Source organism: Hylobates moloch, unplaced genomic scaffold (assembly GCF_009828535.3).
Source record: "Hylobates moloch isolate HMO894 unplaced genomic scaffold, HMol_V3 SCAFFOLD_2, whole genome shotgun sequence".
NCBI classification, from domain to species: domain Eukaryota; kingdom Metazoa; phylum Chordata; class Mammalia; order Primates; family Hylobatidae; genus Hylobates; species Hylobates moloch.
Window position 1 is genome coordinate 3,605,209 of NW_026652277.1, and position 72,089 is coordinate 3,677,297.

At 43.6% G+C, this 72,089-nt stretch overlaps 1 protein-coding gene across 1 annotated transcript; it reads right to left on the minus strand.

The window, feature by feature from the left end:
- Positions 1 to 5,636: 5,636 nt before the first annotated feature.
- Positions 5,637 to 14,314, minus strand: KLF6 (KLF transcription factor 6). The gene is made up of 4 exons (XM_032135248.2): positions 13,985 to 14,314; positions 10,714 to 11,287; positions 9,184 to 9,307; positions 5,637 to 8,678 (listed from the first exon to the last, which is right to left on the minus strand). Exons 1-4 carry the CDS (start codon positions 14,084 to 14,086, stop codon positions 8,627 to 8,629), a joined length of 852 nt encoding a protein of 283 aa, XP_031991139.1. The 5' UTR covers positions 14,087 to 14,314; the 3' UTR covers positions 5,637 to 8,626.
- Positions 14,315 to 72,089: the final 57,775 nt, after the last annotated feature.

The window sequence follows — 72,089 nt, forward strand, 5'->3', positions numbered from 1 at the left end:
GGTGGGCAACTGTAGTCCCAGCTACTTGGGAGGCTGAGGCAGGAGAATCACTTGAACCCAGGAGGTGGAGGTTGCGGTGAGCCAAGATCACGCCACTGCACTCCAATCTGGGTGACCGAGAGAGACTCCATCTCAAAAAAAAAAAAAAAAAAAAAAAGAAAAGAAAACTGCAGTAACTCTTGAGACATCTGGGTTCCTTGTCTTTTGTCAAAATCACAGGGAATTCAACTCACTGAATCTATTCGTCAGTTCAATTACACCATTGGTCAGTATGACTGGGCTTTTGACAGAGAGTTTTACTCAAAGACTTGCAGAACTTCCTTCCCGCAAGATTTCAGAAGCACAGCAAGCATTGCAAGAGGAAACTACCTTATAAATCACACAAACCCAGCATGGTGTTCTTTGCTTGTCCTTCCCTGAATTTACTGGAAAATCATGTTGTGAAACCTAAATGCAAGTGAACCTTTCTTATTGCAAATTAAAAACAAAATCCATTTTCAACTGAATTCAATGGGAAAAACAAGAATTATTTTCCTGAAAAGTCAATATCCACCACTCCGTAATAATTGTGATCCGCTATGGCTTATTTGTCGTGTCTCAGGCCATGGACTCAGTCCTCTGCATACCTTACCTCTCATCCTGCAATAATCCTGAACATTTCCCATTATCCCCATTTTAGAGGTAAGAAAAACACAGCTCTAAGGGTCTAAGTAACAATCCCAAAGCCAGAAATTGGTGCAATCTTTACTTGTAGGTTCCATAAAGGAAGACTCCTCATTGCTTGCTCAGGGTAAATGTCTACTCTTTGCAAATGTCATTCTTAGCAATCCCTTAAAAACAGTAACTCCTAGATTGTAGTACTGTTGAAAGTTTTAAGGAAACTCACAAGCTTAAAGAAATGGCCGTGGGGTACTTGGGTAATAGCTTCCCCACTTTCTTATCCAGGAGACTGGCTTCCAGGTGTTACCCTAAGCTGGTCATGAAGATACAACCACTCTTTTTTTTTAAGTTACAGAGTTGCAAATATTTTTAATATTTTAAATTGATAAACCCAAGTTATTTGAATGCCATCTTTAAAGTTTTTGATTTGTTTTGTTTGTTTGTGCCTTGTCTTGGTTTTAAAACTTTTATTTTAGGTTCAGGGGTACACGTGCAGGTTTGTTATATAGGTACACTCCTGTCATGGGGGTTTGTTGTATGGATTATTTCATGATCCAGTTACTAAACCTACGCATCCTTAAAAGGCAACGTTTCTGATTCCCTAAGTGCAGGGAGCTCAGCGCGGGGCGGGGGGCACAATTGATTGATGGTGACCCAGGAGCTGCAGGCATGCCTTCCCCTCTTAAATCCTATAAAGCTTTCTCGTAGGGTGGAGAGTGGGACTGGCCCTGTTCCCACAGCTCCCTCCCCTTGCCATCCTTGAGCCTTGAGAAGGAGCTGCTTACACAGCGAAGAAGGCCGGAAGGCCTGTGCCACATTCTTTGGTACCATCTGTGGACATTACTGTTCCATGCAGCCGAGGCTCCATTCAGCGTTCATTGATCTTACTGTACCTCCCCTCAGATCTAGGGGAATGTGCTGGGAGCTGCTTCAGAAATGGGGGACTTTCTAGTGGTCTCTCGCCCTACCCATCCTGGAGCAGCTCCTGTTTCCTGTCTCCACCTTATGGCAGGGCACGATGACCTTTGAATGCATGGCTTTGAAGTTTGGATCCTAAGCTGACTGTTTTAAATCAGTAGCTAACACTTAAGTTCCCTTTAATTTACATGAACTCAATTATTTATATATTTGAATGTTGCTCAAAGGCAATTTACCATGAGGAGTTAGATTTAAAAAAAATAAAAATAAAACCCAGCAAACACATGTATGTGTCATGGTGAGCCCACTTGATCTAGCTTCTGAACTTGTGAATAAATCACCTATTTGGGGAGGGTGGCACATTGCACAAGGAAGGCGGGGATGATAGTGAAGGATTTTCCATTCCCATCTGACAGAGGATTCGGAAGGCTGCATCCTACTGCAGCCCGACCTGCCCCACTTTCTTGTCTCCTCACCAACAAAAAAATGCCACCTGGGTCATGCCGCCTGGCTCTAGAGTGAGTTAACTGATAATGTCAGTGCATGTCATTAACTATCTTGCACATCTGGAAGCAGATCTTGCACAACCAAATGAAACGTGGTAATGCGCAACTTAAGAAATCGAGGGGAACGGAGCTGCGCTTGGTTAATACATGCAAGTCACCCATAAATGTGCTTGTCATCAACAAAGGGCAAATCTTGGAAAAATGGCGTGCAACCCTGTGTTCAGTTACCCATTAGCCAAGCCCTGGAGCTTCGAAAGAAGCTCATTGTTTGTTCATGGCACATCTGAATCAGGGGCTCTTAGTTTAAAAAATAATTCCAGAGATCATGTGATGATTGACGTATATATACGTGTGTGTGGTGTGTGTGTGTGTGTGTACATTTGTATACGTATATATAAAATGTACATACATACATGTGTATTTGTATTTGTCTGTATGTATGTACATTTTATGTATACATATACACAAATAGTTAAATACAAATACACACACACTTACAGTTTTTTGTACAGGCCATGTAAAGGAAAGTAAATGCAATTTAGCAACTGCAGCCCTGAAGGGGACTCGTAGGACAATGGGCATTTGGGTTAAATCTGTCTTTTAAGATTCTGTGGTGATCGTGCCGCCCAGCGTGGCTTCTCTCAGGACATGTGGAACCCATATTTGCTCTCCTCTTTGTCTCTTTTCATCCACAGACGTTTAGAGAATTCTCGTTAAAATTACTTAGAAACAGAAAGACCTTGTTATAAAATAAATCTAGTTAAACACACTTTGTTGTGTTGCCTCATTTGCGTGATGCATGGGCCTCATTTTCGTCTCTCTGTATCTTAACTGTGTGCATTAGGTGATTCATGCCAATTAATGCAGGATGTCACATCTCCAATTGCTTTCTCTATCTTCTTAAACATTAAAAATAAATATGTGCCATCTGTCTCATATCTTGAAAGCAATTCAAAATGGTTACTTTTGTTTTCTCAGGATTACAGCACAATTTATAGCTGGAGTGCTTCTGAATTGTGAGAAAGCCCTGTCTGCATTTCATACATGTAACGTCGTATTATGGTGGCTCCTGCAGATCGAACAGCAAAGGTTGGGGGAGACGGCAGTGTGGGATGGTGACAAAAAGCATGGTCTTTGGCATCTAAGAAATCTGGACCAGTATGCCGAGCCTGCTGCTTCCTAGCTGTGACCTCAGGAAAGTTGTGTCGTCTCTTAGGACCTCAGTTTTCCTCATCCGTGAAATGGATATAACATCCACCGCAGCAGTCTCCAGCCTTTTTGGCACCAGGGATTGGCTTCACGGAAGACAGGTTTTCCACGGACCAGGGATGGTGGGACTTGGGGGTGGAGAAGGGTAGGGATAGGTGGGGGTGGGAGACGGTTTGGGGACAAAACTGTTTCACCTTAGATCATCAGCCATTAGGCCATTATATTCCCATAAGGAGCATGCCACCTAGATGCCTCGCATGCACAGTTCACAGCAGGGTGGTTCATGCTCCTTTGAGAAGCTAATGCCACCACCGATCTGGAACAGTATTGATCCGTGGCCTGGGGGCTGGGGCCCTGTAATCTACAGCACAAGAAGTAGGAAGCAGATACCATTATCTGCATCATCACGAAATTGTGCTAGGAAAGTAATTCCGTTTGGCAAGGATGGTTGTTTGAAAGTAGCTCCTGGTGGCATAATATTAACAGAAAAGAGGGGAGTTAGGTGTGAAAGCTGTGTTCTTTCTCCATAGCAATTACAGCAGAAAAGGAAGACCCTTTGCTCTGATTGCCTCTGCTGTCCTTTGAGTACTCAGGTCAACTTGGATAGGGAATGGGGCCGGTAAAGTGGGGACACTTGGGAGACTTTGGGTCCATTTATGGCTACAATAGCACTTTTCAAAAATGGTGATTTTAATTTAAAAAAATGGTATGCTGTAACGCAACAAATGTCTAAATAACTTAACTGTCATTAGAGGGGCAAAGGGCAATTTGAGAAAGTCCTATTTTCCCTTTGAGCAGTTTTCCTCAACAATTCTTTCATGCAGTACAAGGGAAAGCTTTCTCGAGCTGAGGCCAGCACTCTGAAGATGGCGAACGTGTAATTTGAAGTGCACCCTATACTTACAGACCACAGAATTGTAGTGCTATTGAGAATGCTGCATACATGTGACCTAGCCCTAACTATTTTAGCAATAAGCAAACTGAGGGTCGGTGTAGCTCAGCAAATCGTCCAAAGCACACAGCTCGTTCCAGCTAGACCATTTCCTTTCTTTTAGCTAGGTTTCAAAAAATTTGTTAAGCAGACTGACATTTTTTATACTTCTATAAATACCCTAGGGTTGCAGCCGATTCCTCGCACGGCAGCACTAACAGCCTTATTTGAACATAACTTAGCTGTCCCGCATAGTCTTTCCATGACAGAGTGGTCAAGTCTTAATAGTGGCCGCGAATGACTATCAAGACTCATTTAGACTGTACAGTCGGGGCAATCCAACCATGAGTCATGTTCACATGTGCTTGGGGATAGAACACACCCACGAATCCCAGCAGTAATGTCGTCTGCTCCCCACGTCCTGCCCTACCACAACGCCCTCCAAACTGCTGACATTTTTATCACATAGAAAATTAATTAACATTCCTAGTCTGGGCACACATCTTAACATCCATCCCCTCTCCAATTATACAATTAAAAGCAACCACTGTAAATTCCCCAAGTTTAGCAAAATGAAGAGCTATGGAGAGGAGCGCTTAAGCCACCTCAAGTAGAATATCCTTGTTGTCACACTAAGAAGCTGGTTCCCACGGAAACACATTGATTTACCCCATTGCTACTGATTGGCTTAGAGTAATCTGAAAATGGACTCCTACGAGGATCAAATTGTCCTGATCCACACAGTAATGCAAAGCTGAGGCTACTTGCTAAACATTGCTCTGAAAAACAAAAGGCTGCCTATTTTCAAACAAACTCTACATTTAATGTATCTCATTGGCCTTAAAAAAAAAAAGAGATACAAACGATGTCATCTTTTATTTTCTGCCCTTCTTGACTGCGAGTGGGCTGAGGTTGTGAGAACAGCCCTCTGGCCTGGAGTCCCTTTGCCTCCTCCACCCCTCGCAGACACACCTCAGCCAGGTGTGTGGCAGGTCTGGCTGGGGAAGGTAGGCCCAGCTCTAGCTGCGGAACTGGAGCAGGCTGTGGGGGCACAGAAGTGGCAGGGAACCACTCAAGTTTGTGGTTGTGCAGATGCCTCTGCAATGCATTCCCTGGCTTGAGCAGTGGAAGATAAAACCCGGCATGGTTCCCTACTGTGCCCACAGCCGGGGGTTGTTTTTGTCAGTCTTTGGAGAAGAGTATTTGATGCAATCAGGGAGGGTAATGTCAGGCTCGCTGACATCCTCTCCAGCTCCCAGGACAGGCTGTGGAAAGAGGAATGGGCTGAGGTAGGTGAATTGTTCTCAGGGTTGCTCAATGGAGATTTCCCCCAGGAGGAAGCCAGGGTGATGAATGCAGCAGAAATCTGTTCCAACAACCCCCTTCCCCCAAAAAAACAACCAGACTCAAGATGCTGATAAGAATTCTTTTATGTTATTCCAATAAAAAATACATTCATACAGAAATATAACAATCTTGCAAAAAACAATTTCAAATAAAATCTTGTAAAACAAAATTTTACAAAAATCTTACAAAGATTCTTTAGATAACAGGGTGCTTCCAAAAAAAAAAAAAAAGAAATTTCACTAATAGAAATTTTTTTTTAATTTCAAGCAAAAAGTTTCTGCTTGATTGAGGCTCAGTTATCACCTGAACAGAATGTACTTCTTTATGTACGTGCTAATTATGAAAATCACAGGCATTGACAGGTACGGTACCCAGCCCCACCCAGGCAAACAGCTCCGACGTGTTTCATAAGTGAGACAAGCCAGTGCAAGTTTTTTTTTCCTTTTTTTTTTTTTTGTCTTTTGTTTACCTTCTTGCTTAATGGAATTGTTATGGCTAAGCACATAGAAGGCCAAAACAGGAGTTTTCCAAACCCAGCAAATCAAGTGCTTGGATTCTGAACTGCCGAAAGAAAACTGCACTTCCCCTCTAAGCAAAATGAAATGAGTTCCTTAGGTAAATGTATTCATCAGCCCAGATTTAAAAAAACCAGTTATGTGAGCGTTAGTCACTGCTCATTTCCAGGAAGATCAAACAAAATACCAGCCCAGCCAGACTCACATGTGTGTATATATATATATAAAGCAAAGAGCCACACCCACAAGCCAGCAGCTGGGTGAAATATCAGCTGTCCACGCTGTGGTATGCCAATTCGGGGAAATTACTCCTCGGAAAAACTGGAAGAATCTACATGCTGGAAAAAATAGCTTCATCTGCATAAAAAGTGTTCTACAAAAGAATCCCTGTGGTTAGCTTACTCTTAGGTTAGATCTTCTAATAAGGCTGAAATTCAAAATCAAAACACCTTAGCGTGTCCGAGTCCAGCCTGGGTTCCAGCACTCTGTTCAGGCCACTTCTGAACGGCCGAAGGTGCCCCATTCCAGACCTGCCCATTTGATGGACAGAGCAGACAGCCTGGAACAGATTCAAGCAAGAAAGTCCTCCGCACGTCGTTAAATTAAAGATAAAGCCTCTATAAAAGTTAGGTTATGGTTTTCATTTTTACCTCCTTTATGGCCATTTTGAAATATTTCTTCACAGGCTGTGGAATTTTCTAGCTAAACATTCTAGTTTCTCCTTAAAAAAAATATTTATATATTATCTATATATATTATATATATATACACACACATACACGTACTATACACACAAACATACATACACAAGAATTCTGCCCACTTTTTAAAAAAAGTAGTATACTTTCTGTATTACCAACAGATAGCTAGACAGATAATGTGAAACTTGTGCCTTTTAAGCAAATACATTAACATTGGGTTTTTTTTTTTATACTTCTGTATCTTTAATATGTGTGAAAATGTTACATATTAAATACAGCCGGTGTGTGATCTATACAATTGTTGTGCAAGGTCTATATGAAAGTCTCAAGGTGGCAGAATTGGTCAGATTTTTCCATTTTCATGTTTTCCATTTTAACACTGACAGTCAAGTTGCCTAAAGTGTTGAACAAATACTGACATGTAAAGGGAGTTTTACTCTATGTCTTTGTGAAGGAGGACCTTAAAGAGATTTTTTTTTTCTGTATTATACGTTGATACAGTACGCTGCCAGGTGAAAAAAGAGCCTTAATAAAGCATGCATCGCCCACACCCCTGTATGAGACCCCCACATAAGGGATCGCTTGCGTAAGGCACCATTATGAAGGTCAACAGTGCATTAACAGCTAGAAAACCAGAAATTAGTCCTCAAGGCATAAATAAGAGAAACATAGCTGCATGAGAAAACAGTTTCTAAGCATTAGTGGTTTTATCCACCCAACTGAGAAAAATTTTAGGTTCTTAAGTCTAATGAAACATTAGACCAGCAATTCCCGGCCCCAGCTTTGTGACACTCAATACGTGTCCAATTTCTTCTAAGGGCATCACAAAATTCTCCAAAAAGTTAATTCAAATTCAGAATCATTGAAAAATAATCCTGTGTTGCACAATGCCTTTCTGGAAGGGGAGTGTTACAAACTCGGAGGGGAAAAAAAATTGTATATTGCCAGGCCCGGATGGCTAGGGGTCACTGTATTAGACAGATTGGATCTTAGCTGCTCATTAACTGAAATCAGTATTGCAGTCCTGACTTAAAAATGGAAAAGCATATAGTTCCCCAGACCATGCATGACTTTTTGTATTCTAAGGAAAAGTTAAATTGTTGTGTTATATTTGTAAATACACAGCTTATACAATGGGTTACAAATGAGCTATGTTGTAGCGTGTAAAACAAGCTACTTGACACATTGCACATTTAATAGCTGCACCAGACACTAAGAGCTCCTCTCACACAGAAAGGGGGGAGAGAGGCTCTCCCTCCCCACACCACTCGCCACTCTGGGGTCCTGAGTTCCCACGCCCACCCTCCAAGATTTTCCTTCTTTTTTTTGTTTTTGTTTTTTTGTTTTTTTGATTTTTGTGTTTTTCTAAGGTGCAGACACCCCCTCCCCCCCCAGGAAATGATTGGTGGTCATCTCATCTCATGGTATACTCCTTACACACAAAACATTCAAACTACTTTTTTTCCATCTCTTGCAGTCTTGCTAACCACAAGGAAAAAAAGTTGGCCTCACCATACAGTCAGTAATAGATCCTCAACATACAATCAACCCAACCATTAACATTCTCAGTGTGCATGCTCACGGCAAAGGCTTAGGCGCCACTCGGAAGGTCGGGTACCAGTGGCGAGTCCAGGGTCACCCACATACCATGCACCACGGGTGCTATGCCGCTTCTTACAGGACTTTTTTAGCCCTCAAAAGACCTTCCAAGGAGAGGCCCTGGAGGCAACTGGGTAGGGTGCAGAACGGCATGCTTTGGCTGGAACACGCATCCCTCCTTCCACGGCCGGCTCTCAGCCTGGAAGCCTTTTAGCATACAGGATCCACCTCTCTGCTCCCTCAGAGGTGCCTCTTCATGTGCAGGGCCAGGTGGTCAGACCTGGAAAAACACCTGCAAGGGCAAATCAGAAGCACATAAGTTAGGTTCCCATCCCTTGCCCGTGTTCTGGACCAGCGCCCTCACCTCCCTGCCCTGCCCAGCCTAACCCCCTGCAGGGAAAGGTGGGATTCTCCTCCCAAGCCTCATCAGTGTCTTCACGGACAGGAGACACCAACTGATAGGAATGTGAATTAAGAATGTCTCCCACCAGTGGCTGGAGGTTCTTTGGAGAATCTGAACGGACTTCATTTCTAATTCTTCAAATATGAAAACTGTTGAAAGGCCAATCTCCAAACATATCAATAAACTGACTCCAATGTCGGGTGTACAGTTCTTCCTAACCATGGACAATGAGCACACCAGAAGCTTTCTAAAAAGTCCCAGGCTTGAAAAGCAACGTCCACACATAGGAAACTGCATGCCTTCCTTCGCACGTGCCCCGCACACCTCCTCAACCCTGGTGATCACATTCCCAAGGCCCCACGCTCCTTGCCCAGCGTCGTCCTCAGGCACGTACCTGTCACAGTGGGAGCATTTAAAAGGCTTGGCCCCGGTGTGCTTTCGGAAGTGCCTGGTTAACTCATCACTTCTTGCAAAACGCCACTCACACCCTTCCCATGAGCATCTGTAAGGCTTTTCTCCTGGGAAGAGAGCACAGGACAAGCAGCCCATGACTTCACTGACCCGCGGACGGAAGGGGGAAATTCAACAACACACACAGTGGTGGGATGCAAGGTCAGGGACCCAGTGGCTTCTGGCATCGGTAACACACAACAACTGGCAGCCTCAGAGAGACAACAGGAGCTCTCTCCTGACCCAGTCTCAGGCCTCCCACTACTGTCCAAGGGGCACAGCTTTGGCAAAGCCCATGGTGCTGTCATCAAAGTTAACGTGGAAGAACGACCACAACTCAGACCAGCAAAATGCCTGCGGGATGAGGTGTCAGCCTGCCGGACCCACAGCCCCTGCAAAGGCAGAGCTATTGCTTTCTTCATGGCAACTGTTTCTCCCAAACACACTTCCATTCCGTCCTCACTTCCCTATGGAATGAGTCTCTGCAGTTTCCTCAGGGACATTCTACCTTTCTACAAAGCTGAAGTTATGAGCTTCTGGAAAGCCCCAGTGCAGGGCCCCGGAATCATTCTCTAAATGGCAATCGAACAACCGGGTTCACTTCATTCCTTGGTCAAATCATAAATATGAATTTACTACAAGCGCTACCTGAGAAGGTTGTAAAGCCAATCCCAGAGTATGTTGAGACCGGCCTGGGCCTGGATTTTGGGCCACCCGGATCTCAATCTCAGCTGTCACCAAGCCTCTCTGGGACTGACTCTCAGCAATTTGCTCTCCTACTGATAAGAGAAGAGCCTGCATCACGTGATCACTAAGACCCTTCCCAGCTCTAAATGTTCTGTGATTCCTCACCAATTATCCTAGAACATGTCAAGGTATTTTTAAATGGCACTTTCACCTAAGGTGCGACATTTCATTAAGAAACCGTTTCAAGCGGTATCAGAAACAAAGGCTGCACGAGACACGGAGAAGTTCTCAGGAAAACACTCGCTGATCAATGCTGTCGCTTACAGAGCAGGCCGGTCCCACTCGGGCCTCGGGCCATCAGCATCAAACCCACACACTCCACGCTGCCCAGCAACCCTCCGTGCTGACCCTTGAGTTTCATTTAGGAAACCCCAGGGCCACTCGAGGTAGCCTCGTGCGTGTGCACTGGTGAAGGGGCAGTGGCCTCAGAACCCGGGCACTGCTACGGGCGGGGGTGGAGGTTTGGGTGTCCGTGGAGAAAAGGATCTAGTCTCTTGTTTGTTTAATCTGAAAACTGTTACACATTTATCCAACTCAAAAGTCCAGTCTTTAGGATTCTACTCTGAACTCCAAAAAGACCCAATGCTTTGGTGGAAAACATCTGAGGAAGTGAGGATTTGTCTGCTCTGACCACATCCTGTGGAGCCAGCCCCGGCTCCCTCCAGGGCTGGTGCAATGCAGTGGCGCCCACCAGCGGCCGCCCTCCGGGGCCCGCGTGGGCACTGACCTGTGTGCGTCCGCTGATGTGCTTTCAAGTGGGAGCTTTTGGTGTAAACTTTCCTGCAGCCGTTAAAGTGGCACCGGTGCACCCTCCTCCTGCCGTCGGGGGAAGCATCGCCACTTCCCTTGTCACCTGGCTTCCCCGAAGTCCCGCTGCGCACCTTCCCTGGTGAGGGCAGCTCCCCGGGCACGCAACCCCACAGTTGAGAAGGTTCCCTGCTCAGTTCCGGAGAAGATGGAGGCGTAGAGGTGACAGAGGAGCTCAATTTTCCCGAGCTGACCAAAACTTCGCCAATGGGGTCGGAGGTAAACTTGGCCGTGGGAGAAAGCTCCTCGGAGCTGTCAGAGGATTCGCTGCTGACATCTGAGTTCAGGCTGTTGGTCTCTAAGTTGTAACAAAAGCTCGGGCTGATGAGAGTGTCCTCTGGAGGACTGGAAGATATCTTCAGTTCGGATTCCTCCTTTTTCTCCCGAGCCAGAATGATTTTGGTCCACAGATCTTCCTGGCTGTCAAATTTGATTTCTGAGGCTGAAACATAGCAGGGCTCGCTCTGGAGGTAACGTTCCAGCTCTAGGCAGGTCTGTGCAAAATGAACCAGAGAAGGCACGTGATTGCTATGACGACCAAAAGTAAAAGCAAAAGCAATTTCCAAAAAACATGCAAGAATGAAGGACAGATACATTGCTGCCCGGTCACTACAGGGGCAAAACCTTTTGTAATTAAGCATCCGTGTCCTTACGGAAGTTAGAGGAAATCTGTTTCTAGAATGGTAAGAATTCAGAGGAAAAGTCGGAGGGTGAAACCTCTCCTGGCTTTCCCAGTGTTGGGCCAAGGGCCACAATGAGTGATGATCACTAAGCCGGTTTTGTTGTTGTAGTTACCAGTGTTGATGTTTCTCATGAAACCAGAGGAAGAGAAGCGGCCCCACACACATACCCCTCCCCAACAGGTTCAACCAGATTATCTGACATTGTCAAGAACCATGTGTTTTAAGGAAAGCCCTAGCCATCCACCCTTCACACCCCACAGACACCCACACAACAGGACAGAAAGACTGCACGGCACACAGCGTGTTCTGAGGGACCCCCTTGGGGACACGGCTGACAACACAGGGCCACACTCGGGGAAGAGGAGACAGCAGCTGTCTGTATTCAGGGGCATCGAATGGAGCTGCAGAAAAACCACCCATTTCCTGTGTAGCCCAGACCGCCTATGTTTTCACAGAATGCCGTTCCCAAGTGCAGGCCCTTGCATGACACAGAACTTTAATTACTTCTACAGTGGTCAGAGAAAAACAAGGAACTTCAACAACAGGAGTGCAGAAATAATTCCAGCATGGCCATCTGCTATTGTGAAGGATGCAAGGGGAAATTACTCCACGGCCCTGCTGGGAGTCCCACAATGAACAAGAACTTTATCTACTGGCCAAGAGTACAACTGCATGAGTCATCACTCTGATTTCTTTCACGCAATGCCAAAGGAGACTTCCTTTTGAAATTCTCATCAGCAGCCAAATAAGGACCCAGCTCAAATGGACATGCAGTGTGGCATGGACAGTGCCCCTTCCCCAGCCCCGCAACCAACCTTTCAAGAAGCTACAACTGCCGAGATCAGCATCCCCTCTCCCCACCATTTCAAACTTTCTAGCCACTGGAAAAGAAAAATGGTAGGAAACATTTTAGGATTAAATTATGTCTGCCCTGATTTTCACGAGGATCAGTTGCCTGCATGTCCATATAAGGTTGTCTATACTACTGGCAATTCTACAGATTTCAGTTTCTACACCAAACGGCTCTGGTGAGCACATCATTTTCCTGGGCAGGGACGTTCCTGAGCGCAGCCTACTCAGGGGCTCAGGCTGACTTAGCAGTGTGCCTCTCTCCTGCCACAGGCAATCCCTCCCCCTCCCCAGGCTCGCACACAGCCGGTGTGAGCAAGCACACGGGAAAATCACGCTTTCCCCTTTCCCCCGAAACTAGGCGTCTGAGTTACAATGCACACTACAGCGTTCTGAAGAGAGGCAGCAGCGATGTATTTTATTGATTTAACAAAGAAAAAAGAAAAGCACATTTATGGAGATCTTGTTAAACTTTAATAATCCGGCCAATTTAAAATCTCAATTACGCTGATGAGCACCCGGGACCTGAACGAAGCTCTCGGAGAGTTTAAAAGCCTCCGAAGGCGACCAGGAGCCAGGTCTGGCCATTTGCCCAAATCCCAAACGCCCGAAGGAAACTACTTAGATCAATTTCAATCACGTCCCAGGGAGCAGCTTCTTTGAGGAGAAAAAAACAGGAGGGGGAGGGGGAAAAAGGCAGGAGAGGGTTGTGAACAATTAAGCAGGCGTGTGAAGGTTGCAACACCCTGCATTTCATCCTCCTTAAAGCTTTCGAGGCTTGGAAACCCACAGCCTCTATTTGATCTGGCAATTCACTTTGTGACGAAAAACAAACAGCACAGCAGGGCAGGGAGACAACAGTAAACCCTCCTGCGATCGCAGGAGAGACAATGGGACGAGTGTCAGTCTCTCTCCCCTCGGGCGATGCTACCAGTAAGCACGGGGACATGGTAAGTTTCTTAAATTTCCAATGCCCCCAAATTCCAGTTCTACGACAATGTCGGAAACCGAGGTCCTTCTTCCCAAACTAAGACTTGAAGCAGTTTGGACGGGCTCATTGTCACAAGACTGACAAGTCACTGGCGTGTACACAGTTTTGTTTATTTTTATTTTTCTTGGTCAACAAGAGAAGCAGGTAAGACAAATAAGGCCGATACAGGGGAAATGTTAGGCATTCCAAAGAGGGGAAAACACATTGGAAATAGTCTAGAGTTTAAAAAAGACAAAAATAAAAAAATTAAAAAAGAGCTGGTCTACGTTCTGCTGGCAAAATGTGATATTTTTAAAAAAACTGTTATGTACAAGCACGAAGAAGCAAAACAAAAACAAAATCCCTTTGAGGAAAAAAAAAAAAAAACAACCTTGGCAGGCAGAGCAAGTTGGTCCCCATGACAAGCTCCAGCTGTGGCGTCTGGAGCGGGGACAGGCTCCGAACTCGTGCCAGGGGCTCGGCCGGGCTGCGCCGGGAGTTGGGGCTTCCCTGGGCGGACGCTGATCGCGGGCTGGAGGATCGATCGGCGGGGGCGCTGCGCCCGCTCCCCCGGTGACAGCGCGGGGCCCAGGCCCAGCGGACCGCAGAGAGCACCGGGTCTGAACCCCAAACAGCCGACCCGGCCCGCGCCCCGGCGCCCGCAGGGAACCGCGGCCGGCTGCGTTTACCTGTTGCCAGTACTCCTCCAGAGACGGCAGCGCCGAGAAGTAGCCGGTCTCGTGCACGATCTGGAGCTCCTGGAAGATGCTGCACATGGGGAGCACGTCCATGTCGGGCCGGGTCGGACGGAGCCGGCGGTCGCGAGGGCGGCGAGGCGCGCGGTGGGAGCCGGAGCCGAAAGTCTCCCCGGAGCGCAGGTGAAAGTTTCATGCAAACTCCAGGCTCGCAGAGACGCCCGGCCGGACCCTCCCGCAGCCCGCAGCGCGCGGAGCCCACACAATATTTGCAAACACCGGACTGACTGCAAACGTAACCCCTGCAAAACTTCCCTATTCAAAGCTCCGCTGCCAGCCTCCCCCTCCGCCCCCGCCTGGCTCCCCCCACTCCCCCTCCCCCCACGTGACTCGCCCCGCGCCCGCCCCGCGAGCGGCCCAATCCCGTGGCTCCCGGCCCGGGGGCTGCGCGCCGATGATGTCAGCTTCGGCCAATCGCAGGCGGCGACACACAGCGGCCCCGCCTGGCGTGACCGAGACTCTCCATCACGGCCCGCACCATTGGCTCAATTCGAACTCTGCTCGTTCTGATTGGAGAGTGGCCTCGCAGGCTATTTTTAGCAGGGTATATAAGGCGCGGGCGGCCGCGCGCCGGAGGAGTCCGCGCTGTGAGGTGCGCGGCCGAGCGCTGCACTGTGCCCGCGGCCGGAGCTGAGGGATCCAGGACCGGGAGAGCCGGGCCGGGCCGCGTCGCCCGTCCCCAGTCCCAGTCTCTCTTCTCCTCTGCCCGGTCCCGCCACCCCACGCCCGTCCCGGTCACCAAGCCGGGCCCCGTCGCCGCGCGAGCCCCGGTTCCGGCAGCTCACCCCGCGGGCGGCCGTCCGTCCGGTCCCGGGGCCGCCCCGTTCCCCCCGTCCCCTTCTGTGCCCGAGGCCGTCCCGTCCCCAGCTGTCCCCTTCTACGTCCGGAGGCGCTCCGTCCCCCACTGTCCCCTTCTACGCCGGGGGCCGCCCCGTCCCCAACTGTCGCCTTCTGCGCCCGGGGCCGCCCCGTCCCCAACTGTCCCTTTCTGCGCCGCTGTGTTTCCCTACATCCCCCTAGTCACCCTCTGTTCTCTAACCTTGGGGTTCCCCCCTCTGTCCCCCTCCACCTCCGGGTCCCTCTCTGTCCCCCTCCATCCCTGAGCCCCTCTCCGTCCCCCTCCAGTGCTAGGGTCCCCTCTGTCCTCCCCTCTGTCCTCAGGGCCACCAGAGTGGGGGAGGGGAGCACGCAGGCTCCCCTTGGAATTGGGAGAAACGTGTTTATCTTGTAGAGGGCGATCTCAGCCTCACCAAGGTTAACAGCTAGGTTTTCCCATGAATGTGTAAACAATTTAGGTGCAAGCCGACATTTAGTGTGTGTGTGTGTTTCCATATAAATTATCTCCTAAAATATACTGTAATGTTCGCTTTTAAGAAAAATGTCGAGAACACGAACCAGAGCATTTTAAAATCCAAAATGGAAAACTGAATTGTAAGTATATTATAGTTTTTGTTTCAAAATAGTTTAATGAACATTAAACATTTTCAAAGAATGGACTATGTAAAAAGAATTAGAGGGTTTTGTATGTTAAGTTTTAGCGGGTCTGGCAGAAGCAAGTGGCTGTAAGACTAGGTGGGGACCTTAGTGAGTCTGGAGTGGAGAAAGGTGGTTTGTTTTTTAACTGTGGTATGTGGGCTGTGAAGGTTATGCAGAGTGAATTGACAGTGTTCTTGGTTCGTGTTCATCACAGTTACCCCAGCAAATGAGAGCCAGGACCAGCCATTCTTGGGAACCTGCACCTTAACTCTGTTTCCAGGAATGCAAATTGCTTTGTTTTGAACCATCCACAGATTTGCCCAAGCGCCTGTTGACCGGGGCCCAGTGACTGGCAGCCGAGAGCATTTGGGCAGCCGTTGTGTTGGGGGCAGGGTTCTCTCAGTAATTAGCGCCTGTGACCTTGGCCCCGCTAGTTCCAAAGTAAGCAGGAGTGTGGAGCAAGTCCCCCGCTGAGGGCCAGGCACGCTGGATCAGGGGGAGCCCGAGATGAAGGGGGAAGGCTCTGTCGAGGCCAGGACGGCTGTCTTTGCAAGGCGTGTGGGCGTCCTGGTGAGGGTGTCCCAGCTTATCTTTGGGACAATTAATTATTAATTGTCTTAATGTTTTTTAATAAATCCACATTCCTATAGAACGTAAATTCATCCTTGTCTCTTAACATGCTTTGCCCGGCACTATGAAGATTATATAGTTTATTTTTACAAGAGGGAACCTGATTAGTCATAATGCGGATACAGTACAATGGCCATTGTCATTTTCAGAAAAAAAAAAAATTTAAAAACAAGGTACATATGAACACTAAATTTCAAATAGAATAGATCCTATGGCATCCTGCTGCACTCATTGACCATTTAACACACATTATTCGCACCCTGTGACTGGCCAGGTATTGGTACACAGAAATTTACAAAACAGGCACAAATCCCTATTATGATGTGGGAGAGGTGGGCTGCCAGGAGTATGTAGATGTTATGTTTGAAAACAAAAGTCCTTATTACTAGTAAAGCATGTAACCAGTTGGTGAAAAAATATCATTTTCTTTGATGTGATAAAGAGTATGCATCGCATCTGAACACTAATAGTTGCGCCTGATTTTTTTTAAGAAGAGCAACAAAGAATCGCAGAGGGACAGATTAATTCAGAAGGGGGAAGTATGGCAGGATATAAAAAGATGATGGACTTTAAACTTTAGTTGTCCATGCTGTGCGCATGGCCCTGATCACGTTACTTAAACAGGAGATTAAAATGGCTATTAGAATGAGTTTGGTGTAATCAGAAGAGTTAACGGATTAAAATCCCTGCTTGGTAGCAAATAGTAGTATTCAGTAAATTGAAGGCAGTGTTCACTTATTCAACATTTAGCCATTTCTAAGTTTGCTCTTGATAATTATTTTATAATCCCTCACCCCTCTTTTAACATAGGAGTGAATGCAGACAGAAAAATGAAGTCAGCTTTGCAGGCCACAAAGCAAATCAGAGACAGAGTTGGACCACGACTTGTTCAATAACCCCACAGGTGCTTCCTCCTCCTGCCGGTCGCTGAAGATCGCTGTTCTGTTTTCACTCTCGCAGTCTTGGAGAGAAAATAATCAGCTTCGTTTGTTGGACGTGACCCTCTCGTTCTCCGCTCACCTTGAGCCGCTCATGTCTCTGCTACTGTCTTCAAAAGGTTAAGATCCCTCTGGGCGACAGTCGTAGGCTCCTTTACACATTCCTGGGGGCCACCTCACCCCCCTGGCACCCTCGTGTTACTTCCTCAGTCCCCACTTACACCTCCATGCCCTCCTCCACTGTTTTTCCTTCTCCTCCTAGACCTCCAGGCTGCGCTCATTTATTTCATACCAGGAAGCTCTCTTTGTTGCCTCTCAAAAGTAAAAGTATATATTTGATACCTAATTTTGAATTTGATGTAAAGATTAATGGGATGACATGTTGGTATTGAGTACATTTGATCTTCCTGTTCTAGATCATTCAAGACGGGCTCTTAGGGGAAGTCTTACAAATCTGTTCTGAGGATAATTCCAATAATGCCCCCTAATTATATTGACAGAGGATGCTCCAATTTTGGGGCAAGAAGCCAGTTTTGTTGTTCTGTTTTGTTTTGGTTTTGGTGTCTGTACCAATATATTGCCTATTCTGGAGCAAACTAACCTTTTATTTCATCTGTTTATTTTGGGTGTGCAAAATATAATTGTTAAGAAAGTACTTCTGAATATTTACTTGATAGGTCCTATGTAAGTGTAAAATGTTCCTTTTTTTTTTTTTTTTGAGATGTAGTCTCACTCTGTTGCCCAGGCTAGAGTGTAGTGGCACAATCTTGGCTCACTGCAACCTTCGCCTCTTGGGTTCAAGCAATTCTCCTTCCTCAGCCTCCCAAGTAGCTGGGATTCCAGGAATGCCCCACCACACCCGCTAATTTTGTGTTTTTAGTGGAGATGGGGTTTTACCATGTTGGCCATGCTGTTCTTGATCTCCTGACTTGAAGTGATCGGCTGCCTCTGCCTCTCAAATTGCTTGATTACAGGCATGAGCCACTGTGCCTGGCCCCATGATGTTTATTTCTTAATTATCTCATTTGCAGATAGTTCTGTTTAAATAGTGAGTTGCCTTTTCTTTCTGTAGTGTTTTTTACATAACATGTAAGGTGTAGTAGATTCACTCTTTAACCATTTGTGCTAAGAATGATGAAGGAAAATGCCCCATTGATAGTTTTCAAAAGATGTTGAATTTTACTGTCAACATAGGCAAGGTAATAAGTACAATGACAGGATACCTCTGGGGCATTGGTTGGGAAGAACTTCTGTCTATCTAAGACCTTTGTTTTAGTAGCCCTCTTTTAAAATATAATTGTAAAATGGGACAGCTGTAAAGCTCAGCTCACAATAGGGGCTCCAGAAGGAGCTCCCTGTGGAATATCCACAGGTACAAGCTATACCATGTGTGTGGTTAAGATATCCATTCTTTACAAGTTGGTCTGTGTGTTCCACACACTTCCCATCAAAATCTCAGCAGGCTTTTTTGTTGAAGTTGTCCTGCTGGTTTAAAAATGTTTAGGAAATGCTGAAGAGAGCTATACCTAAACCAGTCCTGAAGGTTGAAAGTTTTATATTATGTGTTTCAAGACTTAAAGCAAAATTGAACATGATTGTGTGACATTGGTGTCGATACAGTGAAATCAATATAACAGAATATAGAGCTCAGAAATACCATCATTCTTATACATTTAAAAAAAAAAATTCAAAAAGGTACTAAAGCAATCCCTGTGTGGTTTACTGAGGTCTTGTATCTGTGGTTTATTGTATTTCATTAAATCTTGGAAAGTTCTTGATCACTGTAACTTTAAATATGTCTTCTGTCCCATTCTCTTTCTCTTCTCTTTCTGGGACTCCAGTTGCACATGTGCTAAACAGTTGGATATATTGTTCAGCAGATTTCAGATGCTCTATTTCATTTTTTCATTCTTTTTCCTGAATATGTTTCTTTTTTTATAATTTCTATTGACCTGTCTTCAGATTCACTGATTCTTTCCTATGCTGAATCCTGTCTGCTGATGAGACCATTGAAGGGATTCCTTAGATGTGATAGTATTTTTTTATATTGCTTACATTTCCATTTTATTCTTTCTCATAGTTTCTTTTTGCCGCAGTTCCCCATCTTTTCATCATCTACATTTTCCCCACTAGATTATTTTAATCTTTTACTCACAGCCATTTTAAAGTCCTTCTTTGATAGTTTCAGTATCTTGTTAATCTCTGGGCCCAAATTTATTGATCGTCTCTTAACGATGTGTTGTTTGCCTTGCTTTTTGTGTGGCTCTTAACATTTGATTAAATGGAACATATGTTGAGCAGAATAGTAGAGACTTATGTAAGTAGAAATTTCTCCTGAAAATGGGCACATCCCTTCTCTCTAGCTGTCTTTATAGGGTAAGAACTGGCAAACTTTTGTCTGTCAAAGGCCACATAAGTAAATACCTTAAGCTTCGTGGCTCACAGGGTCTCTGTTGTAACTTGTTGATTCTGCGAATGTAGCCCTAAGCCAGTCATAGACAACAAGTAAGTGAATAGCCATGGTTGTGTGCCATTAAAAATTTACAAAAACAAGTGACAAGCCAAGTGTGGCTGGCTAACTGTAATTTGCCAATCCCTGGTCTAGGGATTGAGTCTGCCTGGTCAGTCAGTAGTTGAGCTAGGTTTTGATTTTGTCATTATTGTAGTTCCTTTCCATGCATGAGAGACTTGTTAAAACTCTCCAGCACTGATGCTGCTACCTTGCAATTAACATGGAGACCAGGGTGCGTGGGTGCCCTTCAGTGCTCCTGTTGCACACCCACTTTGACCATTGCTGCACACCTGTTGTGATGGAAGTGTGCCGGTGAGGAGATGGACCCCTGGAGAGGGCAGGGTGTGTTTTAAGTTCTGATCTCAGGGTGGCCCTGTGCCTTTGGGCTTTCGGGCTAGAGCTTTCTCAGTGTCCCTGCCTCGTCTCCTTCACCAAGCCAAACTGTCTGTATCTGCCAGAGGACAGGTGGTAGGTGAGAGGGAGTTTCCTGCCCCTCTCCTGGGAAGAGAGGACCCTTGCTTTGTGGCATGCAGGACCTGGGCCTGAGGGAGCATCCTGCTGTCCTGCACTAAGAGACTTTGTCTTCCTTAGAGGAGGGGTCTAGGGATGCAGGTGGGGGCTCTGGGGCCTACTGCCTTACCCACCGATCTTCCCTGTGAGCACCTAGTAGAAGCCAGTGGAGAAGAGCTTGTAGGTGAGAATGGAATCCCATTTATTCCAAACTGCGGTCCAGCCCACACTTACCCATTAACAGATTATTGCAATGGAAGCTGCTTTCTTCTGTGGCAGCTCCTCCTTCTACTTTTCCAAAGGCAAAACAATCTGTGGCACCATTTCCCTTCAGATGTTTCAGGCGCCTGTGGCCCTTGCCGTTTAATAGGCTAAAGAAAAATAGGATTTTGGAGATTAGCTGAGGTTTTCTTGTCAGTGAGGTGGAAGCAATGTTCTCTTATGGCTTTTTTGCTGTACATCAGAAGTGGAGTTCCGGAGAAATCCAATGGGGAGAGGAAAGTCTTCAACAAATGATGCTGGGGCACCTGGGAAAAAAGGAGGCATACGGGTGGGCAGAAAGGAAGGAAGGAGAGAGAGAGAGGAAAGAAGAAAAGAAAAGCGAAAAGAGGGGGAAAGAGGGAGGGAGGGAAGGAAAGAAGGGAGGGAGAGAGGGAGGGAAAGAGAGAGAGGAACTCAGCCCTACCTCCCCACATTACACATACAAGTAAGTAAAGACAGATGATAGAGTACATAAAAAAGCAGGACTACAAAACTTTCAGAAAAAAAAAAAAATGGGAGAAAATCATGACGGGTTCTTGGATGGGAAACACAAAGCAAAAATTTTTTTAAAAATGATTAATTAGATTTCATCAAATTTAAAACTTTATCAAAAGGCAACACTAAGAGCATGAATAAATAAGTCACAGACTGAGAGAAAATAATAAAAGAACATCCATCTGGTATTGAACAAGTATCCAGGATATATAAATGACACATAGAAGTCAATAATAAAAATATTTTGAAAAAATTAAAAATAAGCAAAATATTTGAACAGACAGGTCACAAAAAAGATATGCAAATGACTCATAAGCACTGAAAACCGTGTTCAACATTTATTGTCCTCAGGGACATGTGAAAAGCCACTGGAATGGCTAAAAGTAGGAACTTTGACAACACCAAGCGTTGACAAGGACATGTGAGCCATCAGAACTTTCCTCAACTATTGGTGGGAGGGTAAAATGCCACCAGCTCTCTGGAAAAAAGTCTGGCTGTTTTTAATAAAACTAAACATTCACCTATCCTCCGACTCAGTTCTTCCATTTTCCAGGCATTTAACCAAAAGAATTAAAAGAATATGACCACAAAGAGATTTGGTCAACCTCATTCATAGCAGTTTATCCATAATAGTCAAAAACTGGAGCCTGTCCAGGAGTCCATGACCAGATGATGTGGTGAATTGTATGATGTGAGGCTGCTCAGCAGCAGAAGAGCCTGCAGCAACACGAGTGTGTCTCAGATACATTTGGCTGAGTAAAGAAGCTTCACATGCAAGAATGCCTACGGCAAGATTGATTTTGATTATGTTTTAGAAGAAGCACAACTGATGTTTAGTGAAAAGAACCAGCATGTCAGTTGCCATGGTGAGCAGGGGTGGAGATTGACTTGAAAGGGCATGAGGGGGCTCTCTTCACCTGGTGGGCATGTTTAATGTCTGGATAGAGGTTTGAGTTACACAGGAGACTGCATTTTTCCCAAACTGATTGGCTGGTATGCTTAAGACGTGTGCATTTAACTTTCTGCAAATTTTACTTCCCTCTCCCCCACCAAAAAGAAGAGAGCCATAGACAAATATTGAACTCACAGTAATAACATGCAAGCTGCAGTGTTCAGAGGGGAAGCATGCTAAGGCATACCGTATGCTTTGAAACTTCAAGAAATTGAGAGAAAGGGGAAGGAAGAAGAGGAGGAGGAGGAGGGAGGGGCAGATGGCTTGAAGGATGGATCCGTGATTGATGCATGGGTGGATGGATTTATATGCCACAAAGCAAATATAGCAAAGTGGTAATTTTCGAATCCCGGTGGAGGGTGTTTGGGTGTTCACTGATCGTTTAAACTTCTCTTTATATTTGAAAATGTTCTTGATAAGAAGTTGGGGGGAAATATGCTAGAGCAGGGAACGTGAGGAGCCATGCTGCAGGCACCTTGGTTAGTGAGATCTGGCTCCAAATTCTGAAACCTGATAGCTATGGGATTTGGGTAAATTATGCAGCACATCTAAACCTCAGTTTCCTAGCCTATAAGATGGGCTAATAATTATGCCTGCTGCCTGTACCTCCTCTCCAGGCACTCTACAGGCCCTTATTTGGTAGAGAGAAGCCAGGATTTGTCGGGGTTCCTTTTATTCCAGGCTTGACATTTTTGCTCACCATGCTCAGGGTCTCATAATTTCGACTGAACCATTTTGTTAAAACCTATGTTGATGCCGAGAGGAAGACTTAAAGCCAGGTTATTTTGGAGTTAACTTTAGAATCCCTGTCTTTGTAACTAATTATAGCTATATTATGCAGATTTAAGGCATCTAATGAGTCAGAGTAGAAAATTAGTACTTGAATAGAATGTATTAGTCTTGTATGGCTGCTGTAACAAACACCACAAACTTAGTGGCTTAAAACAACTGAAATGAATTATCTCAGTCTGGGGGCCAGGAATCCACACTGAGGCATGGGCAGGGCCATGCTGTTTCTGGAGGCTGCAGAGGAGAATCTGTTCCTTGCCCCTTTCAGCTTCTTGTGGCTGCATCACTGCAGTATCTCTTCTGGTCATTTTGCTGCCTCCCCTTCCATGGGTGTCAAGTGTATCTCTGGCTTCCCTTATAAGAACATTTGTCATTGGACATAGGGCCACTTGGATAATGCAAGATATGCCCATCTCAACATGCTGAATTTAATTACATCTGGAAAGATCTGTTTTCCACGTCAAGCTGCATTCACAGATTCCAGGGATTTGACAAGGATATCTTTTGGGGAGGCCATTTCTTTGTCCTGCCACAGTCAGCAAAACCATATAAATTAACATGTATTCAATAGTGCTTAGCAGTAGGATAATGGATTAAATATTGCAAGATCTTATAGGCAAGAGGTAAGAAGGCTGCGGACAATCACAGTAAATCTTAAGCTGGTATCATAGAGCCAGGCTCAATGGAAACAGGCGTGAAGACCACAGCATTTCCCAGTAACTCGACATGCATTATTTAATGTAATCCTGAGGATGGCCCCACCACCTCCATTGTGAGTAACGAGGAAACCAAGGCACAGCAAGTATTTAGCTTGCTCAGCCACCCAGCTTTGGTAAGGAAAGGTCATAAGGAAAGGTGACACTCAGTGGGTGCTCCATAGTGCAACCCTCTGAGATAAATGCCACCATGATCTCTGCTATATAGGCCTGGAAACTGAGGCGGGGGAGAGGAACTAACATGCCTGAGGTCACTGACTGTCAGGTGGCCGGTAGAGGAAGAGGGAGTCCATTTGCTCACAGGGCAGCTCTGCAGCCTTGAACAGAGTAACGGTCCGGGATCTGAACCCGGGACTCTGAGCCCAGAGGCTGAGGCACAGCCACCGCTGTGTAGTAGTAACAAAGAGAATTGAAAGAGAAGGTTGCAGACTTGTTTCCAATGATTATCATTAGAACTTGGTACCAGGGAGATGAGGTGAGCCATAGTCACCTCTAAGGAGGCTGCCATGGGCTGCGAGGCCTGCAGAGGACCTTTTACAGCTTCACTGTGCTCTCGGGCCAGATGCCCTTGGCACTAGAAAGTGCTGTGGGACCCCCACAGGGATGGTCACTCATCCAAATGCTGCTGCTTCCTCTGTGCCCTTCTAAGTTAGCCAGGAGTATGTCCTCCCCTGCATTCGCTGAGAGCCTGTGCACCTGTCCCTTGGACTTCCCCAGTGCCCTGAGTAGCACCCCAGCTCGCTGTCCTCCCTCACTTTCTGCAGCAACCACCCAGTGCTCTCATTGTGGATCCTGAGGATTCCACACTGGTCTCCCTGGGCGCTGTGGATCCTGCAGTCTTGGTGGATTGTTGTGCCTTCCTCTTAGGTCTGTGAGCTTCTAAGGGAAGGGACTGACTTCCATCTCCACATCCCGTTGCCACTATGGGGCATGCAGAAGTGGACAGAGTTGATAGCTTGAGTCAGAAATGCAACTCATTTAACTTCCTGCAGAACGGAGCTTGGGAGGTAAACTCCCTGAGTTTTTGCCTGTCTATAGGGGTATTGTCTTGTATGTCTTGTATTACAGCTGTTTGTGAATGTTTCTCTTCCCTCCTAAAGTACTAGTGTTATCTATTAGTCTATAAAACAGCCTCTAGAAATTAAGATTCAGAACTATTCGACTTTACAAGAAGGAGAAAAGAAAAGGGAAGATTGCCAAAGATTAGTGATTGATACATTGCTATAAATCTAAAACCCGTCATTAAGTATTAAGTTGTTAAAAAAAGAGAACATGAAAAAAGATTACAGCTGAGTAAAAGAATTGAAGCTGACAATTGCAAGTAAGAATACAGTTTGCCCCTGTAAATTAAATAAGTTATGGTTATATTTGCTCCTGAATACATTTAATCTTATTTTGGTTGACTATATTCTAAATAAAATGAGCTACCAGTAATGCCTTCTACAAACCTAGCAATCACTAAAAATTTTCCAAGGAAATTTCACAAGGAGGGGAAACTGGTGGATGGTCTTCAGGTTTGAAGCACCTGCAAGTATGTAATACACTATTTAAATAAACAAATGAATCTTACTCGTATTTCCATGGTGTCTCTACCTTCTTCTCGCAGTTCTGGCTTTAGTTATTGCTTATGTCCGTGTCTTCTCTGACAGCCTGAACACAAGAAGGTACGTATTCCTTTTTAAAACCAGTGTTTATAAATGTGTAGACTCTCCCAGCTATTCAATAAATACTTACTGAGTGAATGAATTCTTGAATGACTATATGCATGAATACAGAATTTATCCATGGATTAAAGATGAAACTTCAAAGTATTATCTGATTATTGTCAATTGGGACACAAGTTTGTTAATCCCTTAATGATTTTGCTTCATTTTCATTCTTTTTTGTGCCCATATAAAAATTTAAATAGACATTGACTCTTTTATCCTTCATAAGTCACAGCAGATTTAATTTCACATTCTAGATGTCTGCACTTAGGAAACTCAGCATGTATGATATGGTCCTGTGTAAATACATATCCATGGGATAAATTATATGCCAACTCAGAAATGTCAAATATTTTGTATTTCATTGCATGTGAAGAAGTTGAAGGAAAATCTACTGGACTGTTGAACAGAGACCTCTAGACTACAAATAACCAGTCAAAGCTTGCTTAGCTCATGTGTTAAGGTTGACCCTGGGTGCCCACTTTTTGTGAATTTCATTCTCATATTTTCTAGATTTATTTAGTTTATTTAGTTTTTCTGGAGTACATCCTGTAGTAACTTCCTGAGGAATGTGTGGAAGGTCGCCTTTCTGAGTCTTTGACTCTCTCAATTTTTTAAAATCTTCTCATACACTTCATTAATAATTTCACTGAATATAGAAATCTTGGTATAAATTTCTCTTGGGCCTTTGAAGATAATTCCACTGTGTTTCAGATTCAGTTCTGTGTTTCACTTGGCTTTTCTGGTTAGTTTTTCTCCTTTCTGGTTCTTTCATGCTGGCGATACCTGGGTGTCTGTGGTTTCCTAGGCTTTGTCCTGACTGACCTCTCCATGGTAGGAATTCTATCCAGGACTCTGTAAAGGGCAAATCATTTAGAGTACGTGTGCAAGGAGCTGGCCATGGACTGCAAATTTAACCAATGAAAGCTATTGTCTCTAACATTTTCTCTAGTTTCTTTGAGGGAGAGTGTTTTTGGGAGGAGTGTTTTGCTGGAACATAAATGCCTGAGCTTCATGGCTGATGGGTAGAAAAGGGGAAAGAGGGTGAGGTTTTGACTGGTACAGTTGTCCTACAGATAGAACTTCAGTTGCTCCTGTGTCTTCAGCCCTTTCCAACTCCTATACTCCAGTCTGTGTGCCGATCTGAGCACAGACATCTCAGGGCTTCCTGGGTGGACTGAGGCCCACCTCTTCTGAAACCCACTTTCTGTGTCCCCCAGACTGCAAAACTCTTGGCCTGCTAACCTTATGTAACCCTCTGCCACCCACCTTCTGTTTTCTAGAACCTTATTGAAGTCTTGTGTATGGTAGTGACTCCCTATTCAATTCCTGTTATATGGTTCTTCTTGTAATGCTATATTTTTATTTCAGTGGGATCTGGAGAGAATGGGGACACAATTATAGTCCTGGTTCTTTAACTTAAACCAGAGACCCTGAATGTCATCAACAAATAAGTTCAAGAACTCCACAATGATCTAGTTAAACATGTGTTCATGGCTAAGCTTTTATCTTAGCATATAAAATAGATAGATATCTATTTTATTTCCGTTTTAATGTACTGGGTTTTACAAAGCCTGCTAAGCCTGAGACATTTAAAAACAGGGGCGAGAGAAAGAATGAGAGAAAGAAAGGATGAAATGAAAAGGCAAAGTTCTAACCTTTCTTAGTATTTCAAGAGGAACCCAAAATGAGATTCCTTTCACCAGAGGGCCCACATTGAGATTCTGACAAATTTGTACATGGGCCCAATTTTTGTGGTGCTTCTCTTGAAAACCGAAATCCTCTCCTGAATAAAAGAGATATCCCACTTAGATCAATTCAGATCTTATCTTCTTCCATGCAACTTTCTCATTTCCATTAGCACATCCAGATGAGTCAGAAATCTCTATCTGCCATCTGGTAGCACCTTTCCACCAGTCAATACACTGCTCTTCTTCTGCAAAGACTTCAAAGAGTTTAAAGAATGCATATTTTGTTTTGAGCACTTGCTATGAGTTGGCCATTGTCTGTGTCTTCAGGAAGCAGCAGTGATCAAAACAAAGTCCCTCCTCACACACAGCTCATGTTCTGGTGGAGGGAAAAATAAAGAACAGAAAAATAAAGAACACAGTGTCTCAGGTGAAGACAAATGCTATGAAGGGGATAGGATGGGAAATGGTGGGCAAGGGGACTTAGCGATACTCAGGATGGTTATGGAGGGCCTCCCTGATGAGGTGACATTTGTCTAGAAAGAAGAGTGAATATCCAGTTTTCTCAGCACCATTTATTGAAGAGGCTGTCCTTTCCCCAATGAGTGTTCTTGACAGTTTTGTAAAAACTCAGTTAGCTGTAGCTACTTGGATTAATTTCTGGATTCTCTATTTTCTTCCATTGGTCTGTGTGTCTGTTTTTATGGCGGTCTCATGCTGATTTGATTACTATAGCTTTGTAGTCTATTTTGAAGTCTGGTAGTGTGATGCCTCCAGCTTTGTGTTCTTTTGTTCATTTGTTTGTTTTTGTTCCTCAAGATGGTTTTGGTTATATGGCATCTTTCTGGTTTCATACAGATTTTGGAATTTTTTTCCTACTTCTGTGAAGAATGTCATTGATATTTTTTGATAGGGAGCACACTGAATCTGATTGCTTGAGTAGTATGGATATTTTAACAATATTAATTCTTCTAACCCATGAGCATGAGATGTCTTTCCATTTGTTTGTATTCTCTTCAGTTTCTTTCAGTAGTGTTTTATAAATTTCCTTGTAGAGGACTTTCACCTCCTTGGTTAAATTCATTCATAGGTATTTTTTTGGTAGCGATTGCAAATGATACTGCCTTTTTAATTTCTTTCTCAGCTAGTCTATTTTCCTACATAAAAATGCTGCAGATTTTTGTGTATTAATTTTGTATCTTGCAACATTATTTGTCAGTTATAACGGTTTTATTTTTGTGACATCTTTAGGTTTTTCTCTATGTAAGATTACATCGTCTGCAAACAGAAACAATTTAACTTTCTCCTTTCCAATTTGAATGTGCCTTATTAATTTCTCTTGCCTGATTGCTCTGGCTAGGACTTCCAGGACTATGGTCAATAAGAGTGGTGAGAGTGGGTATCCTTGTCATTTCCCAGCTCTTAGAGGAAAAGCTTTTATCTCTTCCTCATTCAGTATGATGTTAGCTGTGGGTCTGTCATATATGGCTTTTATTATGTTGAGGTACTTTCCTTCAATTAATTTATTGAGAGTTTTTATTATGAAGAGGTGTTGGAGAATGAAACTATATCCCCACCTCTCACCCTGTACAAAAATCAGCTCAAAGTGAATCAAAGATCTAAATGTAAGACCCAAAACTATAAAACTAATAGAAGAAAACAGAGGAAATGCTTGAATACATTGGTCTAGGGAAAGATCTTATAAATTTTTATGATCATAAGATTTTTGTGAATCTCAAAAGCACAGACGAAAAAAGCAAAAATAAACAACTGGGATTACACCAAACCACAAAGCTTCCACACAGCAAAGAACACAATCAACAGAGTGAAAAGACAACCTAAAGAAAGTGAGAAAATAATTGCAAACTATTCATCTGACAGGGGCATAATATCCAGCATATACAAGGAACTCAACTCGACAGCAAAAGGATAAGCAATCCAGTTAAAAAATGAGCAAATGACCTGAACAGACATTTCTCAAAGGAAAACACATATATGAAAAAGAAATATATTAAAAAATGCTCATTATCACTAATAATCAGGAAAAGGCAAATCAAAACCACAGTGAGGTATCATCTCACCCTCGTTGGGATGGCTATTATCAAAAAGACAAAAATCACAAATTCTGACTAGGATGCAGAGAGAAGAGAACTCTCGTACACTGTTGATGAGAATGTAAACTAGTACAGCCACTGTGGAGAACGGCATGAAGGATCTTCAGAAACACACATAGAAATATGACCCAATACTGGGCATTTACCCAAAGGAAAGAAAATCAGTATGTCCAAGAGACACCTGCATCTTCCATGTTCATTGCAGCAATATTCATAACAGCCAAGATATGGAATCAACCGGGGTATCTGACAACAGATGAGTGGATAAAGAAAATGTAGTACATATGCACAAAGGAATATTATGTAGCCATAACAAAGAATTAAATCCTGTCATTCATGGCAACATGGATGGAACTAGAGGACATTATGTTAAGTGAAATAAACCAGAAACAGAAAGTTAAACACCTCAGTCTCATTCATATGTGGAAGCTAAATAAAAGTTGATCTCATTGAAGTAAGAAGAAAAGAGGATGCTAGAAGCTGAGAAGGGAGGGGGAGAGGAAGGACAAGGAAGGGTTTGTTGAAAGATATGAAATTACAGCTAGATAAGTTTTAGTGGTCTATACCAGATGACTATAGTTAATCACATATTATATAGTTATTGTTATATAATAACTATACATATATAGTTAACTATATAAGTACATATTACATAGATTCAAATAGCTAGAAGGAGGACCTGAAACAATACAGCTATATCTTCTACAGTTTCAAATAGCTAGGAGGAGGATACTGAATATTCTCAACACAAATACATGATAAAGGTTTGAGATGATGGATATACGAACTATCCTGATACTCTCACTTTACATCGTATGTATGAAAACATCACTATGTGCCCCACAAATATGTGCAATTATTATGTGTCGATCAGATTTTTTTTGAGTAAAAAATGAAAAGTGAGGCGATGGCTGAAAGTGAGGTGTAGCGTTATCTGCCAGGAAGCGTGGGCAGGATGTAGTTATCAAAGTGATAAACAGTTTCTCTTTTAGTCTTAATTTTAAAAGATATTTAGGGATTTTATATCCATTGAGGTATTTCTTTATGTACACATTGCAATGTTTTTATTAGATAACATTTGTTTGTAGGTAACCTCATACATAAACTGCAGGGAGGTCATGAGGACCTACGTAGAACTTCTTGGAAGAACTAAGGTTTTTAAAACACAGCATTCGTGTGTGCATGGGAAGGGCCTTCTATTCCAGGGCCTTGGAAAGTACTTGACCCTGACGAGGAGAGCCGGTCAGCCACTACTCAGAGCATTTCTACCGCTTCAAAAGCCCCTTCAGCTCTCGTATATTTTACAATCCTACAGCCACTACAACATCCCTGTTTTACAGTTTTGTGGTTCAGATAAAGAGCCCAGAACGCCCCAAGTCCTGCTGGAAGCTCTCCTAGAAACAGAATTCCAGAGAGGCCAGCACCTCCTCCCGGAATGTCCCCCAGTATTTGTCTCTGTGGTGCCAAAGCTCTGGTGCGTGGACCAAACACAAGCTAGCCTGGGGCAGGTTTTGTTGAAGTGTATGCTCAGGTCTTTTCTGAGTCACTCAGTGGTCCTCCCTTGTCTCATTGTGGCTGGACACAAACAAGGAAATCCTCACAGTTTGGACTCCAGTGGGTCTCACAAAAGCCCAGAACACCCTGATGTCCACATGGTCATTTCCAAATCTCAAAGCGACATCTGAGTTACAAAGTCGAAGCTGATGGGGAATCGTGTGTCTCCTTCGTAGCTCGAGGATCCCTTGATGTGTTTGAAGGGCTCTGGGGGAAAGATGGCCTGAGATGAGAGTTACAGGCATCATGCCCCAGAAATAGAATTGACAGCAAAGGGCTTGAGGAGTTTTTGCTATTCCCTATTGACAGAACTTGGAAGCTCGCCTGTGGGGCCTGGGATCCATCACCTCTCATAACAGGCATTAAACTGATGTCATTATTCAATGTCATTTGGTGCCATCAAAACAGGACCTGCTTTTGAAGGCCAGCCTGGCCTTGAGGCTGATCTTTGCCATTTGACCAGCCACCCGAGGGCAGACACGTTCCCCAACTCTTAATTTCTTCTAAAGACATGCTGACCTGACAGGATTGGTTTAGGATTAAGTGAGATGATGTACGGTCAGCTCGTAATAGAAGCTCTACTAGATATAAATGCTCTTTTTTGTTGTTTTTTCACAGCATGGTGACAAATTGCTCCTCTGGAAGATCCTGCAGATGTGAAACTGGGTGGTGGTGTCACCTGCTGACAGCGGTGGGTTTTTCTTCCCTTGGGTGCCATGAGGGTGAAGAGTCGGGGCGAATACTTGGAGGATGGGCACTTGGTTTGTTTCTGTTTTCTACATTTCCATCTCTACTGGGTTATCGATCCACCGGGTCACATATTGTCCTTGAGATGCCCACAAGCCCCAGGGATCTACCAAAATGTCCCTCTCAACAGCGGTGACTTCCTGGTCTTGGGTGGGGGACAGTTAGCAGGATTGTGTCCCCGAAGTTCCACTCAACCCCTCCTCCTGACTTGGCACTTGTTCTTCCCACCTGGTCTCAAACATAGACTATCTTCACAGACTTCTGTGCTGGGTTCCACCCTCCCCTAGAAAACGTCTTGGTTGGGAGTGGAGACACATACTCACACAGACCCACAACAGACACAACACACACAAACACACAGAGACACAGACACACTGACACACACAGAGGCACACATATACATGTTCACACACATACACAGACACAACACAACACACACAAACTTACACAGAGACACAGATACATACACTAACATACACAGAGAGGCACATACACATGTTCATACACATACATAGGCACAACACACACAACAGACACAACACACAACATACACAGACTTACACGGAGACACACAGGCACATACACACACTGACACATACACACAGGCAAACACATATATATTCACACACATACACAGACACAACACACAAAAAAGACACAACACATGCAAACTTACCCACACAGAGACACACAGACACATACAAACACTAACACATACACCTGTTCACACATATACATAGACACATACAGACACACATATTCACATACAGAGACACACACAAACACACACTAATATATACAAACACACAGAGACACACAGACACACACACAGACACACAGGCACAAACACAAGCACACTTGTTCACACCCAAGAGGGCCTCGTGGCTACTGTGGCCACTAGTTCATGAGACGCTGGAATTTGTCAGCTGACTGAAGGCAAATTATACCCTGCATGAGTTATCAGGTTGGTACAAAAGTAACTGCGGTTTTTGCTATTACTTTTAATGCAAAAACCTCAAATACTTTTGTGCCAACCTAAAACTTTAGACTTATTTTCAAATAAAGTATTGTTGTGATTAACAGATTAATAAAAACATGGCAGGTCTTAGTTTTAATGATTAACTTTGGGGACTGAGTAGACAGTAAACATTTGGCTAGAATTTCCTGTCCTCAGATACCGTGCGATTGAAAGAAAATCCGCTTGGTGATGTGCTATTTATAACACTATTTTAAAAGGTTATCTTGTTCAAATGCAGCATGTGCTTAGGAGTTAAATCCCAGAACTGCCTGACCAAGAAAAAAAAAAGGTGCTTTAAAGTAGCATGTTGTCACAGTAGCATGAAAATGTTAAGGTGCGACTGGCCCTATATGAAATGAACACATTCCCACGGTGGCTCCAGCCTCTGTGGTGAGAAATTCCGAGTCACTCTCATGAGTCGAGAAGCCCTCACCAGATGGCAGGGCAGATAGGTGCTTTCTCAGTGCTTTCAGGTAAAATCTTACATGACAGAGCACAAGAAAACATGTTACTCTAAAAAGCAAATTGACGGAACCTGTCATTTAAAAAAAACTAAAATTATACAAGACTCTTCATGTCTCAAGGAAAATAATGGAGAAGAAATGTCAGGCGCTGTGGTTTTTCTGAATAGATTTGAGCACATATGCACCACAAGCCATTTTTTAGGAAAGTCAAATTTTCACACATTTACAGAAATAATTTGCTTCAGATCTGCAATGAAGGCTTGAAGCCACATGTGTTTTCTAAACTGCCAATCCAGGATAATGTCTGGAGTATCTTTTTTTTTTTTTTAAATACCTAAATTAGATCTATGCAGAGTATGGAAACAACAGATAACTAGCAATACAGAGTTAGTAGAGGAAAAAAAGGAACTTTCTTGAAGCGTCTCCCCTCCCCCCAGACAAAGTAAAATGACTATTGTGCTGTTATCGAAGGAGTTGCACGCAGCAAATGCTCGAATCATTTCAGAGATAATGAGACATTATGCTTCTTAGTTCACTATTTAAAAATATAAAACCAACAATTACGGATGGAAACTATTCATTCTGAGATTTATGGAGGGAAAAGCAGAAAAACAAAAAAAAAGTCCATGTCTTTTTAATGGCTGCGTATACTGCAGATAATTGAGCCACAGAAAGGGAGCTGGTGTTTACAGAGAGAAGCCAGCGGGCAAGGAAGATGTGCTGTGGGTTTGCGCCTGGTTCTGACCCAGTGTCAGCCTCAGGGAGGCCTCTGTGGCTTCTATGCGTAGAGGCCACAGCCATCACCTCCCTGGGTCTCTGATCTTTCATGGTCTTGCAATAGTTTCCAGCAGAGGGAGACCCCCTTACAAAATAAATGGTACGTCAGGCAGAGACTTATCTCACTAGGGAAGCCCATGATTGCAAGAAATGTCACACGTCTAACTACGGAGACAGGAAAGCCTTGCTATTTGAATCATTTAAGTCTGGGTGGGTGTACTAGTGAACATCTAATCATAGAATTTAAAGAATCTTTTTCTATTTATTTTCAGCACTTTTCAGCAGCACAGGCATTGTTCTGGAGTAGCCCGTGCACTGTAAACAGATTCTCAGTATGCAACAGGCAAATCGCCTTGGGTGTATACCTGAAAATTTAAGTGTTTTAAGCACTTGTCCTGAGACAGATTTTGTAGATTATCAATTTGCACTGTGTAGATGTCAAAGCTTAATAGACAAAGACAAACTTCAGCCCAGCCCTGGTCATAATGAACAAAATTTCTGAAGTTAATAAAATCCTTAAAAAGTACATTATGTGTTTAAAAAAATCCATTTTTAGTTAATAGCAGTAATGCTACTATTCAGTGTTATAAAAGGTTTTACAACCAGATTCAAACACTAGAATCTATGTCCTTCAAAAACATTAAACATGTATTTACTTTCATTGAAAAATACTCATTTGATTTTATTATATTTGTGAAAACATATTTTGCAGTATTTAAATATTGACGTATTAATTGAGAAATTATCTCCTGGTTCCCAGAAAACATTAATTAAAATCTCAAAGGCTTTATCTCTATTTTACATGTTTCTCTGAAGAAAATGTATTATTTAGAAAACAAACAGTGTTGCCATGTGATAGGTTTTTTTTCAAATGAGACAACACAGTGGAATAAAATATATGATCTGTAGCTGCTGAGGCTGAGTCAGTTCCTGTTTCAATAACAAGAGTGTCATCTGCTAAACTCTAACCAGCACAATTTGTCACTGTGGATGTGGCTTTATTTGTACATGTTGCCAGAAAGTTCTTAGGGAAAATACACTCATAGTTTTCATACCAAAAAAGAAACTTTCGGTGAGCAGCTCTGGCTCTGGCTGTGGCCTTGTTTATTATTTATGCTGTAACCAATGCTTCCCTAATGGAAGGGTAATGCTTGCCTGGCTACATAGAATAATGCCTCAGTTTTCTCTGGGGAATTCATAATTTGCTCATGTCACCCCAAAGCTCTCACATGCTTGTGCGGTGGTTTTCCAGAGTGAGCAGTGCGCCCCAATGGCACGGCAGAGAGAACTCCCAAGCCGTGAATCAGAAGACCTGCAGTTTTGTCTGGCTTTGCTAAGTGACTTTTGGATCTCGGAGTTCTGTTTTCACATCTACAGAAATATGCCATTGAATAATATGTTCTCTATGCTTTCTTCTAGCGAAAAACTCTCTTAATTCTTTTTCTAGATTCATGAAATTGAGTTGGCAGTCTTTGCTTGGTCAGAGCCTGCTGTTTCCTGAATTTAGAACTTGGTTCCCCCGAGACCCACCGGACTAATTTAAAATGATTCATCTGCGTGAGTCATTGCCCTGCTGCCTTCAGGACAAGATGCCTATCTATTGTCTTGTTGCTACCATTTTTTACAAATAACTCCAGCTCAGCAGCTGCAGACTCGAGACCCTGCACCTGGTGACATCGGCCGGAAGACATCAGCTGGCTCTCTGCAGACACACCTGGAGGGAGGGTTTGGGAGGAAGGGGGCCGGGGCCTCCGATCTGACCACCTCTGAAACAACATCCCAGGCTGTCTCTGAGGTTCATGTGGTTTGGGTCAGATTCTCAGTAGAATGAGAGGCATTTCAGGGACCTTCCAGGTCCTGAAGGAAGCCACTGGGCGAATAATTGGGTGTCACATTCCTTTTAGAGTCAGAAGGAAACAACATCCTATCAGAAGGAAGGGGAATTTCCTGCCATGAAAAGGAATCTTAGAGCAAAACCATGTCATGGTTTTGCCCGAATTTTAAAATCCTGTTGCTTATACGGAAGCATATGGGTCCTAACAATCTTTCAAAATCCTTATAATGAGTGACATTATGGCCATGTTTCTCCCTCAAGTGTATCTTAAAAATGCATCTAGAGTCTAACTATAAAGGCATCATTCAGTTGTAATAATTAACATCTTATTTGCATTCAGTACAATTCTAAGTTCTACATAAGTGTCTAATCTGGTGATGGGCGTTGTATGATTGCTAAGTAAATATTTGTCGTTGGTTATAAAGAATGAATAAGATGGGCACGGCCCTGTTTTCCTGTTGTGGTAGCCCAGGGTTGCCTTCTCTGTAAACTATGTGTGACTGCAGCTGAATCTGTGAAGCTGTCACCACCGGCCTCATGCATCACGGTCCTGTGGACCTGTGAGTAGTTCCAACACTCCCATGTGGTCAGCCTGCTTTACTTGAAACTCAGTTACATAAACCTGTTGAAGATAATGCTGCTATGTGACCGCTGACCACTTTCCAAATGCCCTGTTTGCTGCTCAAGCTGACGTTCTCCAGGAGACAGTTGGAAGTATTGGAGGAAGCACCACCCTCAGGGAATGAGCTTGCAATCTGCTTCTCTGTGGCCGTGGGTCAGTCCCAATGGGAGCATGCTGAGGAGGACCCTGGCTGACGTTGGGGTTTCCATCATTTCAGAATGACTTGATACTTCCCTACCAATTGGAACCAATTAGGGTCTCTGGGTGCCATGAAGACCACGAGAAATGCAAAGTCTACTCCTGAATTGCTTTGTTTCATCAAATGTCTATGGCTAGATATCAACTAGGGTTGCCATTTTCTGCTTCAGTTCAAATCAGACCGATAATTGAGTTCTGCAGTTGTCTCCAGCTGGTCCTCCCTTCCAGGCCGTCTCTCTGCCAGTCTGCTCTGTGCTTCAGGAGAATAATCCTCCTGCCATAGATTGATAGATGCCTGCACACTGCTTTCACTTCCCATTTTAAGATCTCATCCCTCCAGGCAGCCTCCCTTGGTTTGGAATCTTGGCTATGAATTGCCAAACCTCAAGCCCCCTCCAGGCTTACTTAGCTCTGCCTCCCTATAACATCCCATAGCTCCAGCCATATCGGTCTGCATCCCAGCCCGCAGTGCGGTCAAGAGTTGTCAACTCACTTCTCTCCTTCTGGCTTGTTTTTTTTTGTGGACTGACTGTCCTGCTGGCTGCCTTTGCTGATGAGGGTGTTGCCTTCCACAGAGCTCAGGCCACCTGGGAGAGTCACTTCTGTCCACCCATCCCTGAGGGGATGCATCTCTGTCCCTTCTGCATGCCTCCTGCACTCCGTGGCTGTGCTCTTGGAGAGTTACCCTGCGATCTACACTTTCGGCTGCACCACCCTCTGCAGTTAAGAGTGTCTAAGGGCCAGGCGCGGTGGCTCAAGCCTGTAATCCCAGCACTTTGGGAGGCCATGGCGGGCGGATCATGAGGTCAGGAGATCGAGACCATCCTGGCTAACACGGTGAAATCCCGTCTCTACTAAAAATACAAAAAATTAGCCGGGCGTGGTGGCGGGCGCCTGTAATCCCAGCTACTCAGGAGGCTGAGGCAGGAGAATGGCGTGAACCCGGGAGGCGGAGCTTGCAGTGAGCCGAGATCGCGCCAGTGCACTCCAGCCTGGGTGACAGAGCAAGACTCCGTCTCAAAAAAAAAAAAAAAAAAAAAAAAAAGAGTGTCTAAGGTGACTGTTTCTCTACTGCACAGAACGAGATCCATGGTGTGACAGGAAGAGCTTTCTAGCTGTGTGGCCTTGGGCCATCTTACTCTGGGCCTCAGTTTCCTCATTGGTAGCATGGAGCACTGAAAGCTACAAACAGGAGCTGTGAGGGTGAATGGAGGATTCATGCCAGAGCCTGGTGGGATGCCCCTGCAGAGCAGATGCTCAGGAAACCCTCCTGCCAGCTCCTGGGGAGCACGGGAGGCGCTGGCTCTTTAGTTCTCTATGGAAGGACGGTTCTGCACCAGATATTATTATTAGAGTCTCGTATTTGGAATTCTGGACTTGTGTGCTCGACAGGGGCCTCAAGTCCCCAGTGTCACTCAATAGTGACAAACCCAAATAAAAGATCCTGGCAAATGATTAGCAGCCTTTCCTGCTGCTGTGCTCATAAACGCTGTTGCTATTTTGGGGCCAGCATTGTTCAACCTGGATTTAGTTCTCCTTTGCTGTCTATTTTGGCTCTGACCTGCTGTGAAAGGGCAGGCTCCACGCCGGGTGTCACGCCCAATGGCTTCTCCGCGGTCTTTGTCCAAATGGACTCAGTGAGGATATCACCAGTGGAAAGTAAAAGATGAGAGGACTTGAAAAAAAGATCTTCCATTCAGAATCTTTTTAAAAATATACTTTCAAACAAAGAGGTATGATAGAAAGCATTTTGCTTTTTCGTTTAAAGCTAGAGAAAATCAGAGTCACCTAGAAATGTGAATTCTTGGAGGAAGAGAAGAATGGTTAAGATCATTCTACAGTGTCTATATGTACTTATATATCCCGGTGTCTGTGTGTACATGTGTGTATGTCTGTGTATGTATGTGTGTCTGTGTGTGTCTCTCCGTGTGTCTGCCTATATGTCTGCGTGTGTGTGTATGTATATCTGTGTATGTACATGTGTATATATGTGTATGTCCGTGTGTGTATCTGTGTGTCTCTGTGTGCATGTATGTGCATCTGTGTGTCTGTATGTATACATGTATGTCTGTGAGTCTCTTTGTGTGTCTGCCTGCATATCTGAGTGTGTGTATGCTCTGTGTGCGTTTGTATATGTCTGTGTGTCTGTGTATACACATGTGTGTCTTTGAGTCTCTCTGTAGGCGTCTCTCTGTGTGTCTGCCTGCATATCTGCGTGTGTGTATGTGTGTATGGTTTGTGTGTGTTTGCATGTATGTCTGTGTCTGTGTGTACACCTGTGCGTCTGTGGGTCTCTCTGTGTGTCTGCTGCATATCTGCCTGTGTGTATGTGTGTATGGTCTGTGTGCGTTTGTATGTGTGTCTGTGTCTGTGTGTAATTCTTTATCCACTCTGTTTTCTGAGCAGGCTGGTCCTTTGAATCCTAGGAGAGAATTTTTCCTTATACTTACTAAAGAAGTCTGTCAATACAGTATAAGCACAATGTAAATGTGGGGATTAACACCTTGAGATAATTTTAATCCACTATCATTCACCCTTTCTGAAATGCACTGCCTTGCAGGCACCTACTGTCCTGCTACAGGACAGAAAAAAACAAGGTGGTTTTATTTCCATTTCTTCTCTTCGTTATCACACTGTGTCTGCTGCTGGAGCTGCACAGGGAGGCATTTTGTCATTTCTCTGTAGGGGTCTCCTGTGGCCCCGAATCTCATGTGTTTGTGTCCCTAGGAACTGCAGCCCCAACCATGTCATGAAGAGGGGCTGGCACGGGGCTTCTGGCTGTGGCACACACACGTGTTAACCTGCAAAGCTCACTTCCTGCCACAAGGGTCAGAGTGTTTTTTTTTGTTTTTTGTTTTTTTTTTTGAGATGGAGTCTCCCTCTGTCGCCCAGGCTGGAGTGCAGTGGCACGATCTGGGCTCACTGCAAGCTCCACCTCCCGGGTTCACACCATTCTCCTGCCTCAGCCTCCCGAGTAGCTGGGACTACAGGCGCCCGCCACCACGCCTGGCTAATTTTTTGTATTTTTAGTAGAGACGGGGTTTCACCGTGTCAGCCAGGATGGTCTCGATCTCCTGACCTCATGATCCGCCTGCCTCGGCCTCCCAAAGTGCTGGGATTACAGGCGTGAGCCACCATGCCCGGCCGAGTGTTTTTTATTGATCATTCAGTGATTCTGAAGGGAAGACAGTTCTACTCTCACTGCCAGTGACAGGACAGCCCAGGCGAGCAAGGGCAGGCTCCTCTCTAGGTGTGGCTGCTCTCCATGGCCACGGTCACAGTCTGGAGATGACTGAAGAGTTAGTCTTGGGGCTGTTGCTTGTGAGAACTGGAGAGGTGTGTGTCACTATCAGAATCGGCCAGGCCCACGCCAGGGTGAACTGGGCTTGCAGGAAATGTACTCACAGGTGAGACAACCTTTGGCACCAGCTCCCAACTTTCAGTTCAGAGAACGGTGAGTTCCCGGTACAGGGAGTGGAAGCTGATGTCATTGAAAAGATATTGCCTTGCTTTGAAATCAGCAAGCGTGGTCAAAGTTCTCCAGTATATACACACAGATGAAAAATGTGACTCTGGATCACCATGGGCAGCTTTTTGATAAACAGATATTCAAAAAAAAAAAATAACAACAACAACAAAAAACAGCCCATGTGTGGTTTTTCTGAGAATGCTACACAGCTTTCATATGTGCATTTTGACCTTATTTTCACTTACAACTTTCTCATAAGATATTGTTAGGAGTGAAAAGCCACAATTAGCTCTAGGCCAAGAGTGAATAATTTCAATAGCCGTCTAAGACGGTTTATATTTTTGGAGCCATATATGGGTGAAAGTAATAATTTCCACAGGAGGACAAACAAAAGGAGATTTTCGCACACAACAGGGAAAAGAAAAAGGTTTAAACTTTCACATGTGAAAAAGTTCAAATTCCCAAGGCTTGCTGAACACAACCCCAGGTAGCTTTAAAATTTGCTTTCAATAAAAATTTATTTGAAATGAAATGCTTTACTAACTTTCATGGCTAAATCAGGAAACATCGCTTTCACTAATTAATATTAAACAGTTGGCGAGCACAGCACTTCTGGATGTGTTCCTTCTTCATAACTAAAAACTAGTGAAATTGTAATTGAATTCTGATGATAATCTTAATAGCATCATTCTCTACGTTGACTCCTTAAAGCAACTTTATATTTGCAAATTGTCTTTGCCTTCCTTTTAGCTTAGTTATATAACTTGATTTGCTCAGAGTAAAATTAAAGTCTTACTAATGTCAAATGTTTTTGCTTTTCCTGTGTAAACATAAATATGTTAAGAAATGTATAGCAAGTTATCTTATTTTAATAGAGACTCATCAATGCTAGTTATTTAGTGCCTCTCAATAGTATTTCTGGCAAACTGCACATGGCCTTCCTCATAGAATGAGGAGTGGGCATTGAAATGAATTTCTAAATTGTGGCATTTCCTGGCATGATGTCAGTTGGCTGAATCATCTAAACTGTCAGCTCACACCCTTGACAGCCAGCTCAGGAGCTGGGCAGAGTCCAAATTTGGTGTTTTGAAGGAGCTCACAGGGGTCTCTGGCACTTAATGATCACCTTGAAAGTCATCGATTTCAAAAAGAACATTCCATTGTGGAAGAGCAGCCAAGGGAAGCAAACCTCAGGCACACACAGTCTGTAACAGAAACCGAAACTCCTAGCAGGAAAATACCATGACCAGCAGTGACAGACCCAGACAATGTCAGTGAACTCAGCGTGCAGAACTCTGCGGGGAACGGCCCCATGAGAGAGTTGTTATTATTATTATTATTATTAAGAAGTGAAAAACATTCTCTAAAATGGTGCTGTGTCAGAGTTAGTTTCCAGAAGGCTTGCTAACCTGCAGGGGCTGGGGTAGAAAGTCATGCTATAAAAGGCATAGGTGCAGCTGCGACGTTGAACGTTTCCCTGTGGATGAGATGCCCACACGTTTCAGGACACATGTCCTATGACATTTTGGGTGCAGAGAAACGCTGCACCAATCAGCACTCAGCTCCTGTCTCTCTGCCATCAATTTTGTCAAATGTCAAAAATCATCTATTCAGAGATGCCTATGTAGAAGAGAGGAGGGGACTCTGAGTATTTAGGAATTTAGGAGTCAGTTTCCTAACTCAGCTCATCACCGTCCACTCAGGACAAATTCCACTTGCCTAGCGGGGAGAAGCTTCCAAGTGCAGTGTGGGCCCTGGAGGAAAAGCCTCGGCCACAGTTCCCGTGGAAATCTCGGGGATTTAAGTCTTTAACCAGCGCCCCCAAAGACCACAACCCTCCCTCCACCATCCACTGACAGCTTTCTTGGCTCCCCAAGCTGTTCTCCACTGAGTCCTCAACTTATCTTCTCTGCTGACATTTGTTGTGGTGGTCATGCCCGCCAGGGAGCTGCTCCCTCTAAAGGTGATCCTCCCGCATCTCTGGGCCTCACAGGCATGGCTGCTCAGAAGACCGCCACGAATTTCCTCCTCTAAATCACGTGGGACGCATCCAAGGGCTCCTTGGGGCTCAGCCCTTGTTAAAAGAGTGCAGCTTACAGACCACATGCTTCTTTGTAAAAAAAAAAAAAAAAAAAAAAGAAAAAGAAACTCTCGTTGTATTATTCAAATTCTAGAAGGAGGCAGGACTTAAAAAAAAATTCCTGGTAATTCAAGTTCTTCTCCTTAATGTAGAAATAAACCGTGCTGAAATTCCAGTCACAAAGGCCATTGGCTTGGGCCTTCTTAGTCAATATGTATGGCAGACTTTTGAAAGCGTCGTTCACCTGTTTATGATAATAATTAGAAGACAGTACAGGTTAGGCATCTCAAATCCAAAACTATGAAATAAAAAATGCTCCAAAATCTGAAACGTTTTGAGTGCTGACATGATGCTCGAAAGAAATGCTCATTGGAGCATTTCGGGTTTTGGATTTTCAGATTTGGGATGCTCAAATGGTACGTTTATGATGTAAATATTCCAAAATCCAAAAAAATCTGAAATCTGAAATGCTTGGGTGCCAAGCATTTCAGATAAGCAATACTCAACCTATATACACCTATCAATTTGTTCCCAGCTGGAGAGGAAAGAAAAAGTCAACCACACTGATATATTAGCAAATATGTACCAAGCATTTCTGAGTAAGTACAAGTTGTAGAAAGTCAGGGATACCAAGAAAGGACATGAATAATTCTGAAGCAAATTCAAAATGCAGATAACTGATTTTTTTTTTTTTTTTTTGCCAAGACTGGGTCTTGCCATGTTGCCCAGGCTAGGCTTGAACCCCTGGGCTCAAGTGATTCTCCTGTCTTGGCTTCCCCAAGTGCTAGGATTATAGGCATGAGCCACCACACCCGGCCTGGTAACTGATTGTTTAAAGACAGTAAATATGTAAGTATTTATGATGTGCACAGTATCTTGATAAATGCTGTTAATACGAATGAAGGTACATTGGCTCCTCTTCTCAGGGAAATTGCAGATTAAGGTCATGGCATAATCTTAGCTCCCAAAAGACACTCGATTCCTCTTGTCAATGCTCTTCTTCTCTTGTGTGGTCACATAGCCGTTGTGTTACTACCAGAAAAGTTATCAACAGAATCTTCCAGATCAGTGGTTCTGTGTTCATTTTATTCACTCATGCCTCACATCCTCATTAGTAACACTTCTCATTCCTGCGATATTTCTTCACCAAGGCCACGGACCACTTCATGGGGCAGAACGACATCAACTTCTTCCTAGCTGGAGAGGAAAGAGAGTCAATCTGAGGAATCGACCCTCCCCAAGTTCTGACCTCGTTGGGACACTGCCTTGCAATGTAGATTATTTCAGACTCCTCAAACACAAAGTACTGCTGCATATAATGATAAAATACTTGTGCAAATTAATTTTTAAAAGTACTTTTCCCATAAATCTAAAACTTGTAGATATATAAGAACTCACATTTCTTTCCATTTTATAGAAGTCCTAAGGACTGGACCTCTTCACTTACAGAAGGGGCCCTGTGTTGATACATCTTGCCCAGAGACGTTTTGTGTGCTGACCTGTCATCTGGGTTCCTGAATTAGTTTGCCCCCTCCTCGCAGTTACGCTGAGCACTACAGAAAGCCAATTGATCCATTGTTGTAGATGACAATGATAGCAGTTTCATAAGCACTCAGGACCCCATATGCTGGGTTGGTTTTCATTCTGTGGCTCTTCACCCTTATTCTTGGATTGGGGCTGTGTATTAGTCCATTTTCACATGGCTATGAAGAACTACCTGAGACTGGGTCATTTATAAAGAGAAGTTTTATTGATGTGCTACACATTTAAAGCATCAGATTGCGTGAGAACTCGCTCCCTATCAGGAGAACAGCATGGGAGAAAACCATGATCCCATCACCTCCCTCCAGGTCCTTGCCCTGACACGTAGGGATTACAGTTTGACGAGATTTGGGGGGGAAACAGAACCCAACCATATCATGCTGCCGTCAGAACAGTGCCCCCCAAACACATCTATCTCCTGTTGCTGCCTTTTGTAATTCCTAGGTTTCAACTGTGCTGGCAATCATGATGTCTCTAGCTGGCTAAAGAGAACAAGCTCTGCCTAAGAGGGGTCCATCACTCTGCACATGGGAAGCTTCTTTTTGGTCATTGGTTCTGGCCTCTCTTTCAGGGGTCTTCTGTCACTGAGCACGACAGGTCTGCTCTACACAACCCATCCACCTGTGTTTATAGCCTCCCCAGCCCTCGAAGCCCGTGTAAGAGAGAACAGGAGGATGATATCAGAGTGATAAAATGAGTTCATGTTGCTTTTGAACATAGCTATTGCATCTTCTTACAAGGCCTTATGTAGTCCATCTTTCTCGACTGGCTTTAACTCTTCCTGGTGTGTTTCTTGGTAGAGGGCAAACATCCGGCATGCTGGTCACAGATTGTCACAGATAATTGACAGCAGGAAGCATAGACTCAGTTGTGACCATGGTTTGGCTCTGCGACCCAACTTTCTTTCTTTGTGTGTTTTCTGGAGCAGATTGAAATTCACTTGCTTTCCAAAAATTATCTGAGGTCCAGACGGTTCAAATTAGTACGCTTAAGTTGTTAAAGACTCTAGGAAAAGGTTGTACTCTCTTCAGTTAAGTAGGAGAAAAACATACTTGCATATCAATTCCTGAACCACAGAAACTGCGAGATAATAAATATTTGTTGTTTTAAGCCATTAAGTTAATTAAGGGATAATTTGTTATGCAGTCGTAGCTATGCCAGATGAAAAGCGCTGATGCCATCAAAATACGGAACCATAGATGGAAATCCTAAGCATTTGCTATCTCATTGATTTGATAGTGAATTTTTGCACATGAGTTTATCTTATATTAATTAACGTTAGCAGTTCGTGGAAACCTGAGAGTGTCACCATCATGACACTGCTCTTCCACCTCTTCTCTGTCTGTGCAGTCTTGTCATGTCACTTTATATGTTTACACTTTCAGCAGGACAGGCATGATTTTGGTCTAGGTAATTTCCCCACACACTGTTTCCTGTGTAGCTCAGGACAAAAAGACAATTTATTAATATCTTGTTAGCCATACACTCAGGCAAAAAATCAAAATTGTATTATTTTTGCTTGAAAGAATTTGGAGGAAGACAGAGCCACTTACTTTAGATACAAATCAGCCCATGCTCCTGGTCAATAAGAAATGGACGTGTCCTGTACGTTCCTGACTTGCTTTTCTCAGCTTTTCTCATTGCTTCCAGGCGCCCATTGGTGATTTCCATCCGGCTCGCGATTCTGTGCTGTTCAGGTCACGTTAACAGACAGCAACCGACTTACCAGACAGGCCCCACAGAAGCAACAGATGGCTGCGATTACATAGGGACATCTTGCCAAGCCCTCTCAACCCCAAACTGAGCATCACGACTCTGATTCTGTGGGAGAGTGGGGCAGTGCTGATGGGGGCTGACAAGTAACACAAGGGCATTTCAGGGCCCAATTTTAAAAAAGCTAGATCGTGATATTTATTTGGTATAGAAAAATTAGAAAATATAGCTAAACAAAGAGGAGATCCTACAGATTAACCTCTAATCACAACCTAAACGTAACTGGTCACTGGGAAAAGCGCCTGGCCGAGGGGATGAGAGCCAGAACTAACTCCTGGGAAGCTGAGGCTCCCGGGGGGTGGGGGGCGGGGGCCGGGGGGACAAACATTATGATTTTCCCTATAGACAACGTGATCTGCAGAACCCGTGGATGCAATGACCACTGTGAGCACTCAGAGCACGCGGCTTGCAGGTGCTGGATTTTCAGGTTTGGGATGCTCACATGGCCTTTTTATAATGCACATACTCCAAAATTCAATAAAATCTGAAATTCAAAACCCTTTGGTCCCCAGTATTTCAGATAAGCGATATTCAGCCTATATAAGCCTATCAGTTTCTTCCTAGCTGGAGAGGAAAGAAAAAGTCAATCACGTTGATGTATCAGAAATATGTACGGAGCATTTTTGAGTAAGTACCAGTTGTGGAAAGTCAGAGAGACCAAGAAAGGACATGGACAGTTCTGAAGCAACTTCAAAATGCAGACAACTGATTTTTTTTTTTTTTAGGTAATAAATACATAAGTATTTACAATGTGCGAAGTATCTTGATACATTCTATTAACACAAATGAAGGTACACTGACTCCTCTTCTAAGGGAAATTGCAGGTGAAGGTAACAGCATAACCCTAGATCCCAAAGGACACTGGGTTCTGGGTTCTGCTTGTTAACACTTTGGTTCTCCTGTGTCGTCACATGGCCGTTGTGTAGGTCACTATCAGGAGAGTTTTCAACAGAGGCTTGTAGATCAGTGGTTTTGTGTCCAGTTTATCTACTCATGCCTCATACCTTCGTTATTGACACTGAAGGTTGGAGAGAAATGGGGTTGAATTGGTGCTGTTGAAATTAAAATATCTTTCTCTCTAATCTGTCATTATTTCAGATTTATATGTGAGGGAAACCAACACATAGAGAAGTTAGGAAATCTTCCCCGAAGCACACAGCTGGTAAATTCCAAAATCAGAATTCAAGCTTCGGGGAGTTGAATCCCAAGGCCAGGGACCTGGTTTCCATAGCTGGTCATCTCTGTCTCTGATGTTTTCCTCCCCTCCAGCCCCTGCCAGGACACCTGGGGTGCTCACGGGGCATCTAGCTGTCTATTTTCACAGTCACACACATCTTTAACTTATCAAGGTGGAATAGTGTCTACCATACTGTTTTAATTCTTCTAAGAATGTAGCCTGTATATTATCTATATCAATGAATTAATATCTATTTCTTTAATTGTAAGGTCTACATAATCGTATGAAAACAATGTATGAATGCATACTCGGGTTACAGTGACTATCCGCGTTGCTGATGGGGAAGGCTGGGATTAGAAGTGCTGGAAGACAGGACACATACGTTTTTAAGGCTTTCTATGTATTTTCTCAAATTTGTTTAAAAAGTGACATCAGTTTGCATTCACATCAACTGCATTTTGGAGTGGACACAGGGCGTTGATTTTACAAATCTGCCGGCATTTGAGGAGTAAGTGTTTGTTCTGAGGCTTAAGCCACTACAAGAACGCACACCACAATGATCAAGCCACACAAAGTCCTCTGGTGACTCATGAGGTTGGAGAGAAATTGCTGCTGTTGAAATTAAAATACGTTCCTCTCGAATCTGTTATTATTTCTGATTTATATGTGAGGGAAACCAACACTTAGAGAAGTTAGGAAATCTTCCCCAAATCACATAGCTGGTAAAGTCCAAAATCAGAATTCAAGCTCAAGGGAGCTGACTCCCAAGGCCAGCAGCCTGGTTTCCACAGCCCGTTGTCTCTGTCGCTGATGGCTTCCTCCCCTCCCCTCCAGCCCCGCCAGGACATATGGGGCACTCCCTGAGGGGGAGCCTTGGTCACCTTCTTTTTCTTAAATGACACAAGCTCTGGCCACTTGACTTTGTCTCAATGGCCAGATTCACTGAAGCACTTAAAACACAATGACTAGATTCATTTTTCATGCACAGAACATGTGAGGATCCTGAATGCAAACACTCTTGGATGATCCAGAAGTAGTTCAATCCATAGGATAAATATAGTCTGTCTATTTATTTATTTATTTATTTATTTATTTATTTTTATTTTTATTCGTTTTTGAGACAGAGTCTCACTCTGTTGCCCAGGCTGGAGTGCAGCAGAGCTATCTCGGCTCACTGCAACCTCTGCCTCCTGGATTGAAGTGATTCTCCTGCCTCAGCCTCCCAAGTAGCTAGCTGAGATTATAGGCCTCTGCCACCAGGCCTAGATAATTTTTGTATTTTTAGTAGAGATGGGGTTTCACCATGTTGGCCAGGCTGGTCTCAAACTTCTGACCTCAAGAGATCCACCAGCCTCCGCCTCCCAAAGTGCTGAGATTACAGGTGTGAGCCACTGCGCCCAGCCCATAGGATATTTTTTGATGTGGTTTTTGGTGTGGAATATTTTAGCTTACTAGGATGTGCTCTGAGAAGTCCCTTATAGGTCTTTTCTATTGCTGCAAGATGAGTGAATACAAGTGTTTCTTTTGCTTTCTTTTTTTGGCTGTGCAAATACACAGAGCAAAAAAAAAAAAAAAAAGCTTTGAAAAGAATCTACTAGTCTGTTTTGTTGTTATTGTTGTTTTGAGATGGAGTCTGTTTCTGTCGCCCAGGCTGGAGTGCAGTGGTGTGATCTCGACTCCCTGAAACCAACTACTCTGTTTTTTGAATTCTTGCTTCTTCACGTCAGTGCAGTGCGAGATGCATGGTGAAAGGCACACCTGTGTAAGTGACACGGCATCTGCTCCTCCACACTCAAACAGTTTAAAGGACTTAGTGTTATTCCACCTTCATCAGGGTGCAGCCCAAAACTAACAGAGGGACAAGAAGGAAAACCCAATCTGCAACAGATCACCTTGACAGGTGATCTCCAAGGTGATCCGGAAGTAGTTCAATCCATAGTGTATATATATATATAAAATTCTATTTTTTTTTAGAGCATCATCATTCAAGGTGATGCTCTAAGACATGTGGGTGTGGGATTAAAGCTGGGGTTATACCAGCATGTTCTAGGAATAGCACTGAATCTGTTACCTTTACTTTTTCCCCATATTTCCACATTTCCTTTAAAAGGAATCCCAAGAAGCTGGATGGTATCTGTACCCTTTTCCCGCTGGCATCTGGAAGAACCTAAGTTAAGGAAAGATGTTTGCTGCACTCTCATGTTTTTTTATGTTTATGATGCTAACCCATGCTAGTCACGATTGCTTTGAGCTATGGCCTGAGTGTCTATGCCCCCTTCAAAATTCTTATGTTGAAATCCTAACCCCCAAGGTGGTAGTATTAGGAGGTGGGACCTTTGGAAGGTGAGGAGGACTTGAGGGTGGAGTGCTCATGGATGGAATAACTTCCCTCCTAAAACATTGGTCAGGGGAACATCCTCACCCCTTCCACCAGATAAGGACACAGTGAGAAGGAGCCAGCTATGAGCCAGAAATTCAGCCCTCACCACACAGAACCTGCCAGTGCTTTATCTTGGACTCCTCAGCCTCTGGAACTGAGACAAATAAATTGCTGCTGCCTATCAGCTACCTGGTTTATGATATTTTGTTATAGCAGACCAAACCAAGACACCATATGACAACTTATCCCTTAAATTTAGTAACTTAAAACAACAATTCTATTTTTTCTGATGATTTTGTGGGTCAGAACCACGGGAAAGACTCAAGTGCACGGTTCTTAGCTGGGGTCTGTCGTGCAATTGCAGTGAGGTATCAGCCAGGGCTGTTGTCATCTGAAGGCTGGACTCTGGCTCAGACACAGGGTGGGCATCTGATGCAGCCTGTTGACTGGAGCTCAGCTGGGGCTGTTGACTGGAGCACCCACAGTAACCTCCCTGAAAGGTAGTCTCAGGGTCATTGGACTTATTGCATGCTGCTAGCTTTTGCCAGAGCAAACATCTCAAGCATATCATGTACGGGATAAGGGCTGCACAGCTTTTTCTGACCTCATATTGGACGTCCTACAGTGTCACATCCAACATAATCTGTTGGTTGAAGCAGTCACACATTCAGCCAGGGTCAAAGCAAAAAAAAAAAAAAAAAAAAACATAGACCCCTACATCCCAGTGGGAGAATTATCAAATAATTAGGTACTTTTTAAGCAGTTGTGAAGAATATTATGTTATGCACTTTCTAAATTAAACTACATGTGTTTTTAAGTGACCAACTTGACATTAGTGTGTGGAGATGTGTTCTTATGTCAAACTACCCATAGAAATTCTGCTCACAGAATAATGAGACATTGATATCACTTCATTGATTACACAGAACTCGAAAACTATGTTGTCTCTATGATTCTCGCTCCAACTCAGGGTTGTACAGATTATTCTGTTTCCAATGAACAGACACTGAAGCTCAAAAAGTGCAATGACCTGCCCAGTGCTCCATGATGCCTGGCCTCTCTTGTCTATGAACCAACTTCCACTTCTACTCAGCTGAATTCCTTGCACACTTTTGACTTAAGCTTTTGTCAAAGGCTTGCTGTACAGAAACTGTCTGTAAGCACTGCATACCGGAACTGAAATAATCAGAGCCTGCTGTTACGAGCCATGGAAACTGTCCACTTGGGGCTGTTGGACTGGCAGGTGCTGTGTCTTGATATGACACACGTGTCAGGTTGGGGGGTCAGTATTTGCTAATTACAATTCAGTTTTATGTAGGAGGCTTTTGACGGTAAACATAAATTACTTTTCTCATGGATTAGCTTTAGCGAACATTTCAGTGACAGCCCTAGAGTCACTTTTCTACTGGGAGATGAACATTGAAGTAGAATTTACTAGCCTCACTCCTTTTTACACATACATCCACAAGTATTTTATTCCTGAAGGCTCAGTTACTGTCCAGTTTTTGACTTGAGTTTCTGGGGTTTTTTTTAAAGCTTTTTTTTTAAAAAAATAAAAAATATTATCTTTTATTGTGGTAACATACACCTAACACAAAAGGTACTATCTTATCGTTTTTAAGTGTACAGTTCAGGGGTATTTAATACATTCACAGTGTTGTGTAACCACCACCACCCTCCATCTGCATAACTCTTTTCACCTTGTAAAACTGAAATTCCATACCCATTAAACTGTAATTCCCCATTTCCTCTCCCCTGACAACCACCATCCTGCTTTGTCTCTATGATTTGACTATTCTAGGTACCTCATATAAGCAGAATCATACAGCGTCTGTCTTTTTGTGATGGGTTTATTTTACTTAGTGGAATGTACCCAAGATTCATCCATATTGTTGCATATGTCAGAATTTCCTTTCTTGTTTTCATGGCTAAATAATATTCCACTGTGTATATGTACCACATGTTGCTTATCCATTCATCTCTTGAAGGGCATTTGGCTTGCTTCTACCTCTCTGCTACTGTAAATAATTCTGCTGTAGACTTATGTGCACCAATATCTCTTCAAGACCCTACTTTTGATTTTTTTGGATGTATACCCAGAAGTGGAATTGCTGCATCATATGATACATCTATTTTTAATTTTTTGAGGAAACTCCCTGCTGTTTTCCACAGTGGGTCTACTGTGTTACATTCCCACCAACAGTGCACAGATACCCAGCTTCACCCCATCCCCTCTATAGACTTGAATTTAAAGGAAAGATTGAAACATAAGGCAGCTGTTCGCCTGTTCCTTGTCTTTCCTGACATCTTTGCTGTTGTTGGCTTTTTGTTTTGTTTTGTTTTTTGAGATGGAGTCTCGCTCTGTCACCCAGGCTGGAGTGCAGTGGCGTGATCTCTGGTAGCTGCCACCTCTGACTCCCGGGTTCAAGCGATTCTCTTATATATTTATGGGTTATATGAGAAAACTTGATACAGGCATGTGATGAGGACTAATCACATCAGGGGAAAGGGGGTGGGTGGACTTCTGACACATGGAGAGTGTTCATTCTGACACATAGAGAGTGTCCATTCAGGCTGGCCGCGGTGGCTCACGCCTGTAATCCTAGCACTGTAATCCTAGGTTGAGGCAGGCAGATTGCCTGAGCTCGGGAGTTCGAGACCTATCTAGCCAACATGGTGAAACCCCATCTCTACTAAAATACAAAAAACTAGCCAGGCACGGCAGCACGTGCCTGTAGTCCCAGCTACTTGGGAGGCTGAGGCAGGAGAATTGCTTGAACCTGGGAGGTGGAAATTGCAGTGAGCTGAGATCACACCACTGCACTCCAGCTTGGGCAACAGAGCAAGACTCAGTCTCAAAAAAAAAAAAAAAAGTGTTCATTCATTTGTTTTTTATTATTATTTTTTTTTCTATTAAGCACAGTCCCATTCCCACTCTAAGGTTTCTAATCATTAGATCCTCAAGCTGTCCAGGCCGCTGTGACATCGTTTCTCTTTCTGAAGACCTCCCTTCCACCACAGGACAAGGAGGAGAAACAGCCGGCAGTGTGATTCCACCATAATCCATGAAGACCTCGATGCTGACAAATACACTCAGGGATTCCATCATATGCCATCCCCATGTGCCTGTGGTCACAAAGTTTCTAGACCTAGAAAGTCACAGTTCCACACAGAAATTTGGGGACATCTGTAAACATACTGTAAAATAACAGATTCCAGCCAGGCACAGTGGCTCACGCCTGTAATCCCAGCACTTTGGCAGACCGAGGCTGGCTGGTCACCTGAGGTCAGAAGTTCGAGACCAGCCTGGCCAACATGGTAAAACCCCGTCTCTAGTAAAGGTACAAAAATTAGCCAGGTATGGTGGCACATGCCTGTAATCCCAGCTACTCAGGAGGCTGAGGCAGGAGAATTGCTTGAATCTGGAGGGTAGAGGTTGCAGTAAGCCAAGATCACACCACTGCACTCCAGCCTGGGTGACAGAGGGAGACTCCATCTCAAAAAATAAAAAAATAACAGCAGACTCCACTGCTCAGCAAGAGAATGAAGATTAATGGAAATTACAATGGTTAGGGAAATAGCCATCAACCATCGATTTGGATCACACTTTCATGCTCTCAGGGGTATACCCCATCTCATTCCAAATAGCCCCACCTAGGAACATTCTAGAATACCTGCACATCGTTATCTCATGTTATGGCTTCCTAACATCTTCACAGGGAGCACCTATGCTCCTTTTGGAGTGAAGTGGGCTTCCCAGCGCATTTACCTCCAGGATAAATATAGTCTAGAGCTCATTATGACCCCTTAGCGATATTGACTGCAGATTTTGAAGCTAAATTTGTGGAGTGTCACAGGGCCTGGCTAGGCTGGTTGTCTCTGGCAGGCCTACCGCATGGAGGCCTGATGGAAGGGTTCAAAGAAAGATTTCAATCAGACTTAAGGCAAACACTTAAATTCACTCCATACTGGTGAACACACTGCCCCCTCATCAGAAGGCTGCCTGTATCTATCACTATTACTTCCTAATTGACTGGAATCTATTGAACTTGCAGCTTTGTTCACAGTGCACTAAGAAGTACTATTAATCACAACTATCTCCATTGGTGAACACCATTTTTCTCTGTCATCGTGTGTGTTTAAGAACCATCTTTGCCCTGAGATGATCCCAGGTCCAGTCACAATGATCATTATCTGATGTCACCTTCAAAACGTGGCTCAGCCAGAGCAAAATCTGTAAGGACAACACCATGGTGACCAGTGGTCCAACCCACAATGGGAGAAGTAGAGAGCTGGACACAAATGATTTCGAGCTTTCAGAGGTGATAGGAGTTAAGTAAGTGAGTTTATGATGTAAGCACACTTAAATGCTACTTTAACCTTTAGAGTGGGGGCCACTGATCTTTGTTAATTTTTCACAAAATTATCTGCAAAGCTGCGTTCTTCCTGGATTACTCAAAAAAGCCTTCCAGATGGTGATGGCCTGGCATCAGAGGCCACACTTTCAACTGGAGCTCCAACCTCACAGCATCAGCACCTTCTGTTGGGGAGAGAGTGTGACCATGATGAGAACAACAGTGCTTCCACACGGTCTTCCCTTGCAGAAGAACGCCAGGCAGAGTTCTAGTTATACCTCGACATAGCTTTTCAGCTGAAAAATTCCATTTTATCATCTGATCATGTGGCTTGGTCTGGGATATTTGGTTGCAAAACAAAACAAAACCTGCTCAAATCATGTTAAAACAAGCAAGCAAACTCGCTGACAAGTCTATATTGGAAGATGCTGAACGTAAGGGCAGAAAGCAATGCTAGCCCCAGGAGAGATCAGGGACTGAACCCGAGAAGTCGTCCAGAGGGAGGCGGGCCCTTCCTCAGATCCCGTGGGGTCTGGGATCCTGCTGTCCTCTGCCTCCATGGGCAGAGACCACGATTTCTGTGACATGCCCCATCCAGGATCCCAGCTAGTGCTGATGAGGGAGGTCCCCTCGTGGAATAGTTGCTAGTAAATTCATTGAGAGGAGCCTGGCTTTATTCCATCCAGGTGTGTGCGTGTGTGTACGTGCATGCCTGTGTGTATGTGCACATGAACACACATATGCATACACTGGGCTTCCAGATTAGAATGGATTTTCTTGCTGACGTTTATCTGACATGATGCTCTGCCACTGTAATCAGGTTATTTTCTTGAGTGAGGTTCCAGTATCTCCACGGCAAATGGAAATAAAAGCAGCACCTTTCCTGCTGTGAGCCCACAAACCTCCTTCCACCCTCGGTCAGGCCATGCAGAAGGCCGCCATCATTATTCCCTTCCTGTGAGTTAGAGGTCATTTCATTCCACATACTTGTATTTCTAAAAGAAAAAAAAAAAAAGATATTTTTTATACGTTTTACTCTTAGGTTTTCTTTGAGCTGAATAAGAAGGGGGCAGAGTTGTATGTGATCTGAAACTTCAGTCTTTCAGCAAATATTATATGGTTAAGATTTAGATGGTTATTTCTGGTGTTAAATGTTATATTTCTAATATTTCATCATTTGCAAAATGATTGCTAGATAATTACCCATTTAGTAAGTTAAACCGGAAGTTTCTTCCCAGTGTCTACTATGTTAAATAGTTTTGTTTTCTTAAGTCATGAATGGAATTTCAATGTAATTAAAATGTTCAGTATCTACTTGATGAAACAGCAATATCTGGTGGGAAAACGATCCAATGCATACCAGGGGCTCTTGAATCCCGGTCTCACGCTGAGCGGAAAAAGCCAGACACCAAAGAGAGGTGGGGTCCGATTTCACTGCGTGAACAGCCAGAGCAGGCCAAACTCATCTTTAGAGATAGAAACTCCATCAGGGCTTGCGGGAGGCAGAGCGGCAAGAGAGTCTGCAGGCAGAGGCTCTGTGTTAGCAGAAGTGTTGGTTGTGGATTTGGGGATGGCTATTCAGGGGTAGGGGTATGCATTTCATAAAATTCATCACACTGACTTTGGGAGGCGGAGGTGAGTGAATCACCTGAGGTCAGGAGTTCGAGACCAGCCTGACCAACATGGTGAAACCCTGTGTCTACTAAAAATACAAAAGTAGGCGGTGGTGGTGGCAGGCGCCTTTAATCCCAGCTAGTTGGCAGGCTGAGGCCCGAGAATCACTTGAACCCGAGAGGCGGAGGTTGCTGTGAGCCGAGATCACACCATTGCACTGCAGCCTGGGCGACAAGAGCGAAACTCCGTCTAAAAAAAATAGAAAAAGAAAGAAAGAAAAATTTCATCACACTGTGCCCTGAAGATGAGTGCACTTGAGAGTACACAGATTACACTTCCACAGCACTGATCGCAAAAATGATACCGGCTTGATGTGCGCACGGTGGTGACTGACGGAAGGAGAAGATGCCCTGGACGCGCAGGTGCAGCGTGGCTGGGTGGTGCTGAGTGCTCAGCACGTGCTCTCCTCTCTGCGGCGGCGCTTCTTGCTCTCGACCGGCTACGCTCAGGCCAGTTCAGCTAAACGGAGGCAGATGTTAAAGGCATGGGTTCTGTCCCGTGGAAGAGCTGGGGTCTAATCGTGGAGGCTGTGGGTAGCTAGGAAGGCTTCCCAAGTGAGGCTGTTATGAGGAGAAATTTCATATCCTCGAGGAGTGTTGGATAGGGAGATGGAAGGTCCTGCCTTACGTAACCCAATCTCACTTCTGCTGCCGAGGTTCAGATCGTTCAAACCCATCTTTAGAAAATGCAGATCTGGCCAGGCACAGTGGTTCACGCCTGTAATCCCAGCATTTTGGGAGGCCGAGGTGGGTGGATGGCGTGAGGGGTGGGGTTCGAGACCATCCTAGCCAACATGGAGAGAGCCCATCTCTACTAAAAAATACAAAAATTAGCCAGGCATGGTGGCACATGCCTGTAATCCCAGCTACTTGGGAGGCTGAGGTAGGAGAATCACATGAACCCGGGAGGTGGAGGTTGCAGTGAGCCAGATGGCACCACTGCACTCCAGTCTGGGTAACAGAGGGAGACTCTGTCCAAAAAAAAAAAAAAAGAAAGAAAAAAAAGAAGAAGAAAAGAAAAAGAAAACGCACATTTGCAAGATCCATTCTGGTGCAGTCAGAGGTGGTGGGGTGATATCATGGGAAGTTGTTGGTCAGTGCCTTCAGGGGTCCTGTGGCCACCTCTCTCTCCTCTCTGTGTAGATGAGTGCCTGGTAGATTGTGTTTGTGCTTGCTGAATTAATCCATGACTGAGTACAAACTTCACTTATTTTGAAACCTTCTAGTTTCTCAGCAAAGTGAAAAAGTTACTTTCTCTCCTTGTGTGCTAGGCACATAAATTCTAATAACCTTTATCTCTGGAAAGACAGATTTCCAGTAATGGCCATTTCAATGTATATTATTCATAGATGTTGGCCCTTAGCATTCCCACTTACAATAACCACGAATCCAGATGCCATGCCTGCAAACTTATCTTATGGCAGAAAAGATCTTTTTAAGATAAAGACCAGATAACCAGACAACCATAACAAAGCGAATTCCAAGCTAAGGAATTGATGATTCTGGTTAACTGTGGACAGAGCCCAGTGGGAAGCTGACTTGAGCTCATGTTCTCCATAGATCTGGGGTCAACACGAAAATCCCTTTCCCATGAAATGGTGTAATAATTCCCTTTGAAATGTATTCTCTTAAATGCCATTGTGGGGAAATTTATTAAAAATTTATAGTGTATATTAAATCAATAAGATGAAGATTTTTTTTCATGGCTATTCTTTAGGCAGACCTCAACATGACATTCAAATCCTGTGCTAGATGGATGCGAACGTAATGGTTTTGTAAGTAGCTTCCTTCTTGACGGGTCACAAGGCAGTGTCCATGCACACCCCAAGTCAGGAGACACGCAGTCAGAGGTAGATTTAGTAACAGGACAGGAGAATGCATGCCAACATGCAGATAACCTACTGCAGGGCCTTCCATTTCAAAGCATGACATAACCCCACATATTTAGGAAGATGACCAGCTCTGCGATTTTGTGATGCCTTCAGTATCTTTTGTATTTTATACAAATTTGCATTATATTTCATGAATTCCATGGAGAGCATCCAAGGATGATATCTCTTCCTGAAGAATACCTGGACATCATTGAATTGTCAGCTTCAGAGACTGGCCTCTCTGACTCTCTCTTTCTGGGATTTGCAGTCAGAGAAGGTGGAGATGTAAACTGCTAAAATTACATGAACATATATGGGCCTCTTTTCCTCCCCACCCCACCAAAAAAAAAAAAAAAAGCCATCTTTCTCTGAACACATCAAATTATCACCACTTTTGATGTGAAGGATCTGAACCCCTTCTGTGTATATCCACACTCTTGGCATGACGTAATTGGAATTACCTCTTCATCTCCCATTTGACTAGCAGTTCTGTTTCTTGATCTACATTTGGCCAATTAAAATAAACACAATGTTTGGTGTGAATTAAAAATTACAAGACCCTTCATCATGCCATCACTGAGACTTTAACAGAAAAACGCTGACATTTCAATAAAGAATCATACCATGTTGTAGGAATCACAACTTCATATATGGCTTTTGTTCCTGCAGCCAGGCATGGTGTTACTCCTCTTGGTATCAACACGATTCCTTTTGCTTGGGCCTTTGTTTAAAGAGGAGGAATGTGACACATTTTTATTTTAATCATACTTGGTTTCTGGGAAATTCAGCTATTCTTTTCTCCTCTTTATCAAAGTGATGATGTAAACATTATCAGACTCACTGATTAGATAGTTGGCCAAACCTGTAAATCAAGCTAAAGTCACAGCCCCGTGATCTTCAAAGAGAAACAGTCTAGATGAAGAGAAAGGTGTTCTGTTGGTAAAACACTGCCATGTAATTGGAGGCAAAATTAGATGACAGTGGAGGCTCCTAACAGACAATGAAGATTAATCTTGTGTCTGTGACCCACTTGAGTTCTTCTTAATACCAACCTATGTTAAGAAAGTCTTAACATCACTTGAAATCTCAAAGCACAGAGCTTTGGTTCATCTTTCCAACAATGTTTCATTTTTCTAGGTTAGATGTGAAGATTTTTAGGAATGAATGTGGGATGTGACAGGGTCCTTATCTTTCCTAGGTGATGTTCTCAAGGTGTTCTCAACCTCTTTGTCTCACTGAGACTCCCAAGAACAGTATGGATGTCTAAGCAGGCAGTTTACCTGTGAGACAGCAGAGAATACAGTGAGTCCGGGAAACTCAGTGACTTCCTTGGGGCCACTTGGCTGGTGAAGTGCAGAATTTGAAGTTGGATCAATTAGATCTGCTAATTCTGCTTCTCTAAGTGGCGCATAGTACAAATATTTTAAAAAATAGATTCTATTCGTCGCTGTGTATGAATAGAAGAAAAGATGATTCCATCGTTGCTTTTGTATATTGAAGGAGGAACTTTCTAAACTGTATGCCTAACGATGTCTCACACAGTCTTTATTGACTACAAATCTATCCTGTGGTCCTGGGATCCAGGTTATAATTTTGTATTATTTAAATATTTTATATAAGAACAATATCCAAAATGGCCATCCTTTTTTTATATTTAGATATTTTTGTATTTAGATATTTGCAAGTTTTTATATTTAGTTTTTTGTTTTTTTGTAAATTTTACAATTCTGGACACTTGCAGAAACTGTCATTGTTCACCTAAGCTGAAAATATTTTAAGAAGGAGTTTGAAATGCAGTTCCACAGACCTCATTCTTCTCCCCCGATAATATTTTCACTAGACATTTCCAATCTTTCAGAAGACAGTTTGGTTAAAACATCAGTTATTTTTGTTTATGACTTCTGTTTAGGTACAAGCTGAGTATTTTATTCTTACCTGCATGACAAAAATCTAGTAGAAATGGAGGATGAGGCTTATTTAAGGTAAAAAGCTTTAGTTTAAAAACATGTTGATGACTGGCATATGTGTGTAACATTGATATTGGCCAGCTATAAAGTAATTTAAATAGGCTGTATTATTTTATGCCTTTATGGCTGGATTCTATTACCATGCTGGTGTTCGATCTCTACCCGACAGACAATCACCAGAGAAAGGAAATTTGATTCTGAGGCCCTCTAAACAGGGCCACTCCCTGCTTGCACAGTTGCCCCATGTCTGGAAGGATTTGAGCAAAGCCCAGGAGCGGATGCCCCAGCCGTGAGGTCATGAGGAAGCCTCTGACCGGAGGGAGAGATAAAGTTGCAGGGCGTGTGGCAAAGGATTAGGAGAAACCTTGGAATTTGGACTGAGTAATTTGACTTCAGCAGACTTAACCTGAGGCAGCAGTGGGAGAATCAATTTGCCTTAAATAAAGTGTTTGAAGAATGCAGAGTGGATATGGTAGAAAAGGTACAAACCACAGCGCCTTCTGGAATGGGATCAAGAAACTCCGTAAGGTGGGGAAACGGGGGCTGTTAAAAAACGTAAAGGCATAAAATAGAATCATGCAATGATAGGAAAATCAAACCAAGTCCCCACTCCTGAACCCGATCAGCCTATGTAAATGGCTTTGTGCTGATAGGAGTTTCAGAGAAGGCTAAACTCCCAAACCTTTGCCTGACACCACCCTGGTGCTTAAGACCACCTTGGTGATGAGTCTGGAGTCCACGCGTGGCTCATAACACATGGTCTATAATGTGCTACCTAAGCACAGAAACACACGTGTTCTGGGTGACTTGACGTTTTAATAAACATGTGATTCCCACGCATGGGAATGTTCAGGCCTGGAACTGACCCACAGGGACGCGTCCTCACAGCCTGGGGGAGCCACGGGGATTTGGCTCTGATTCTCATCTTCCCCTTCTTCATCCCTTCCCCTCCCACTCCTCCATGCTGTGGTGGTCACAGCTCTTGCCGGGCAGAGAGGCTGACTTCAGCTGACCTTTGACTGGCACGGCTGGCTCAAGGCTTTGGCTCTGGTTACAAATAAACTGGCCGTGAAGTTCTTCCATTTTCCTGTGTGCTCGTCTGTCTCCACGTGTGTGTTTATAGCTGGTTCCCACAGGGCTGCTTATCGACCCCAGCTTCTTCCAGTCTCACAGCTGACGCGCAGCTGCGGACCCTGATGGGGACAATATGGAGCCTTTGGGTGGCATCCTGGCAGTTTGGTGGTAGGAGGTACTGATGTGGATATTTCTCAGTGGGATTTCTTGTGAAACTAGAATCTTTTGGAGGGTAGCGAGTGCTTTCTGGGATGGGGTCCCAGCCACGTGAGACAGGCTCACGGTTTCAAGCCATCCTGCAGATCGGCTCCAGGGTCATGCCTTCACCCCAGACCTGCCTCCAGATAAGATTTCCCTGGGCCTCTGGTGTCCAAGAATCTGTTAAAAATCAGACTAAAACCGTTAGGTGTCATGACAACACCTCCGGTACCACCAGGGCCCTGGGCGATTGATTTAAGAACACTTCAAACTCACTGCCGCCTTCTTAAAAAATAGGAAGAGATAGTAATAGGGAGGGGAGAAAGGGGAGTTTGTCAGCAATCACATGTCATAAGAGGATATTTTATTTTAAAAATATGTTGCAGCTGGCCATGGTGTGAGTTGACTGCTGGGGGAGTGAGGCTTTCTGTTAGAGAAAACTCTATCCGTTCCTTAGGAAATGTGATGATGGGTTTGCTAATTTCCAAGTGATGTGAGGCCCCTCCCCACTTCACTCCTCCTAACACACACACACACACACACACACACACACACACACACACACACACAGAAACTCACTTGGTGGCCTCTATGGACGAGGTTGCAGTAAAAAAGAGAGAAATTTGTCACAGAAGAGATGGCAAGAAGACAGTGGGCTGGAAAGTGGGCCAGCCCTGAGAAGGAGAAGCACCCACACAATTGGAAACATTCTTGGGCAGCAGAGGGAAGGGGCCTGGAAGCATTCTTCCGGGGTGAAGGGGAAGGGGACTGGAAGCATTCTTCCGGGGTGAAGGGGAAGGGGCCTGGAAGCATTCTTCCGGGGTGAAGGGGAAGGGGCCTGGAAGCATTCTTCCGGGGTGAAGGGGAAGGGGCTGGCTTACTCAGGTGATGCAGCTACGTGACACTCTCATCTCCCTTTTATGGATCAAGAAACAAACTCAGGCTCAGAAAGGCAAACGACCTCCCTGGGGACACAGGGCAGTGATTGGTGGCACAGGAATTCAAGCCCGAGTCTGGGTGCCTGTCCACACAGAGGCAGGCGTCAGGGCCACAGGAGCTGCCGTATGGACACATGTTCACTTATGCCAACTTGCCTTCAGGACTCATCTTTGCTGTTATTTGCTTACGACCGAGCTGCTTCTATAATTATGACAGGATTCCCTGCCTTAGGAAAGGTGAGTCTGAGAGAGGGGAGAATCTGGAGTTATGCTAGCTCAACGAACACTCTTCATCTGATTCTTGAATTCCTTGCTCTTCATTCCTGACCAGGCTTATCTTCTGTTGGGAAATTCCAGCAACCGGGACCTTGTTTCAGAGCTACTGGACTGTACCATCTGGTGGTGATCCCTGCGAGAGGAGTCGGGAGAAGCACTGGTTGGAGGGTTGAGCAGGGGAACTCCACACCCCACCTCCAACCCCCAAAAGAAACCTCCGTGTGTGTGTTCCTGTATGTACGCATGTGTGTGTGTTCCTGCATGTATGTGTGTGTGTCTGTGGTCTCCGAGCGTGTCTGTGTGCTCCTCTGTCTCCATGTGTGTATTTAGGTGTGCATGACCCTGCGCGTGTCTGTGTGCACTTGCGCCTGTGCCTGTGTTCACGCACGCTTCTGGGGGTATGTATGTGCTCATGTGCATGTGTGTATGCGTGTCTGTGTGTACAGTACATGTGTGTTTGTGTGTGCTGGGTGTGTATGTGTGTATATGTACTGCTGTGTGTCTCTGTTGTATGTTCATGTATATATGTGTGCATGTGTCTGTGTGTGTATGGCTGTGCATGTGTGTACGTGTGCGTGTCTTTGGGAGTGTGTAGGTGTATAGATTGTGTATATGTGTATCTTTGTGACCATGTATCTGCGTATGCACATGTGTGTCTGTGTGTCTGTGTGTGCATGTGTGTTTGTATACATGTGCATGGTCATATGTGTATCTGTGTATATTTGTGCCTGTATGTGTAGGTGTGTGCCTGTTGAGACTCTGTGTGTGTACCTGTGTCTGTGTGTGTGTGTGTGACTGTGTGGGTCACTGTGTGTGTGCATGGGGTGAGGGAGGAGGTAGAAGAAGGAGGCATTTTCCCTGGAAACATGCAAACATCCCGCCACGGGGCACGAGTTCTCTGAGTTCTTGGAATGATTCTGACGTCCATTGTAGCAGATAAGTGAAGCTGTCCTCATCCGGAAATACACAGAGAGGGATTGCTTTGACATAAAGCTACACCACTTTGTGTATAATGTAATGAATGAATTCATAAACATTAACAAAAACCTGTTTTAAAGGAACTTATAAAACAATGACTAGGCAAAGATCTGTAGAATGCTGTTCATGCTGGAACTCAATGTTAAAATAACAGACATCACTTAAGAAACTTGGTATGTAAGGAAACTTCTCACCACCCACCCCCTCTTTTTAAAAAAATTACTAGTGAGTCTTTTGACCTTTCATTTAGTCACATGAAGTTTTTATGGGCAATTCTTTGCTTCCCTTTAAACTACAATCAGAATTGAAACTGAAATGAAGAAAAACTCAAGGACATCAGTATTTGCCTTTTAAGCTGTGAAAAAAAAAATAAAACTGTGAAGACTGTTGTCAAAAAACACAATGGTGTTACGATGAAAAAAAGATTATATATGCAAAACCAGACATCAAATCTTAGTTTAGTTTCTATTAATATAAAATACAAAAAATAAATGTATAGAGATTTTTAAAGGGGGATTGGCATTTTCATATTCACACTGTAGGCCTAAGGAACATGAATGTATTTTGAAAGAATGTCAGAATGACTTAGATATGAAGGAGACACCCACCTCTATATATTCCTAGCCCCTAAGTACCATATTTAGAAAGTAGTTAAATTCTACTGCATTTAGCTGGGAACTTCAATAGAAAAGACGCATACAAACAAAACCATGTTCTCTTCTCAAAAAACAAAACAAGTACAAGAGCTTCTCATGAGGGTGTCTTTCAGTGCCTGAACTTGGTGTTTGATAGGACCAGGCACATGTGGAAGCTTCTGGAAGGCCTGTCCTGTTGCAGTCACTCCCTCTGCACTTCCTGGGCACTGTCTGGGTCTCTGTGCCTGTGTCCCTGTGGACTGAGAGCTGGGCTGAGGAGGCTGTTTCCTGACAATGCTTAGGATGCCTCAGTCTCCAAGGGGACGCTCTTCCTGAGCTTGTGGCTCAAAGATTCTCTTACTACCTGGCACTTGAGCATGGGGGGACCAACTTTGCTTCCACCCTCCCAGGCAGGGTGCCTGACCTTCCTTTGTGCCACCACAGAACTCCACGTTCAGCCCTAATTTGGACGTGAAAACTGGAATGAGCCGCCCCAGGCTGAGGGCCTTGTGATTTATCTCTGGGTTCCCAGTGCCTAAAGCAGGACCAGGCGCAAAAGGGGCTCAAGTTGGTGTTTTTAAAGTGGTGTGAAAGAGCCCATGAATTCATGCTTGTCCTATGAACCAAGTCCAGGAGTTTGGTGCTGGAGTTACGTGGCCCAGTGGGCCATGTTTTCCTGTGCCTTGGGGGCTGAGTATCAAAGGCCTTGCACTTCTGGGGAGAATATCCTTCTAAGGCCATTCTCAAAGTTGAGTGCCCTCTGCAGGGGGTGTGGTAGGGGAGGCAGGGGTGGAGAAAATGAACCGGGGACCACTCCCTAGCTTATCCCTCTCTTAGAAACTCAAAATGTCCCTGGCATATTTTAGGGCTCTAAGAATTCACAAAAGTCTGCTAAACATTATTTTAGTTAGTGTTCCCCATGTTAATTGACCATGCAGAACTGTTTAAAAAATAACACCTCTTGTCTGGGCACAGTGACTCACACCTGCTGGCTCCCAGCACTTTGGGAGGCCGAGGCTGGCAGATGACCTGAGGTCAGGAGTTCCTGACCAGCCTGGCCAACGTGGCAAGACCCCATCTCTACTAAAAACACAAAAATTAGCCAGGCATGGTGGGACACGCCTGTAGTCCCAGCTACTCGGGAGGCTGAGGCAGGAGAATTGCTTGAACCTGAGAGGTGGAGATTGCAGTGAGCCGATATCATGCCACCGCACTCCAACCTGGGCGACAGAGCAAGACTCTGTCTCCAAAAAAATAAAAATAAAAATAAAAATAAAACACCTCTTATCCCCCGGAAGCAGGTCCCATGGAAGAGTAGGAAGTGATGTCATGATCTCACCTAAGAAGATGTTGAATTTGGACCTGGTTTGCATCCCACCTCTGAGGCTCCCCACACCTCCTGACCATTGGCATGTACTGTACCTTCTCAGCAACATGTGGATAGTATTAGGAGGTAGAAACAACACGTGGGAATTCTAGTACAATGCCTAGAACACAGTAATCATGTCATATGCTACATACCAGCAGGAAACAGAGCTGCAGAAAATGCTAAAACTGATTTGATAAAAGAGGCTTTTTTTTTTTTTTTAAACCAGTTGTATGAAGGCATTCAGACTGGCTGTCTGCACCTCTAAATACCTGTCATCTAGATTAGGATTCTAATATCATCTATTTAAAAAATATTAATATGCCCATCATTTGCTTTTCTATTATTGACTCAAGCGTCAGAGCCAATTAACAAAGGGTTCCAGACAACAGGCCCCAGCACACTCAGAAAGCAAACAATACATTTTTCTGAAATGCCATACTTCGCACTGAGCTCAGAAGAGGCCTGCAGTGAAATTTTAAAGAGTCTGATAACAGTTTGTGAGACAAACACAGACAGGGCGGAGCATGCAAATCAGGACATCCATTTTTTTCCATCAGGGAGATTAGATTTTAATCTGTTTTCAAAATGATGCAGAAATGTTTGAACTTCTACACAGAAGTAACCCCTTCCCCAGAAAAGGAGAGGGTTTTCTGCAAAATGCCACCAAAAATTATAAGCAATTCCAATTTCAAATAGTATCTGCAGAGATTTGATTTGCATTCTAAATAGGGATTTGCAGATTAGCTATTTATAGCATTCCATACACAGAATGCCAACTGATTTTAATACCACTCCTGGGCTTTTGTAATAGGAGATGAAAGGGGAAAAAACAACATTCTGAAATGTACAGCTTTATTTTTTCCCATTTATTTAATATTTGGAAAGATCAGCTGTATATTGCAAAAGTGATTATTTTGTTTGAGATTAGCTTTCTTTCAGAAGTTAAATCAATTTACTTCTGTTGTATTCAACTGCCGTGATTTAGCTGGAACACGGAAACACAGAAAATGAAGGAAGGCAACATGCCTTCATTTGGCATCAGGCTTGGACAGAAGAGAGAGAATTTCCCATTTTCTATTGAAAGAACATCTGCATCAACATTTTCTAAACAGCATTGAGCATTACATTAACACGATATCTTCGATGTATTGTTTCTACTTGGAGAAATTACACAGGCTACAAAAGAGTCGCTTCTCCGGATGAACGACTTAATAAGGACTCAGGCAATCATATCATTGTGATGACTTTTAGAATCTGTAATTTGCACCCCTCTTGTTGGTGCCCTAATGATACTGCCATAAACTTATGTAACAGCATGAAGAATTCTGGATGTTAAAAATTGTCTCATATTTGTTCTTATATCTAATTTAACCTGAATTAAAGGTATGCTTTGGGAGAAATTGTAGTTGGAGCAGTTTTAGGTTGCTTGGGTGCATCTGAAAAGTCACGACATACCATAGAAATAAAACAGCTTCGTTTTGTTTAGTAAGCACTTACTAAATGTCTGCTCAGCAAAGGTGTGAGGCAATGGAAGTATGAGAATGAATTTGTAATTACAGTAAAATGACAAGACAGCCAATTTCCTCAAAAATTAAGGAACGGCCAGGGGTGGCGGCTCATGCCTCTAATCCTAACACTTAAAAGGCTGAGGTGGACGGATCGCTTGAGTCCAGGAGTTCAAGACCCGCCCGAGCAACATGTGAATCCCTGTCTCTATGAAAAATTAGCTGGACAAGATGGTGTATACCTGCAGTCTCAGCTACTCAGGAGGCTGAGGTAGGAGCGTTTGGGCCCAGGAAACAGAGTTTGCAGTGAGCTGAGATCACGCCACTGCACTCCAGCCTGGGCAACAGAGTGAGACCCTATCTCAAAAACAACAAAAATAAAACAAACAGAAAAGAGAAAGAAAGGAGTTTCATATATAACAGTTTGGTGATAGTGTCTCCATTTTCATAACTTTTATGTGAACTAATCATTTTCCATACAATTACTCTGTGAAGAAGTTCATGTACAATAACTCCCATTTTACGAATGAAGAGACAGAGATTTAAATTTGGAAGTGTCCTGTGGTTAGTCACTTTCTTCAGGATGAAGACCACAGCCACGTATCCTGTCTTTTTGTTCAATGCTTTAACTTTATTCAATGGTAATAGCTTATGAAATGAAAGAGATGAAAATATCGTATCATTCATCAAGTGGATGAGGATGATGTTTAAGGAAACTTTCTGTCAGTATTTTTATTCTCTAAACACTGGCTAATATTGCAGAGCCTGGAGGCAAGTTTATGTCTTTCTTTTAAAGATGCTTATCAAAGTATAAAGCATTATTTGAAATCAGTTGAAAGGAGATTTTTTTCTGAAGACAAGTGTCTGGCTAGTCTTGAAAAAGAGAGAAGACATTTTCTGAGAATCCCACTGGGAAAGGCAGAATCTTTATAGAGGCAGAAAAATAAAGGTCTGTAGACAACCAGAGCTGACATGAATGGAACAGTTTAGAAAAGACACACAACATCCCGACGGGAGGCCGCGTTCCTGGAGAGCTAGGCTATCACACAGCTGGCAGGTGGAAAATAAACCCTTAGACATCTCATGCCTGTATCAGGGAGTCTGTCGGGGAGGGTGGTGCCCTAAGATGTCATGGGCACAGGTGCTGTCAAATATTTTGAAGTAACTGGGTGTGGTGGCTCACACCTGTAATCCCAGCACTTTGGGAGGCTGAGGTGGAAGGATTGCTTGAGCCTAGGAGTTTGAGACCAGCCTGGGCAACATAGTGTGACCTTGTCTCTACAAAAAAATTTTAAAGTTAGCCAGGCATCATGGCATCCACCCCTAGTCCCAGCCACTTGGGAGGCTGAGGCGGAGGATCACTTGAGCCATGGAGGTTGAGGTTGCGGTGAGCTGTGATTGCACCACTGAACTCCAGCCATGGCAACACAGCAAGACCATGTCTCAGAAACAAAAAAAAAGAAAAAGAAAAAAGAAAAAAATAAAAACCAACCAAACAAAAAAAATGATATTCCGGAGTTTACCTAAAGTGCTGCCAAGGCTCACTGGCTCAGACCAACACCAGTTCGGAAGGCCTTCTACTCATCCTGAACCGCTCCAGTAATCCCTCATTCAGAGGGTGGGATTACAAGGATTCTTCTGAGCAGCTGTTATGCCCCAAGGATGCTGCCAGGGCTTGTCCTGTAGCCTCTGAATGGGAGTAACAGTGACACTCCAAGACCCGGAGAGAGGCCGCCTTGGTGGGCTTCCACTTGCTCACTCACGCATGGTGCAGTCTGGGGCACATTATTTATTTAAGCCATGTGAACTCCAGCTGCCAACCTAAAATGAGGATGATGCTACTATCTACTTCATGGACTATTCTGAGGACGAAAGGAGCTAACCCACGTACAATGCACGGCTCTCCACCCAGGACTAAGAAGGGTTCACTGTAGTGGCCTGTGTTTTTGATACTGTATCAGTAAGTCATCAGTTTAATGAAATGAGGTAAGTATTACATCACCCTCAGTCCAGGGAAAACTAAGTGTCTGATCCAAGGATGTATGTCTGCAGGAGGGTAGCAGGGGAGAATGGGGCCGGCTGAGTCCCTAGTAGTTTCTGAGATCCAAAGATGGTTTCTAGAGTAGCTCTTGAGGACAACCAGCCGTCATGCCATAGGTACTCATAGGAAAGGCTTTGAGAAGGATTAAATGCATCTGTGTTTGTATTCTGTGTATCCCTCCTCCTCAGCAACACCTGATCCCTCTGTCTGAGATACGTGGATGAGATTCCTGAGAAGGAAGCTGGGCGGTTGTTTCTTGGTTTGGAGCAGAGGAAGTGTTACATATGGTGCTGAGATGCTGGCATTGGATCTCACCCTTCCTCTGTATGACTGTCCTTCGTGTGATAGGACCACACTTGTCACTGTCATATCTACATCCCGGGACCAGTCTCCACCTCATCCAGAGGCAGTTAATAAATGCTCCTTTAACAGATGTCAAACAAGTTTTCATTATGTGTAAGAACCATTTCTAAAATCAGGTCTTATTGTCTCTTGACTGTGGTCAAAAACTGTTTAGAATTATAGATAGATATTCACAAAACATTGAAATCCCTATTGTGAAATTATCATCCGCTCTATTTTATATTAGGTTGCCAATTTCTGCAGACCAGATTATTATCTTGTGTAGGGAAGCCACTGGGTTTATTCATCTTTGTTTCAATAAATGTGCATATCACACAGTTCTTTTTCATTTGCACCCTCAGAAAACCTTCTTGCTATTGGATTAAATTTAAAATTAAAAAGATTAAGTAAAAATTTAAAAATTACTAAAAAATATCATGATTTATAGTCTTTGAAGAAAGTGAAGAAGGTTAAAAGTTTAAGAGACCTCACTCAGTGAAGTTGTACAGAATCACAAAACAATTAGTATATTTAGTTAACAGTTTTCAGCAATATGTACTAAATTGGTTGAATTAATGATGTCATTTAGTATTAAACACATTTTAACTTTTTTATTCTAATTAATAAAACTTTGAGCTGAATCTATCTTAAATATCTGTTATATTGAATTGAAGATTGCCCATGATATGGGCATAAAGTGTCTTACCTATATTCCTCTTAGAAATGTTTTATATACTTAAGAAAATTGTATTCTATACACATATAATTGAATCTTTGTTAGTTATTCTAACATCAGTTATACATCTGTAAAACTGATTTTTAAACTTGTTCAAATTAATAATTTCCAATTGTTTATTAAATCTCTTAAAAATGTATTAAGTCTGCTGACAACTGTTAATAGCTATGTAAATAGACTGACCTATTGAGTAATAGTAAACCATTTGTTTAAGTTTTTCCTCTATGAGGGATTTGAAAACTACACCAACTTTACTGTGACGTCCTTCTCAGAAAAACAACATTTAAATAAACAATTCCCTCCTCCTTCCTCCAGTACATAAAATATATACAGGTTTTTTAAAAAAATCAAACTACTTTCTGAATTTTCAAGTCATTTTTTGAGATTGTTTAGTTGTTGAATTATGATTTTTAATTAAAAACAAACTAGTCACTTAATTAGTTAGCTACTTGTCAAAGGCAGGCAGAAGTTCGATCGACTGTTTCCAGCAGGAGTCTATTTTATAGCCAACGACAATCAGCAAAAGCAAGTTTACAAATTATAGGCTGAGGACAATGGGGCAGAGATAAGCTACTCTATTAAAAGCAGGAAAACACAGGCCCCACTCTGCTTGCTTCGCAGGACTTCCCCATGGAAGTTCCTGCTTTGCAACTTAGTATTCCCCTCGAAGCATGGATGCTGTTGCTAACAACACAGCAGTGGCTGGACTTGCTACTGATGCTCTCTTAGGGCATCCTGCTTGGTCCAGTGTATACGGCAGACCCCATAGATCTTTAAAAGTTATGGGACTCATAGGTGTTTAAATCTGTGCCACAGAATTCCAACATGCCAGCTACCCTCTCATCAATACAAGTCCACAACAGCATGGCACTGCCTTTTTTCTCCCCAATTTGTATAGATTATAGTGTGGCCTCAGTTTTTTTCTTGTATTCCTGCTATACCTAAATACTTTCTGGAAAACTCATACTTAATTTTAAAGGTACTTATGTTCATATGCATTTGTATCTCTAGCTCTCTTATATTGTAAAGCTTTCATATCTCGAGCTAGAGTAAACGTGAAACTGTCTGATATTTTTCACTTTGTTTTAAAACTGCATGGGTAGGAATGTCTTCAATCTCAGTTTCATGGAAAATAGCATTTCTACATTTCCTGGATTTGATCCAACTGTGTTAAATTGAAAATTGGAGCCACACATCTTGTCAAGTCCACCAGGGCTCACAATTGGGACTAGTGGTTTACAATTACCCAGGGGAAAATCCCACTCTAAAAGAACTCAGTCTCACCCTGACCAAATAAGGCATTCATAATGCAACACTTTTGTAATACTTATATTCACACTGAAATAAAGCTTTCATTTGAGAGCCATCTTACATACACACTCATATGTTATTTGTTAATAGTATTTGTATTTTAAACTGTCAAGCTAAGTAATTTAGTGCTCTTTTCTTCCCCCAGCAAAATAATACACTCACAAGACACACACATATGCACAAATCTCACATGTAATTGAACATTTCTCTACCTTTTTTGACAATTTGCCAACTGTGTTTCAGCCACATGGAGTTAATGGAAGCACTAAGTTGCCAACCCAACTATTTCTAGTATTTGTTGAGGGCGACACTTCCTCGGAGATGGGAAAGACTCTCAAGTCAAGGGCTTGGTTCGGATCCCCGCTTCACCAGTTCATACTTCAATTCCCTGTGCCTCAGTTTATTTACGCAAGATATGGCACCTACCTCCTGTATTTCTTGTAAGGATAGAATGAGTTAATATATTGGAAACAATTAGAACAATATCTGGCATATAGTAATTACTGTATTTGTATTGGTTTTTCATCTCCCCAAATTAAAAAAAATAAACAAAAACTTCTAGATTTCTCCTAAGGATAGAATCAGTTAATATACTCAAAACAATTAGAACGATATCTGGCACATAGCAATTGCTGTATTTGTATTGATTTTTCATCCCCCCCGATTAAAAAAAACAACTCACCATCTCACAATTATTCAGAATGGTTTAAAAATTAAATTTAAATCACATCCTTTGAAAATGTTTATGTAACATATCTGTTTCACGTGCATGTGACTGATGATGTGTTTCTGACATCTGCGCGTGGTTTCAATCGTTCTTATTAGTTTAATAGCGCTCTGCAGTAATCTCTTGACACTTCTCAAACCTGAGTGATTCTCTGGGAATTCTCGTCTAGCTTCTAACTCCCAGACAGCAGAATCATACAAATAATTTTGGGAGCCCCCAAAGCTATTTATTCTCTTGGTTTAAGCCGGGCTAAAGAAACTCAGGGTCCAGTTCTGAGATAACATGATTTTCTAGAGTGATTAATTTGTCCACTTGGGTCAGAGCCATTTCTGCATTTCACCCCACTTTAAACATTATTTCTTCTAAATGCAATGCATCACAAATCCTCCAAGCTGCCTATTAGGTGGCTCAGAGAAGTGAGAGGGCAGATAATGCCCATTAGATGAAGTATAATGGTGACATTAGTCCAATAAGAATACATTGTGCTTCTGGTGTATTCAAAATGCTTAAATGGCATTATTATAATTTTGTCAGCATTTACCCTAATGGACTGAGAGAATTAAAGTGCTGCAAATATGTACATTTTGTATAACTATCTTGTGCCTTTCAGTGTATTTCTTCATTCAGCATGGATGTGCAGGCTGAGCCTGGCCTGGCCACTGGACTTACAAACAAAGCAGGATTAGTCCAGGAGAGATAAAATATGAAGAGTCGGTGCAACATAACACGAGGGGGGCTGGAATAGAAACGCTGTCCTGGGGCTGTGGGCTGCAGGAGCTGACAGTGTGTTACTGGGGTTGGATTTGCTGGGGTGGGGGGAGGGTGGGGGTAGCCGAGGCTGCTGAAGGCGGAATGCGCAGCTGTCCTGAGGGAGGCTGAAGAGGTTTGGCACCCTCAGGGCTCTGTGTGTTTAATTGATAGGCTCAAACCCAAGACCAGCCTAAGGAAGACAGCCCACACTAAGACTAGAGAGGCGGGACGTGGCTGACCAAGGGTCATGAAGGACTGGGTTAGATCTTGAGGACGGGCAGCGTTTGCAGGATTATACACAAAGATGCAGTGTAACCCGACTTGTGTTTTAGAAAAGTGCAACAAAGATGAAAATAGCTGAAATGCTGCAGCAATAGCAGCTTAATGGGTGTTAAGGAACTGGGGCACTGACTGCTTTATGCACACAAGAAGCAATGGGGCCATTAGGAGACCAGGAGAGTCTGGTCAGGCGCTGTCCTGAGTGCTTTACCTGACACACCTCACTTAAATCTTCGTAGCTGTATGAGCAAGAGGCTCTAAAACCCTCCTGTTTTACAGATGAGGAAACCGACGCCCAGCAGCAAGGCTGGGTGATTCAGGCAAGGTCACAGCCAGGGTGAGACGTAGACTCTATCTGTAACCTCTTCCCCCATATGTCTAATGACAAACCCAGAGCTTCCAAAGAACCTAACACAACCTGCTTTAGAAAAAAGTGGGAAGAGGCTCTTTCTCTGGGAAAGAGGAGAGGACGAAGGTCATTCAAGTTCAATGGCACCGGCACATTCAAGTTCAAGTGGCTCACACCCGTAATCCCAGGGCTTTGGGAGGCCAAGAAGGGAGGATCGCTTGAAGCCAGGAGTTTGAGACCAGC

Bases quoted from the DNA above. Each gene is read 5' to 3' on its own strand.
- KLF6 (XM_032135248.2), bottom strand. From the start codon at position 14,086: ATGGACGTGCTCCCCATGTGCAGCATCTTCCAGGAGCTCCAGATCGTG. The intron at 11,288-13,984 runs GTAAACGCAGCC...CATTTTGCACAG, and splicing joins TGGAGGAGTACTGGCAACAG to ACCTGCCTAGAGCTGGAACG. The intron at 9,308-10,713 runs GTCAGTGCCCAC...CTCTCTTCCCAG, and splicing joins ACATCAGCGGACGCACACAG to GAGAAAAGCCTTACAGATGC.